Raw genomic sequence first — 72089 nt, 5'->3', positions numbered from 1 at the left:
CTTGGAGGTTGCTATTGCCCTTAAAAATGAAATATTTTTTCTCTTCTCCCTCTCCCTAGCATCCTGCTTGCAGTTCTTTATTACTGTCTTCAGTGGCAGTTCTTTTCTTGATTGCACATGTTTTTAAGCTGTCCAAAGTGTTTTCTGTGCTTCATAGGTTCTCACAAATGTGTTCCCTGCCTGAAACAGTCTCTAATGTGGGGCTACTATTTTGCATTTGTATCTACATAGGAAAAATCTTTTACTGGTGTGAAATCATGTTTAGCTGAAGGGAGTTCTGTGTGCAGAGGTTTTGATCTTTCAGATGAAGCTGATATATGCCTGATAGATACCTAGATAGATTTGGGGAGAAAGGATATCTGTTGCAAGAGCAGAAACCAGAAAGCAACAGGAGAATGATAGCAGCAAAATGGTTACAAAGATCTGTCTTTAAGAAAAGTAAAAATTAACATGGCTAAAACTAAGACTTGCCTTGTCCATCTTTGCCTTGACCCCACAATACTTTTTATATTTGCTATATATTTAGATACAACCTCTTGTAGCATTTCAAAATTTATGTTTGTTAAGTAGAATAGTCATTTAGTGAAATGTACATTTCTAAATCTCTCCATAAGAACTAGCTTGACCATGCTGTCTGTAGCAAGCTTGATAATAACTTGAGTTTGTGCTGAGCCCACTCCCTATCATCACCAGATTGCCTTACTGGTTGTCTCTCCCCCATTTTTCTGTGATGATTTCTGTTGTAAAGATCATCCTTAAGTTCCCTAGGACTTGAAGTCTTTTGGTTTGTGTTTGTACAGGTCATGGCAGAGTGGCATGTGGGATGCCTGAGGGACATGGATGGTAAACTACTGCAAAGCTGCTTGAGTAAGTTGGGCCCAAGACTTGAAGGATTTAGAGAGAGAGCAGAGAGGAATTAAAAGGAGAGGATGGTTTGGAATGGCACCTTTGGGTCATGATTCGTTGATGCTGAAGGAAGGAGAAGAGGAGAAAGGAAAGCGCTAAAGGGATGAGATGTACAAGAGAAAAAGAAAGGTAGGTGAAGCAGAGTGTCAGGTAAAAAGAAGTTAATGCTGCAATATATGAATAAAAACAAAACACAGATTGTTATCAACATACAGTTTACTTACAAGCAGTAATTATTCTAGAAGGTGCAGTGATCTGAGTCCCACAGAACAGCTGTTCACAGAGTGGGTATGTCCAATATATAGCATTTTAAGAAGCAAAAACTGGACAAAATCTTGGCTGGTTCCCATGCAAAGCACAGCTTATAGTGTTCCTGGAATTATGAATACCTGATTCTTCCAACCCAAAATATTACAGGAATCTATGGCTGTAATACAGGTTCTGTATGCAAACTATTTGGTTTCTTTGTTCTGTTAGGAAAGTATTACTAAAGGAAAAAATCCAGGGAGGAAGACTAACTCATTTTTATAGTGTCTCAAGACATGGTGTTTTATACCTCTGTTGCAAATTATACTTGAGGCAGGAAATTAAATACAAAACTCTGTAGAAATCTAAAAAATTGATCAAACTTGAAGAAAATATTAAATAAAAATACATTTAAAATATAACTGTAAAATAGTTATGGATACATTTGAAGCCACATGATGAAAAATTTATGACTGCTCTGGTATGCAGACCCTACTCTGTTTCAGACTCTGATTGATTTCATGTTTTATATTTTGGTTCACTTTGGCAATAAAATAGACGTATTAAAAAAGGTTCATAAATCATTTCTAATTTGCAGGAGGGGAATTTGGTGTGGACATACATACTCCTGCCTCTTGTACTTGTGCTAGAAACTCCAGTGCCTTCCTGTTGGAGCAGCTGTGATTTCAATAGGCTGCACAGCTTATGTGTGGCAATGTTTTTTTCTTATAATTAAGAACACATTTACAAATAAAACCCAGGAAAGTAAGGAAAAAATGTTAGGGGTGATAAAATTAAAGACTTCTGAGTGGAAACTCTTTGAAGAGCACACAATATAGGAAATTCTTCATTTCAGGAAGGGTATTTATAAATTCAGTTTAGCCCTGATTTGCATATTTTCTGCACCAAGACAGTGCATTTTGTTACAGCTTGAGACCACTTGCAAAAGGCCAGTTCCTTGACTGGTTCAGTCCTTAATTAGGGAACTGTGCAGTGGTGGTGACAGAGATTGTATTGGCAAAATTGCAGGAAGGAAAAGAACATCAAAGAGTTTCAATTTTTACATCATTTAACATTTTATTAGGAGGTAGGGAGCTCGCCGTCTGCCTGGACCCAGGGTATTTTGTGGCCTTTTCTGTTCCTTAGCAGACTCTGCAGTTTTGAATGGTCATCCAAGACCAAGACAGACTGGGGAACTTGTCAGCAATGGAAAGTCCATCTATCATCCTCATCCCCCAAAATAAATGTTCTGGGAAGTCTGTGAATCACAGGAGAAGGAACAAACCTCTTTGGCTGAAAGGAGATCTGTAAGACTACAGCCTCCTCTTCTGATGTTTTCACTCTTAAAAAATGTAGGTCTGTCTTTGCTCGGTCTGCACACATAATTAAGTCTTACTGTGTGTAATAAAATGTGGGAAATACAGGCAGGTCAATCTTGCCTTGATGGCTGGCAGGATCACAAAGCAGATTCTCCTGGAAGCTGTGCTAAGACCCATGGGGAATGAGGTGATTGGTGCAGCCAGCACAGCTTCACCAACAGCAAATTGTGACTGACAAATTTGGTGGCCTTGTCTGATGAGGTGGGTAGAGGGAAGAATGAATGGCATGACCTGTCTGGAATATTTGGGACTCCCTTGCATGATATCCTTGTCTCAAAACTGGAGAGAGACATGGATTGGATAGGTGGAGAAGGAATCTGCTGGATGGTCACATCCAATGAGAGTTGTGGTCAATGTCTTGGTGTCAAAGTGGAAAGCAGGGATGTTTTGTGCTCCTCAGGGGTCAGTACTGGGACCAGCACTCTTCAACATCTTTGCTGGAGACATGGACAGTGGGATTGACCATTGTATGAACTGCACAGGCTACCTGGAGATGTGCTGGAATCTGTATCCTTGGAGATATTCAAAATCTGACTGGATGTGCCATAAGTGCTTCTGTAGCTGCCCCCACTTGGGCAGTCTTCAAAAGTGCCTTCCAACCTCAAAGACTCTGTGATCTATCCTGTGCTGGAAAGCGGATGCTCAATCTCATTTATCTTCAGGTTTTTTCCTGTTTTCTTTGGTGATTTCCATTGTCAAACTTCCATTTAAACACATGTATTATGCTCAAATGTAACATAGCCAGTAAAACTAGGATGGCATTTTTCTTCCCAAATTTAAGAAGGCCAAAACATGTACTGCAGAGTTGGTTGCCATAGATGCTCCTTAAAATATGTGAGAGATTTTTTGGATTATGTTCACAGGAGATTTTTTGTTTAAGAGAAGATGAATAACCCTTTGAAATCCCTGTTTCTCTCCATCAGCCAGAAAGGCAGCTGAAGGTGACTATCTCAGACAATTCAAGCTATTTTGCATTGGTTCGTTGAGGTTTTTCTTCCCAGTGTCTTTTTCAAAAGTTCCAGCTATGATTTCTCCTTGCCATTAGTACCCAAAATTCATATGCTGAATGACCCAGGTGAGTGTAATATACCATTTTGTTATTTCAATGACGGACAAGCACTGTGCTATTTTTTAGTAATAACTCATCTTCTGAGGCTTTGACACCCAGAATCTTTCTGAAATGTCTGGTTTTTGTGGGCATGTTTTTTTTTTTTTTTTAATGGAAAAAGTAGACATACATTAAGCATTTGTTTACATATTTTGAAATACAACAAATTTCAAAATATGAAATTTTTACCTAAAAAAACCCCTACCTAAGAGCACTGGAATGCATTGCATACATTTATTGTATGGTTGCAGTTCTAGATTAAGTCTAAGTTTCACAGAGCATTGCCACTCTGAATTCTGAACTCAATTTACTTCATTTTTATCCAATACCTATAAATAAAGAATGCTGCAGGCTAGGTCTACAAGAAATTATCTACAGTAAGTACTATGTTATTTTGGTTTCACTGAAATTATCAACTCAGTATTTTGATGAAATAGTTGATGAAAAGGCAATTCAAAGCAACTCTGATATGACCATGAGCATATAACTTAGCTCAGGAATTTGCCACTGTCTGGTTAGACTGTCCACCTGTCTTGTCTGGGCAGAACACAGATGCTGAAAGGTGATTTCTTGCACATTTTCTCTAACTGCTGTACATCCTGGCACCCACACAGGTCCAGTTTGTTTGTTTGCTTGTTGGCAGCTGACTTCCCTATCAAACAGACATTTCAGCAGCTGAAATCACTCATCAGAGACCAGGGAAGGTCATGTCTGTAACCATGCACAATGTATTTGAATAATCTCTGTGAGCACAGAAGAAGCCTGTCCTCCTACTTTACTGATGTCCAGGCAATTCTGGTCAGTTCAATATCTGCTTTTCTTTGTGGCTGTGGATGGACAGAACACTGTCATGTGAAGCCTTCCACAGTCCGTGAGGAGTTATGAGGAAAACTTAGGGTGGGATAGCATGGGGATGAAACAATGCCTTGGGGGCTCCCTGAAAAGCTTCCTGAGCTTTGAGTAGCTTTCAGCTTTTTTCTAGAAATCTTCAGAAGAAATTTGATTCTCCATTAAGATACTTCAACTTTTCTCAGGGATTTGCTCTTGGTTTTGCTTTGCACGTTAGATTCAATAGTCCTTCAGAAAAGGACGTGATCTCAGCAGCGTTTCCAGGAGCAATCCCTAAATTGTTAACTTTGAAAAGAAGAAAGCTCTACAAGTATTAGAAGGTGATCAAATGCAGGAGCACTCCACTGAGGAAGAGGTGACAGAGAAATGTCTGTCAGCATGTAAACCCAGGCAGGCTTCTGCTGACCTCTAACCCTGTTCATGACAGCCCAGAGGACCAAGGCTGCCTCAGTCCCTCCCAACAACCACCTGGGCTCTTTCATTCCCCTGCAGAGGAGAGGGCAGGACAGCCTTGGGGCTGTTATACAACCCTGCAGGAAGTTCCAAAGAATTCTCACTGCTTTTCTTTCGGGGAGGGCTGATGTATATTTTGGAAGACATCAAAGTGTAACTGCAATGTGCTTACACTGTCTTTTTATTTGGCGGAGGGAGGGAAATAGAAGGCTTTTCTTAATGTGCATCTGGATTTGCCTCTTAACTAGAAATATTTCCATTTGGAAATATTAGTAAGCCAATTAAACATGCCCTGGAAAAAAATTACTTCATTGCTTATCCTAATGGATATTTTATTTGATTTATGTATTCAAGTTCTAGTCATATCACTTGCATGGATGAGATTTCACAATTGCTATTGATTTCTATAAAGAATTCTTTTGTTATAAAACTGTGTGATGTAACACTTTGAATATTTTTGCCAGTGAATATCAGTCCAAGGGTGGTGATTCCTCTAGTTTGCCAGTAATCCACAAAGACAAGCATAACAATTTCAGTGAAGTATAATATTGGTTAGAATTTTAATTTTTCTATGGTTCCCTTAATTTGCTTCACTGTCTCATTGTTGATAGCAACAAGTCATTTCTTCATACATACTATTAATTTCACTCTTGTTTCAAATTCCCTGTTTTCTCCTGAAGAGTTCATAGTTATATAAATACTTCAAGAATACAGATAAAAATTATGTAGTGCAGGAGCTGTCAAGCTGAAAGAAGATAAAACTACTGTGTATGACTTCATTCCTTCATAATGGACATTATATGCTTCAGTTTAGTGTACCTGAGGAAGGGAATGTTAGCCTCAGCTGGATTTCCCCCTTTCCTCCACCCTGTTTGCTACTTTGGCTTTTCCTTTAACAATTATTTTTTCTCTGTTTCCACATTATGTTTACACAGCTGCCATTACAGCTTCTATGACTACAGCCATAGTGATAAAAATGTAGAAATCTTCCTCAATTCCTACTCCATTTACCTAGGATATTACAGCTGCCCTCCAAAGAACAAAGGAAACTGATTTTGAATAGTGGCCTAGACTTCTTACAAATTACAAACTTGCTTCTAAGTATATGAACAACATTTTTCTTCCCTGTTTGCTTTATCCTTAGCCACATGCAAGCACCTGGGCTTCAAGCTGAACAAAGAAATCAAGCACACACCACTTTCTTACAGGTATGAGCATTATTGGTTTTGTGGGAGGAGAAAAGTGGGAGGAGAAAAATATAATGAACTGGGTGCCATTCATAATGAGATAAAATATTTCACTTTTATAGGGTGAAAAGCATGTTAATTTTGCAGTGTTCTGCATTCTAAGTGTTTGGTAACATAATGGAAAAGGCAGTTGCCTGTTCCCAAATTCTGCCCTCAGGACAGAGCAGCACACTGTGTGATGGGGGCTGGGCTCCTCTGTATGGGGGCAGAATATTGATCTAAAACTGCACTCCAGAGCAGCTCAAATTCCACTGACAGAAAATCAACAGGAATTGAAAGATGTAAGCCTTGCCTACTAAGTGTGACTCTGAGGTCTTGGACTGGAGCATAGGAACACACTTTTATAATCCAGAGGTGGCTTGTTTGAAAAGAGCTTGTTTCCTTGGATGGGTAATTATGGATTAAAGCCAGAGCTGATTTTGTCAGGTCTTCATTGCTTTCTGGATAACAAAAGGTCAAAGCTCACTAGCAAGACTGAATTTCTTTGTCTCAGCTGATGATGGGCTGGATGAGAGAAGAAACTTTGTCTTCTGCATAGAAAAGCCTGCACTTCATGGTTCAAAACACCCTCAAGTGAGAATCTGGGCTTGTGGTGCCTTTAGTGAATGAAAACTGCTTGATTCATGCTGATTATTCAGTTTAATAGTTTCGCTTGGTGTAAATTAAAAAAAAAAAAATGAAGAAGCAAAGGTGTAGTTGTCAGCTGTATGAACTTGTGAGGAGGCATTTCAAATACCTTCATACATACCAGCTGTATTAATGTGAGAACAGATGAAGAGTAGGCATTTGGGTGAAAGATTTAAACACAGACAGCTCAAACAGTAACATTTTTCATGTGGTATTTCAAGTGTGTTGTTTCATTGTTCCTTCATTTTTTGGCTTCTGTAGATTTCTTAATTGTCAGATTGCAACTGGAAGATTAACTACAGATGCTAATGGTAATCAGATGTTTTCATGTATTAATCTACTACAGACAGACTTTGAAAGAGAAACAGAGTGGGATTGCAATGCCTATTTACTTCAGTCTGGAGTACTAAGAATATATACAAACAATGTCTGGCAGAAAATATCTCTATTTTTTTTTTAGGTAGCAAGGGAAGAAAGGTACATTCACGTTACTATGTGAATGTACCTTTGGTGTCAGACAGTGCAGAAGAGGAGATAGCTCATGAACAATTATTTGAGTGATAATGCAAACTTACTGCACATGGAAGGGATGGAGGCTCCATTAGGAGCTCTGTAATGAGGAAGGCAGCAGTGGGACTCCACTCTTACCACCCCCATGAGGCAGGGGTGTTGCAGGTGCCCCAGAACCGCAGGGAAAGCATCACTTGTAATCTGCACTTCATCAACATCAGAGAATTCACATAGGAGTGGAAAGAAAAAATAAATAAAAGTTGACGCACATCCATCGGAGATGAATTTTTAGGGAACTAGTTGTTTTAGTTGCCTGGATGATTCCTTTAAACTAGCACATCCAAGAGTTAAACAGTTGGTCAGTGATTTTGGTCTCATAGAAAACAGATGTTTGAGCACAGTGCTAGAGCAGCAGAAGGCAGGCTGGGGGTTTGAAAGGAGCACATTCTGCGTGGCTTGGAGAGAACCCAAGGCCACATCCTGCAGCCTGCACCCATCTGATAAGCTTTCCTCTTGGGAGCAGCTCCCCACACAGCATGTGCCAGTCCTGGCAGTCAGTGGTTGCCCTCAGGATTAGCAGAATCTCAGCATTGCATAATTCCTTCACATCTGTAACACATTTCTTCCTGCTAGATGTATAAAAGGGAATTCCTTTTTATCTACAGCCTTGGAAATGGTTTGCACCAGAAATCAATTTCATTTGCAGTACAAAAGTTAGTTTTTAGCTGCTTTCAAATAAAAATGTCAGATGAGGAATAATATTAATAATTATGAGCATGTAGCACATCCAAAGAACTCTTTTGTCTTTATGGTCATAAGTTACAAATTACTTACATATTAGAAGAGCAATAAAGATGGGAAGCTGGGTGTAGTGAATCACCCCAAATTACACATTAAATGCATCATACAGGTGTGTATGAATAGGCCTGCAGATGAGTGGTCAGGATTGTATTCCATTGCTGTAATCAGCATGCTGGATCTTGGCCCTGGATTGCTGGAAGAATGACTGGAGATGATCATGGCATGTGAATAACAGGAACTTAGTGAGCAAATATTTTACATTAGCAAAGGGTTAGGGTAACAAGGTGATCAATGAATGATCTCCAGCTGTGAATGAGTTAGGAGATGGTGGCTCTGATTTAGCAGATCACTTTGATCACAATACACTTATCTCTTCTTGCATGATGACAGCCCCATGCATATTTGTAGAGAGAGTTTCTAACCCAGCCTTCTGTGAATGCATGAATTCAGTAAGTGGAGGTGGCTCAGGAGTATTCTAGCTGCCATAAACCAAGTCACTTTTGACCTGTTGTTTTTGAGGTAAGTTCAATATCATGGGGCTTGACAATTTAATTACACATAAGTACACCTCACCCTTTTAAAAAGAGTTATCCTGTGTTTCTTCTGTCTCTACATTTTACCATATCCACAAGAGATAATTGCTTTCAAAATGCTGAGTAAGAATTGGTATAGTGTCTTACCTTAATGAAACCCAAAACAGGGTAAAGTTTGATTTGCTTGACAATTTTTATTTGACTCTCTTTTATACTCTAGCTAAAACTAAAGTTATTTTAGCTGATATGTCTCAAATAGAAGTGACATCCCAAAGTTCTTTATATTGCAGCTTCACAGCAAGATTACTGGTTTCTATTACCTTTGATCTAATTTTTCACCAGGTGTTTTATCACTGCTTCTGGCAGATTTGTTTGTTTGATGGTGGACATGATATATTGAAGGGAAGCATTTTGCATTCCATTTGCCACAAGCACTCTTCAGTGAACAATGTAATGTAAAATTTAGTTCCAGGATTTGAGTGATTTTAAAAATAATTTCTTTAAACATATAAAAGTACAGAACATGATCCCATAAATTTTAGAAATTATGGTAGGATGATTTTCCTACCTCTTTGCAGCCAAAATATAATAGTTTGCAGTTAACTTATGATAATTCAGAATTGCAGATAAGAACACAAATAGAAGCCAAACCAGATAAGGCTGATATATTGTCATTGCTCTAGGTGAGAGAAAAGCAAAATTAAGCAATACCAAGCAAAACAAATAGGTCAAGGCCTTTCAGTTTTCCCAATCAACAGTTCATCTGATAGAAAAACTGGAAGATGTTTCTTTATCCTGGAGTACCTTTCTGAGAATAAATCATTTGGGAGGATGCAGTACTCTGCTGTAGGGTTATAATTATCCTTGGAGATCTGAGTTGCTGTAACTTTCTCCAATGACTCTGGAGAATGGTATCAGCCAAATGTATTGAGCCAAGTCTGCAGGCTGGCTTCAGGTGCAGGTGTGGCACCCAGTCAGTGTGTAAGACAAGCACATGAGACCTGGTGTCCACAGATGCTCACAAATGAGGGATTCAGAGTCTGTAGTGATGCTTGGGAATCAGGCCTTGACTTGGGAGTTAACTGCTGATGGAAATAAGTAGTTTTTAAAGAGTCATGGAGTTTATGTATTTCTAGCCTTAAAAGTATGTGAGCTAGGGAAAAAAATTACTGAGGTATACACATCCTTTTTAAAATTATGAACTTTAATCATAAAAAATGGATGGAATGGGAAAAAAATAGAGGTGTGAAAGGCATGAGATTACATTTTTGAGAATTTCAGTACTTAAGGACTATACTTCTCCCTGCTGTCAGAGGTGATCACCAAGAAAAATGATTTCTTGCACATGGCAGGTGAAGGGAATATAGAAAACGTGGTCAGTGTAATATAGTGGGATTCCCATCAGCTGATTTACTGCAGATATATTCCTGATACCAAATGTATTCCAAAATAGAACTGAAATATTTATTGGCTTGTTAAGTAGTTAGTGAATGTATGTGTCTTATTTACATATGAATGCTTCTCACTGTGGTACTAATTGAAAATTTGACACACCAAAAATCCTTTTAGTGCTAAGTTATAATTTGATTGCAATATTAACTCACATGGATTGGTGATCAAAGCATGGAAAAATGTGCAAAGGACACTTAGCTTAAGAATTTAATTAATATTTTAAAGTAAGCTACTTTAAAAGTCTTCTGATACTAGAGAAAAAATACTCCAGTTGAGGAGTATTGGAATTTAACCAATATGTATGTAATATTTGGAATAGCATCTCCAGTAAGATTACTCTAGATCTCAGATAATAAATCATGTTTTCTACTGAATGTAATCATTTCTCACAGCAGTAGTGCAGCATTTTGTTCAATACAGAGCAAAAGCTGATTCCTTACTTTTAAGGAATCTCTGTTGAAGCCTGCATACCTTGGAAAAAACGTGGTAATAATAATGATGGAGGGAAGATTTCAAAGGTGAAAACAATGTAATACCAAAACAAACAGTTTGAATAAAATAGGGAGTAAACTGATCTAAAGGGAAATCTTTTGCTAGAGGTGAATGCTATAGGATAGCAACTAAGGCATAAAGAGTTATTAGTCATTAGTCGGAAGTTATTTAAGAAATTGACAGAATATCTGCAAGCCTAAGGGACCTGCAGAAAATTTTGGGAGCCTTGAGAAATGAAGGATACAAATATTTCAACTTGCATGGAGCAACAACCCCAGACGGGATACGTTTTGAATTCTGCAAGCAGTAAGTTAGTGGCTTGTGGCACAATAATTCAAAATGTTTCTAGGAAATTGACATTTTCTGGGCAATATATGAGAGGCAGAAGAAAAATGAATCTGGAAAACACTGTGATTTTATTACAGGGCTCAATGACAGCTGTAGGAGTTGCTTGTGATGGTGAGGACTGAATCCACCTGCACTGGAGCTAGTCACCCCAGACTCCTCTACAGTGGAGGCATACAGACTCACTGGAGCACCATCCTCATTTCAAAGCACATGCATGTGCTTGGCCTGATAAACCCATACACTTGTTTGTAAAAATCCATACTTAGAGCAAATGAATCCAGTTATAGGTACCACTAAGTTCCTTAAATAGAGAGTGATTTGGCTCAGTGCAAGCAGTTTCAGAGGCTAAGTGAGGCTTCAGATTTTCAGTGCCCAGGACTGTTAGGCTCCCCCAGCCAAATCTGGAAAGGCTGGGTTGATATTTATCTGGTGCTTGTTCAGAGCACATTTGTGCAAGATTCTATATGCACAGAACAGAGGAGTAGCATGGAGCTGCAATTGTCTGGTAGGGCTGACACACACACACACAAATGTACACTTAGCCTTTGAAGGAGCTGCTACACTCTCCTGTGGAAGTCAGTAATTGTCCAAAATTACCGTGCTGACTGCAAGTGAGCCATAAGGCAACAGTAAGAATACTCCCAGTCTGTTACACTGCCCTGTCTGGGAGGTTGGAATCAAGGAGAAAAGACACTTTTCTAAATCTGTTCTTGTGGCACCAAAGGCTTACAGACTTTAACCACAGACCCATCTGGGGGTCACTGACCAAGTCTATGAAACCCTTCAGTTCAGTTCAGTGATGTCCTCTCTATCTGTTTCCTAAAGCTCTGGATATTACACATAGGTTTGGTGATTAATTGTACTCTAGGGTTGATAACCTTTATTCATACCATGGCTGGCTCTGTGTATGGTTGGTAAATCTGTATTCAACTCTCCTTGAAGCTTCTGTTCAGCTCTCCAAAAACAGCACTCTGGTGCATGCCAAGAGGACAAGATTTGTGGCAAACGGCAAGATGACAAGATTTGCAAGTATGTGAGATGCTGCACTTAATAAAAACAACAAAAGCCTGTGGCTGAGCAGAACAACGTGCTGATGTTTTGACAGCTTACTGCTTTCATTTCCTCTTCAGTGTCTGAGCACTGTAGACACCACTGTGCTTTAAAGAAAAATGCCCACAGAAGAGGTTTGTATTATGAGATTGTTATTTACATGCTCAATGTTATATATCAGATCTGTTCTCCCACCTGCTGGAACTGATTTGGGACCCAGTGCTCTCCACCCTTTTATCTCTGTGGGGCTGTGTGCCTGCACATTGTTGGGGAGGGCAGGGGCCACCCACAGAGAGCAACCCTGAGGGAAAATGTGCCCCTGACAGTGCCCAACCCAGCAGAGGGACCTAGATGTTGTATTGCAGCCTCTGACTGCTCAGCTCTCCTGTGCTCTCTTCATCAATGGATGAATAGGATCATCAGAGCACAGGGACAGTTCTTCCATGCTCATGTCTGCAGTTCTTATTCCCTTGCTAAGAGATTTAGGACAATCTGTAAGTCTGCTCAATACTTCCAACCAAAACATGAAGCAGTAATCAGAATTTCAATATGTGTGTTACAGATTAATTGGTCTGGACTGTGTGTCTCAAGATGGTGGGAATTATTGCTTAATCCTCAGTACTAGAAGAAGGGAAGCAGAGTCAATGGGGATTAAATGTGGTAGCCAATAAAAGTCATACCCTATGAAAATATTACAATTAGAAATTAAAGATAGCCTTTCCAGATAGCTTTCCTTGAGCTCTTACAAATGTTTAGACAGCCTAATCTAACCACATATTTAGAACAGCTATTTTCAGAGAGACCCTTGTGAACTGTGCTGTTAGTTAGCATTCTTGGCCCAGGTTAGCAATGGAAAATATTTCTTATCTGATTTGGCTGTATTTACAAGTGAAAGACATGTAATATGTATTTTGTCTTTTGAAACATTTTGATTTACAAAAAATTACCGTGTTCATAATGTATCGAATAAAATGCCTGTGAACATTTATGTAATTGTCTTTGATGCTACTCTGCAAATCTTTTGTAAGCAATTTATGTATAAATAGCAACATGTTTTACATATGTAATCTATCTTTATATAGCTAGCTTTCCCCATTTTTGTAAACTGACTTCAGTGTCTGGGACTATAGACAAAGCTCTGTCATTTAACCATGAAGACAATTGACAGCCCAGCAACAGGCCAGAGAAACTACATTTATGTGTAATCAGAAATGATCTTTCATATCACAACATTGCTGTTTCCAGCCATCCCTTTGAAAATGAGGAAAGGAAAAATGATCTCATATAAAGTCAAAAGTTCAATATTTTGGCAAAGTTGTACTAATGATGTGCAACTTAGAATTCTCAGAAAGGACAGGAGAAAATGAATTCTCCAAGGAGTGCATATGCCCTTTATGAAAAAGGCAATTTGTTATATTCAAATTTCATATTACTACATAAAAAGTCCTGTGTGTGGCTTTGAAAAATGGTATTTAATGGTTAAATGGAAATGGAGAGACAGTGGAGACCAGTAGTCCATGCAACAAAAGATTTGTGGCCATCCTTTATATCTGGTGTTCGAGAAAAGGCTGGTTGCTCATATCTGTCTTAAAAGTAGAGACAAAAAAACCTTCTTCCAGTCAACACTAAGAAAGAGTCAATCTGGATGTATTCAAGGGAAAACCCCATCTTTTAAGGGTTTTAAATGGATTGTAAGAGTAACATACATATTTCTGAGCAAAAAAAAAATAAATTCGGAAGTGTTTAGAAAGAACATACTGCCTGGTTCCTGCATTTACTGTATTATTTAAATGTCTTTTTTATTCAAAGATCCTGATGATGCTAAACAAAACTTGAACTTCACTATAGTGCATTGACTGACAATGACTGCTCAGTTTGAGGACAAGGTATTTCTGCCGTAATGGTTGTGGTCTGAAGGACATTTCTGAATAAGATTTAAGATGAGAGTTGCTGACATTGTTGCCATAAGCCATAACTGTTGGTTCATCACCTTCCTGACGCCTCCTGCAGCTTTTGAAGTATAAATTTACAAACCTACTCTCAGTATTTCAAATCAGAAAGCTCCTAAATATTTGATAATGGTTGTGTCTTTCATTTACTGGTTGCACTTTTCTTAATTTTTATGATACACATCAATCCTTCAGCCTCTGCATTCATTTTGAAGTTGGAATTGTAAACGGAATCTTTTTTTTTGACATCACCAGGATTAGTTTCACCTGGACTGATCATTTCTTTTAAATGTCTTTTGCTATTATAAAAATGTAGCTATCCCAGGACAAAGTACCTTTTCCCAAAAACAGGACAAAAGGACAGCAATAATAGGTCTGTGGTTACACTTAGCATGCTAACTATTCTCCAGATGAGTTTCTTTTGTGTCTGGCCTACTTTTCCAGCCTTGGGGATCTTGTGTAAGACTGAAACAGGGAAATAGTGTCTCTTTGGGGAAGCAAAGTAGACAGCCTCAGTCAGTCATTATGGTTCTTCATGAATCTACATCAGGATGGGATCCTCTCACCCTCTGTCTCATCTGATTTTTTGCTGTGCTCTGATTCCTTTTATGCTGAGTGCTCTTTATTGTAGGCAGAAAAATGGTGGGTGGGGTGTTATGCATGCCAGAGAAATATTCTGACTGTGAAGTCCAGCTTGGCAGAAAGATTCCTAAATAATTATCCATTGAAATGTGTTTACTGTACTTGCTTTTATCCCTCAATGGCAGAAGATAATCAAAATCAGGGAAGTATCATCAAGTAACATTGCTTGTATCAAAGGCCAGTGGAGATTCAGATCTGCCCAGAACATTCCCAATAGCACATATTTCATAAGCCTCAGGGAGTCCCTTGGACTGTTTGTAGGATTTTGAGTAAAAGAAGGACAGGATCTCTCCATGAGGACAAAACACTTGTCCAGAGTGCTTTGGGCTACCCCATCAGGATTGACAGCAACTTGTCTGAATCTGGGCTATGGAGCACTTGGCCAGAAATCTCCTCTAAGCTGCATGTGATGTTCCTGGGGCTTTAAGAAATAATTATCCCTTTTAAAAGGCTTTTTAAACATTATTATCCTTAATGACCTAATTATTAGATCATAATTATGCATGTAGCATGCCTCGGGGCATGGCAGGAAGACACTTGTGCGTGTTTGAAGAAGCAAAGCCTGCTTGTAAAGCTCTGTGTGAGGGGAATCAGGGAATCCCCTTGCTTCAACCTTGGAAAGAGATCTCTGGAATGATCTATTGCCAGAACCACTCTTGGGTGTTGCCTTGGAGTGAGCTAACTACAGTGGTCCAAAACAGGACCATGGAGCAAGGTAACTGTGACCTAAGGCAGAGGAGCAGAGATCCAATACTCAACCCTCTGCCACTGCCTCTTGAATATCTAACAGATATTCTTAGCTCCCAGTCAATTCCCAGAAAAAATAAATTTATTAAAACCTGCTTATTGGATTAAAATCTGCTTTTTAGTGTCTTTCATGGAGCCCAAAAAGATCAACATCTTCAGCTCTTTAAAATCTTACCTGTTTGAAGACTGTTAGTGAAGATTTTCTGTCAAACTGAAGAGAGCAGAGCAGCCAGAATTGAAGATGTCAGTACATTTACGTGCAGCACATTATGGGGCTTTATTTCAGTGTTTTAAAACCTGTTCAAAGTTTGATATTAAGTTAACTAGTACTGGTTTTCAACATGTTACAGCAGTGATCTATTCCCAGAGAGCTTTTGAGTAATTAAGGTTTAATTTACTTTGGATTCATGTCTGCCTGCTTTCTTTGCTTTTTATTTATTTATTTATTTTAATGTTTTTCCTTAAATAAGTAACTCCTGTTTCAGTATCTAAACAGCATTCCCTTTTTTTTTAATTGGAAATTTTTCTATAAAATTTCTCCAATGTGTTTACAGAATAATACAGCAGTTGACTTAAGAATAAATATCTCATCATTTCACTTTGTTCTTGTCTTTCCCCTTTTCTCTTAAGCAGCATAGTTTTGCTTTCTGTTATCTGGCTGCCCTTCTGAACTTGGAGGGTTTTTCATGAATACCCTGGCCAAAAGGCAGTGCTGGAGGTTTAAGTTCATGGTATATTCATCAAATACCAACAAGAGGGTGATTCTCAGATGGATAAGGAGGTCTCTCAGAGCTCTTGTGACATTATAAAACACTCTGGTTAAAACCTTACAGTTCATATGGCCAAGTGAGCTCTTCTCCTCTACAGCACTGCTCCTGGTGGGGAATCCATCCAGCTTTCTGTGTTACCTGAGCAGAAGTGCAGACCCCTACACTTGTGAGCAGATGTGGGGGCAGCAGTCTCACCCCTAGAAAAACAAGTTTGCATTGGGTATAAGACCAGCAGGCTCCAAGATGAATGAATGTCAGGGCACTCTCTGAGCTGCTTCAGGGCACCTCCTGTCCTTTGAGAAGCCTTGAGGGCACCTGAACCCTGATGTCTGCAGTGGATGGGCATGAGGGTAAGTAAGAGATAAGTAGTTTGTTTCACACAGATGACTGGCCAGAGGATGATGGATCTGAAACATTCGTTGGACCTTGTATGCAGGCAGAGCTGGAGCAGCACAAACAACGTGGGGATGAAAACTCTGTTAGCCAAGCCATCTTTTATTTTGTCTTCAGTGGGAAATATATAGGGTGAGACTGACAAAATGTGTTTGTACTTACACATTATTGGCAGCAATAGGATGTGATAAAAACAGGAAATGGGGGATTTCTTGCACAAACACAAAACTGCTTTTGTGTTTTAAGTGTCAAAATATCCTCCTATTAGAGCTAGAGATTAACTTTGCAACATGCACACTTTGAAGAATATATTTTCTTATCTAAACATTCAACAGAGATCTCATCCTTTCTCCCCTGCTGGTGTCAAGGAGCTGGTTTGTCCTTTTACTGGCCTAGTATCTGAGAGTGTCAAAGCAGCAAAACAAAATGTAAATAATTCCCATTTCATCCTCAAACACTAAGTTGCACCAATAGGATTTTATTTTCACATTATTGAACTGTTGTTACCCTAAGGTGTCCTCAGATACGTATAAGTCCTGAAATTGACTTTCAATGCTTTGCAATGGCTGTGTGCACACTTTTGGGATGTTCCCTGCAAGGAGAATTATGCTAAACCCTGTACTGATTATCTGACCATCTGCTATGTATGTACATATTGCTCCAAGGATGTCACTTCAGGGTGCTCCAGAAGTAAGTGGGGAAATCACCTGTAGAAAATAAAGGTATAAATCCATTCCTTATCACCTTCTTGCTGTCCTACTTCCCACAATGTTGTTTCAGTTATCCTTGGACTTGTAACAAAGTTTTCTGCCTCTGAATGTTTTATCTTCTACTTCTCTGCCTGATTTCTCTGATCACTTAGTAGCCTTTTTTTGTGAAAATAGCTTTATGAGGAGCAGAGGACTCTGTTTAGGAGAAATTCTGGGCAATGGCCATTGTTCCTAAGACTTTTTAATGCTGAAAGGTCCTACAAAAAGCTTCTTTGTGTTCAATGAAGACAGAAAGAGGTGGGGAGGGTGATTAAAGGTATCTTTAGGCTGTCTTGTGTGGGCTTAGCCTTGGAGTTCCTTGCTGGTCTTGAGAGCCAGGATGTTTTCACAGCATCCTCTGGCTGTACTCACTGGGTCAAGAGTCTGGGGCTCTGGCACAGAAACTGCTCCCAGGGCACTGTTTCTTCTTATTTCATGGCCACATCTCCATGACAGGACATCAAAACAAGGAAGCAAGAAAAATCTGAGCCTTGGAACTTGGCCAGACACTTGAACTTGAAGTATTCTGTATTGCATTTACCAATAATGTTTTTTTAAGCAGACTGGATATGATTAGAAAGTCCAGAAAAAGTCCAAAAGCTAATTGTGAGTAGATGTGACTGTGAGACTATTTATATTCTGTTCTGCTCCCATAAGCAGCTGGTGGAACTGTAGGCATAACAAAGTTATGCCGACAGTTCCACCAGCTGCTTATGGGAGCTGGTGGCAAATTCTAGCCTGGTGTGTGAAGTGCAAAGATGAACCTAACTTACATTTTCCACTCCTGACACCAAGTCTGCCTTACTTCAAGGGGTGTTGTGATCACATGGGTGAAGCTCTCCAGGAGCACTTGAAGGTGATTGTGTGGTAACTGCTTATGAAAAATTCGTACAAATTTGCTTTAACTCTCCAGTCCCATAACACATAGTTGCTTTTCAACCTCTGAGAATACAACAGTCACTAGAATAAAAAAGGATTTTTCTCATGTAAAAGATGTTTCCTTAATGTCTTGTAGCTGCTCTTTGGCACCACTCACTCTACAGTCACTTGAATTATATTGCTGTGAGACTCTACTGGCTGAGAAGAAAGTAAATGTTTGAAGTTCAAGCTGCAATCTTGCTCTGCCATTTACACTTGCTCAAGACATCACCAGAGACTGCAAGGTTTGGGATGTTAATATCACCTGCAGTCACATCTTTCTCTTGAGAAATTCTGGGCTTGATGTGAGCAGTGCAACCAATGTCTGTTCAGTTACACAAGTTGGTGCAGGCTGTGCATACCTCAATTCCCAGGGCAATTTAGCAACAGTGCCACGTGCGCTGGAGAAAATGAGAACGTATTATTATTGTCTTCCTTAGAAGAACCCGTGAGTTCATCTGCTTTGCTTGCAACATCTTCAGGATTCAGTAGTCTGGATACTCACTGTGCTTTGCACTTACACTTCCTTTTCTTGCTGTACAGTAGCTGAGGATGAAGCCTCAGACTGAACGTAGCCATTGAACTCTGGATGTTGAATCCATTCTCTTGGTAACTGCTCCCTGCCTTGGCTTTGTGAACTGTTTCAGACCTGACTGTGATCCTCAGATGTACCTGAACACCAGCCAGTGCTTCACAGTCAGTCTGGAGGCAAGGGCTTGGCTACAGTCAATAGAAGATGTGAAGGATATCTTCTAGTCAGAGTTCCTCTTCTCCTTCCTCCTCTCTCTTCTGCTTCACCTATCCCCTACCTCCCCACCTTTTCTTCTCCTTAACTGCAAGACCTGTTTTATCTTTATGTTCAGCTTCTCCCACTTCTCTGTAGAAAGAAATGAGAACTTATAAAATAACAAGTGAAACAAAGGCTTATGAAAGCTACTACACACCTTTGTAATTAAAGTTTGATTATTGTTTCAGTTGTGCCCTCATTAACAGGTATGTAAACACAGATGGATGTAAAGACAAGCAGACACAGAGCTCCCATTATTGAAGATAAATATGAATAACAGGAATCCAGAGAGAGCCCTTGCTCTCTGGATCAGGTATCTTTGTGTAGGTTAGGCTTCTTAGAAGTTGGAGTTACCCAACAGACACAAAGGAAGTGCTGAGACAAAAGAAGCACAAGTTTCTTCACACTTCATATAAAGCTGTTGCTCAGCACAGCAGCCAGCCCCAGAGAGTTTTTCTGCCTTTCCATGCATTAGACATCACAATGTGAACTACTGAAGGGTAACAAGGCAGCTGTGTGCTCTCCATGAGGTTAAGGCAGAGCCTATTCAAAACCAGAGCAGCTACACGGTGTTTACATCTCTGAAAAGCCCAACAAACAGTGTTTGTTTGTGATTTGTATCTGCCTTTTGCTGACAGTGCTCCTCCATTAACAAGGGCGTCCCTCCCTGGAGCAGGGGAGGACTGAGCCAGGGGATGCTGTGGAGGGCTGGGAGTATGCCTGCCCTTCAGCCAAGGGTGTGTTTGTAGCCTGTGTAGACATTCCCTGGTGAACTTTCAGCCAGCTAGATGAAGGTGTGGATAGCAGTTTAGCCACCCAGCCCGGAGCGCAGCGGAGGCACCCTGCGGGATTTCCCCTCTTCCCCGGCCGGTTTTGCATCTTGCTGTGAGCCCCAGTTTGCTGCAGCAAACAGACAATAAATGATCTAATTAACTAAAGAATAACCTGAGGAGATGAAGCAGTGTTGGGGCTGGTGAGAGGGACACCTTTGGATCTGGCTCTGTGGTGCTGTCCCCATCACTCCGCTAGCCCAGCTTTGGCAGAGCCTCCTCATGCTCTGAATCTGAGATTCTGTGCGTGGGGCTTTTCTTGTTTTCCCCCAAATTCTAGAAATACAGCTTAACATTAGTGTGATGTTCCAAGTATTCCACTATTTCTCAGAAATTTCTAGTACCAGTAGCCATTTAATAAATGTTTTTTTATTTCAAAACATGTTTTCAATTTAATAACTACTTGATAATTTATTTAATTACGTATGTTAAGGGACCAGATTGCCATATAACTGCTATGTCATGAGTGTTTATTAAATCTAAGTTAGATTCTTGTTTGCAATATTTTATAAACCCTCACAGTTTTTCTTTTTCTATGTAGTTTTCAAGAAAACAATTTCCTCTGTGTATGAATTAGTTAGAGGGAATATACAGGTCTACTTATAGAATCATCTTGAAAATACATAATGACCTTCATTTGGAATTATGCTATTCTAAACATTGGGCCATACTGGAACTTCTAATTGTGTGGAGCTTTCAAGTCTGAAGTTGTTTGCATTGTATTGCAAAGGTTCCATATGGCTAGAATTTCCTGCCTCCTTGATGTTTCTCGTAGGCAGCTCCTCTAAGCACTGACTCTTCCTCCTTCTCACAGCAGGCAACCAACTCCAGTTCCCCCTCACCCAACCAATCCACTCTTTTACATCACTCTTCTTCTACTGGCTACAGCTGTGGCCTGGTAAAGTCAGGCCTGTTCCCAATCTCTAATAATTGGCTCAGCTGCAACTCTTTAAGGGGTAGGATTACTTTCTATACTACCTTTAATTTCTTATATTGTATCCCCCTACATGAAGTAGCTGGTGAAACAATACTTTGTTTGAAGTAAAGGCTATGAACTTCCTTTATTTATCTCCAATCTTAATTTTGCAAACTGATCAATTTAGTTGAAGTTTATTTAGGGCATATCCTCACAAACCTTCCCTGATCTAAGTAGTCCTATTGATTTATGGTTTTCTCTTGTGCTAAAAGCCTGAAATATCTTCCTTTGGTGTTTTGTTACATTTTTCCAAATTAAGAATTTTTTGTTTGTGTGAGGTGTTCCCTTTTAATTTTTTATTGCTAATAATGACACTAGTCTGGGCCCTTCTGCAGGTCTAAGTTCCTTTCAGATTACTGAAGGAATTTACTGTCTCACCTGAAAAGATTTCAGCTTGAAAAACATGAGCTGTTCAGCACTGTCAGGAAATTCTTCTGTTCCTTGGGTGTGCATGCATGCAAGAAATGCACAAGTTAAATATGTTGCTGGGTTTTTTTTTTTTTTTTTTCAGTCATCTGTACTGCCCTTTTTTCTCTTTATATGCAGCAAAGTCCAAATACAGAATCCCCAGTGCATCATGGTGAGGAATCCTAGTAAATATACTGCACTTGGTCTGCCTATCCTATCATAAAAGTACCAAGAAATGATGATTAATCCATTCATTGACCAAGTTCTGGGTCATTTTTATGTTCTCTTCCATCACAAAAGCAGACAGTAGGAATCACTGATTCCAGGTTTCTGTGCAACGTGAGACTATTACTTTGGAAGAAAGACTCATTCTTCAAATGTTATTGAAAAAAATCATACATAATGCCTGTAGATAAATGGTTTTAAAGTTTTAATCTGTACTGTTCATCCATTTCAGACACCAGTGTTGATCAACACTAGAAACAGATTTAACTAAACAAAATGTTCAGCTCTTCTTGTGAAGAGCTGACTCATTGTCACAATATTAATGTATTAGCTGCTTACCCAAAGGTGCATAAATGTTTGAAATTTCATTTCATTGTGCAGTATTTAGCATTCCTGATGTTTGTGGAGCTGATTATTCACTTACAAAAGTAATTTAAAGAGTCATATAAATTTTATTTAAGCCTCTTTTTAGACAGATCACAAAAGAAGTACAAACCCCAAATCCTGCTCAGAACTGAGCAGGTGGTTCTACAACAGCTAACTGAGATAAAAGAAGAAACAAGAGTGTGTGTATTGTTAACTTATGTTCATAAATTAAATGAAAACAAAGGTGTCTGGCAAGACAGCAAATCTGTTCACTGCTGTCGCAGGCAGTCTGCAATATAATCTCATCATACTTCTGAGATTCGAGCTCAAACACAAAAATATTTAAATTGTTCTCAAACACTAGGCAGGAAAAATCATAAGAAAGCTGTGTAAGGAGCAGAGCTGAGGTGGAGCTGAAGGGAGAACTGATTTTATCTGGAATTGAAGAGAGAGACAAAAACCACAGGGAATGGGATGAGCACAGTGATAGAGATGGTGAAAAAATCTTCCCAGAAATTCATCATCTGAGTTGCTCTCCTGTCCTACCAGATGGTTTCTCTTGCTTTGCCTTTGCTTTCACTAGCAGCTTTGAGCCAGCTTTAGAATCTTCTGCAGCTAACAAGAGGGTTTTTTTCCTTTATTTGCTCATCTTTGTGTCTGAGTCCTAAGGGAGAGACTTGGTACTTTTATGTTCTGCCTGCAGCATCTAACTTCCTCTTGTATAAACGAGCTTGATTCAGTGCCGGAGGGTCAGCTCAGTCTTCCTGCCAAAAAGCCCCCTGAATTCAGAGGTGGGTGACCTTTTCTGATGAATGGTTTGCTTTGAGAAAGATACAGGCCTGGTCTTTCAAACACTGTAATTTGTAATTCAGAGCTGAATTTGGTGAGTAACAGCGATGAACTACAACACACAGAAAACACTACAGAGGTGCTTCCCTCCAACATTTCCAAACCAAACAGGCTTAATTGTCTAATGCTAGATTGCTTAGAGTCCCTTAAGGGCAGTTTGTGGGCATTTGGCACCAGCCCTACCAGGGAACAGAGCAGCTCATCCCTGAGCTGTGCTGGAGACAGGCTGTGTAAGGATCCCACTCACCTCCTGTGGAGGCACATATTGCTTCTTGGCTCTCCTGTGGTTCCAGGTCTGTGCTCCAAATAATCCCTTAAATGCGAGGTGAGTATGGCCAGACACTCCCTCCAGTTATCTGCAGGTTGATATAAAGTTTTTTCATGTAGTCCTGAGCCCACAGAGGTCATTTTTGGTTTGGTCCTTTACTCGGAAGCTGTGCACCCGAGGCTGAGGCATATCCATTCCTTTTAGCAGGCTCTCAGCTCCTCAAGGGGATGGACATCAGTATGAGAAGCAAACCAGAGACATTAAATGAGGTCAGGGTGACGGTACATAAGCGTTAGATAACACAATAATTTAAAATGATGAATGAAATAGTTTAAAGAATGTTAATTATAACCCACAGTACAGACACAGGATGGCCCTCGTAGTGTGGGCTGTGCAAAACTGTGTGAATCTCTCTGGCAACTGGGGGCAGGGGAGGTAGGGGGGGAGAAGCAGGTACACTGACAAAGCAGATTTTTCACTCTCATTTCAAAGAGGTGAAATTCCTGCTGTCCTTGGACTAACCAGTGTGGGGTGGGTGGGGGAGGAAGAAAAAAAAAAGAGAAATAGATTGCTTTCACAAATCAAGTGGGTAAAGACAAAGCTAAAAATTAATAGAGTTATATATATTTTTTAAAACCCAATGACAGTTAACAGACAACAACTGGAAATCTGGATTAAAATTATTTTCTTGCTAAGGTCCATTTGTGGTCAATACTGAAGAAGAAGTTATTCAACCTAATGGTGAGTAGAGAAGTGTAACTTGTATTTAAAACAGCACTTGTTTGGACATTAGAGGTAGGAAACCAGGACTCTGAAGTATTATGTACTTGACTGTTTTATGTTAACAACTGTGGAGTCTGATTCTGCAAGCACTAAAACCTGTGAGAGTGGAACTATTCTCCTGAACACAATATATACGAGTACAGCAATATAGATTTAACATATATAATTATTGGAGTCTTTGTCCCTGCTATTATTTTAAATTATTGATCTCTGTTTGTAAATTTCTGTTTTAAACTGCAGGAATACACAGAGAAAATATTTAATTATCTTGGAGCAGAAATGCTGGTTGTGTTTTGTTGCAATAAAAAGATACTTTGTCCTTTTATGCTGCAGCTTCATGAGCTTTCTTTTAAAAAGTCACAATCTTGTTTGTTGTTAGAGATAGTTCTTAACTTTGCTTTTTAAAATTTATTCAGAAACCTCTCTGACACATAAGACAGAACACATGAAAGAAAGTCTTTCTCTCTTCTTTTCCCGCCCTCTTTTTTTTTTTTCTTTCAGAGAAGTAACATAAAATGTGTGTGGTGTAAGAACGTGTGCTAAAGTTTCATGTTTCAGGTAATCTCCTTTAAAATAATGGGAGTCTAGATTGCATCAGTTAGTTTAAAAACTGCTATGCTATTGGTAGGAAGAAAATGGGATTTGAGCCAAAATTTGCCTGTGTTACTGCCAAAGTCTGTATCAGATTTAAGACACATGCTTCTGCAAGCTTCCATGAAGGTTGTGAAAAAAGTTTTCATACAGAGTTGGATTACAGCTCTCGGCTCCAAACACTGGCCATTACACTACCATCTTAAAAGCCTGCTGTAACACCGAGCACAGAATCCAGCAGATTTCTTACATTCTCTGGACCACAGATGGATTTTGAATGTCTCCTTGTGTCCTGATGGAAGATATACTGACTTCATTAACTGGAATCCATACCTGATCGCTTGTGAGTGTGTATGTGTACACATACAGATATCTAGCTATTTAAAACCTTATCATGATTTTATTTCAAGTGTATCTAAGATCTGCTCTAAGAAATTACATTCTCTAGAGGAACTTACAATTGTTTTGAGCAGCAAAGAGACTGATACTTACTCTCAGATGTTGGAATCCTTTGTGAGTTTATGAGAGAAAATCTGGAAGCTTTTCTGTGTTGGTGGTAGAGAAATGCCTTTTGAAAGAGACACTTCCAGCTGTACAACAACGACTGCGCAGTAACCTGTGGATTTTAAACACCAGAATGTACAAACCGTGGGCAACTGTGAATATTCTCATAATTTCTTTTCTACATCTGCTGCAAGGATCTGACTATGAGAATGGTTCTGTAAAGGTAAGTGAACTTTATTTACTGTGATTCTTAATCACACAAATTTTCAGAATTAGCTGCATTTAATGTGCAAGGTGGTAGGTTTCTTGCTGTTTTGGTAATGGATTGTTGTTTTTTTGTTTGGTGATGGTTTAGTTGCAGAGATGTTTAGCAGCCATAGAGGAAAATGAATCTACAAGGAATTTAAATCCATATTCTCTGTTTAATATTTTATTACTTTTTTTACTAGTTATTAAGTACTTGTTGTATACTTTGTTCTTGAGTTAAAATTTTAGTTTCAGTCATGGAAAATAAAAGAAAATTCTGAAAATTTCTTCTGAAAAAGAAGTCAGAGTATTTAGAATATTTGGTAAATACACTTTTTTATTTCAGGTATTTATAATTGCAGGAATTAGTTTGCTGGCATTGAAATTTTCCCTGTAAGAACACGTGTTCATCAGTTGTTCACTTGTTTGGCAGATATCAGAGAAGCATTTTTCTTTTCCTTCATTAGAAAAAGTTATGTAGGATTTTAAAATAAACAGCAACTAGTAAATATAGAGCACATTGTCTGGAAATTAACTTTTCTCTTGAATATAGTACATGAAACAAAACTTAAGCTGAAGTCTCACCATGAGAGTAGGATTTTTCAAATCCGGCTGTGAGACAATGTGAGAACATCCAGGACAATAATTTAGAAAAATCAGAACAAAAACTGGAACAAGTTTCTACACGTGCAGTCTGTCCAAAAAATGATTAATTCACTGTGTGGTTCAGAACAAATTATTTTTTTTCACTAGCAGAGCAAAACAAGCTAATATTTTTTTTTCCACTTCAGAAACCCTCCTGCTTGCAAGCAATGGCCACACACCAGTCTGTGAGCCTGCTGCATGCTGACCTGTGCTTAGGAAAGAAATGCTAAGTTGTGTGCCTAATTGCAGACTGCTGTTGCCAGCCCAGTAAGCCAGCAGTGGTGAGCAGTGTGTGCCTCAGGATGACTGATGCCTGCTGACTGCTCACAAGCTTTTAATTTACAACCTCAGCAATCAATTCTTTGAAGGCATTAGGACCAGAGTAACAAGCCTTGTTTAATACATGAACTTTGTGCACTGCATGACAAATCACTGGTTTTGTACCTGCAGGAATCACTTCATTTAAAGCAGAACGTGCTTTCTAACACAGAACAGTAACCATTTCATAATTGGCAGGGGTGATAATTCTAGCCACATGTGGGATGCAAGTTTATTCAGCACAATAGTAAAACCACTAGAAAGCCCTTTCATTGTAAACTTTGGATCCATATCCACTTTGCCTAGAGTAAATGCAGCAGCTCTTCTTGCTAGCTTATACTGGCTTACAGTTCATTCACTGTGACAGATTGTCCATCCAACATAGGTGCAATTGTGATTATTTTCACTGAAGTTTGGTTACCACTGTCAAGCAGCCAGCTTAGCCACAGGCTACTGTTCTTGAAGCAGCTCACAGAGAGTTTCCAGGATTATCTAAAAGGAATCTTACAGGTCACACTCAAAAAGGTATCACACTCAAATGCTGTATTTCACTTGCATTGGCCGCTAATTGCCAAAAAGAAATGACTGCTTGTTCTGGCTCCTTTGATATAGACAGAGGCTTTTGGCTAAACCATTTGTTTTTCTTTTAATGTTCTACACAGAGTGTTAGCTTTCTGGGTTGTTCTCGCCTGTATGACCTGTGGGCTTCTGTGTGTGCACACATGTGGAAATACACCACAAAACGTGCTTCATTTTACAGTCTTGGATGGCACACAGGATTATGATTATTTTTACCATTTACACCTCAAATTGAATTTGCAGTACGCAGAAATGATGTATTGCATTCACATACCCTCGTTTTTAAGTTCTTTAAGATCAACAGCAACATTGCCTGGATAAAACCCACAAGGTCAGGATACAGCTTATACACAACTGATGAGACCTAGAAGGGTTAAGCACCAGCAACCTGCTCTACCCCCTGTTGTATGAATCCAAGTTAGGTGAGCTCTGCCCAGGACACCTGACATTTTAAAACTGTGCTTCAAACCATGAGGTGACATCAGTGTGGTATCATGCAAGAGTTTCAGGGGGATAAGGGTTTAAATTCTCGTTTTTCCCCTTTAAATGTCCTGATTAAAGGCATGAATGTTAAAAGGCTTATGTACAAGCTGCTGTGACCCAGCATCTCCATGGCAGTTGGCTTTTCCTAACCCTTCAGAAACTCCATCCTCTTCTGAGCACACGAATCCCTTTTTCCCACCATGTACATGTATTCCTCTTCCTGCCCCTCTCCATTCCCAACCTGTTCTACTCCCAGTACTTGGCCTGTGTTCCCTCACCTCCAGGACTCAGGGACTAAGTTTCCCAATTGGTCTCTTTTTTGTGCTATCCAAGTGTCACCCTCCTTCCTACTTGCTTCCTCCTGGATGGGGACATCCTTCTTCTGTCACAGACCTTCAGAAGTTTTGCCCAAGTTCCTCAGAGACAGCCCTAATGGACACTTTTGTTTTCTAGTCATATTTGACCATGGTTCCCCCTTCCCTTCTCCATCCATAGCTCCCTTCTTGGTCCCTGTGGTTTTAACTGCCCCGACTTTCCTTTTCCTGACCCATTTCTTGTCCTGATCTCCAAAGATGATCTCAGCCTCCTTGGCCAGGCTTTGCCATCCTCCATGAGTATTCATTTCCTTCCCTCCCACAGGCAAATCCAGCAGTTTCCTGTCCCTGGATGCCAGACCCGTGGCCTGAGGGGAAAGAAGGGCAGGTCCTGTGCTCTCAGCCCCATAGGCTGGAGCTGCACCCAGGTCCTGCTCTGCTCCCAAATGGAACCAGCACAGGACCTGACTGCTGCAAAGCCTTGAGAGGGCGATGGGGACTTTTTTCAAAGATAGCAATGTACACATCTGAGGCAAAAAAAAGGTTCCTCAGGTGTCCAAAATTCACATCTGTGATTGACAGTAGGAAAACAGAAAAAATTTTTGCACAGATAAAGGAGGAGCTTCATCCTCTACTGCGGTCAAACCATTTTGACAGAGAAAGAAAAAAAATTATTAAAATAATTTTGAGGCAGACATCTGGTATGGAAAGTTTCAGCCTGAACATCAAATGTCTGCCAGTCAGAAGCACAACTGGTGCACAGGCTCATGGTGGGAAGCAGTGGGCAGCCTCAGACAGGGGCAGCACAGCCATACAGGTGTCCAACAGGACTTGGCTCCAGAGCTGAACTGATGTCAAGGGTGGCCCTTCCAGTGGCTGGGTTCAGGATGCCAACCTAATATATGAAGTCCTCATAGAAGAATTAGATTTCCACGTGGGTTTTCTGAAGACTGAGAAATATTTTTTAGTTTTTTTATCAGGAAATGCTTTAAAAATTCCTTATTGAAGTTCTTGTCCCGACAGTCTCTTACGTTTTGGAACCTCTCCGCTAGAGAACCGCAAATTTCACTGTCTCTCTTTCTGTCTCTCCCACTCAAATTTTTCCTCTCCTAGAGCAGAAACAGACATAAACTACTTTTTCCAGAATTTTAAAATTAGATGTGAAGAGCTATGTCCTATATTCATCAGAGCTAAGGCAAATTTTTTGCCAAGAAAAGCCAACGATCCATCAGAGCTGCTTCTGCCTTCCAACACTGAAAGTGCCTCTCTAATGAGGCAGCAAGTTTTGATCTCGGAGAATTAAAATCTCATTGCTTTCCTCCTCAATTCTGCTGCTTCACATTATTAATAAAGCGTTGGGGGACAGGCAAGAGAAAGGAACAACTGGTCCCTTCCAAGCTGAACAGACTCAGAGCCCTTTCCTATTGCAGAGGTGTTCCCCCCACGTTGAACCCTCCTTTGGTTTTGTTAGAGAGAAACCCGCAGGGGATTGGCCTGAGGACTCTCCCTGAACTCTAAAGCTGCTTTCTGATCAAAAGTCCAAGGGGTCAGGTGGGCTTAGCTGGGAAGTAAACATGGCTGCTCTCTGTTACATGCACTCCTTTTCCACAGCTAAATCTTTCCTACTTCTGCACTAAGCATTGTTCAAGCCTCCAGTGGTCGCTCTTGCTCAAACAGATCTTTATCTCCTACTGTCCCTGTGAACTGCACAGAGAGGGACACCACTCTCCCAACACAGCTGGTACATGGTCCTTGTCCACTGGGGAGAGGGAAGCAGCACTTCCCCACCCTCCTGAGGCCCTGGACCACCTAAGTGGAGAATGCCTTGCCCTTGGGAAGGCACGGAAATACTGGAGAGCCACCACACCATGAGCGGAAGAAATCAGGAAGCTCTTTACATCCAAGTGCCAGCTGCAATCTGTCTGTCTGTACAACTGAAACAGAGCTCTGTGAGGAAACCTGAGCAGCAGAGCTGGCTGTAAGCTTTTGTCTCTGTAATTATAAATGACACTGGTTTTCAGATAGATCTTCACAGCTTCCTGCAATCTGCTTGCAAATGTTGCTCAGTTTCTAGAACAGTTAGATTCTAACAATGTTCTGTGCCATGGGATCTCTTCCTCAAAGGCAACTCCTGAAATTCCAGCAAAGTGCTCAACTGCTAGAAAAAGCAACTTGAAATGTCATTGGGAAAAATTCCTCTGTTTAAACTGGGCTTTTCATCCTCATATCCAGCTTCCTTTCAAAGTTAGGAAACACTTCTAAACAAATATTATGAGATTGTGGTTTTCAGAAGTATTTCATTCTCCAGTTTTGTCTGCTGCTTTTGATTCTCTGTGATTATCATCTCTGATAGGCACAATGAGCCAAAAATGTGTGAAAATATACTTACAGCATTCCTGCAGAAATGATTGTTTGTGTTTTTCTTTCAGAAGTGAGAAGCTATCAGGGAAGTTGTGAGGAAAGCCAATTTGTTCTGCCTTATCTGCTACTGTCTTGACAAGGTGCACTGAAGGCAAACAGAACAATCCTGTATTGTTTTCATGCCACAGAGCATCCGTCCTTGGCTCTTATCAATTTGGAAAGGCAACTACTAACACACTGCTACTTTATCAAGAACAGTTCCCACTCTTGAGAAAGAGCAAAAAAATCCCTCCCAGCTGCTGATCCAATCCAGTCCATCTCAGCTAGGATTTTAATGTCTGAGGGTGTAGATTATTCAGACGCAGCATTTGAGAACCCAAATTATCAGCTGTTTGAAATTAAGCACTAATTAAACTTTGCCGTCAGTTGTAGCTCACATCTGAAAGTCTGTGAAACCAAGGGGAGGCAAGAAGGCAGGTTCACAGGGCAGTGGGCTGTCCTTTTGGTAATTAGTGGTCTGAAAGCAACCAAAACAAGCCATCAGCTCAGGCTCAGAAAGTGTTGCTTGTTTCTGTTTTCTGCAGTCTACTGGTGCTTTCTCCCCACAGTCATTTGTCTTGTTTATAACCAGTGGTGTGGTGGTATCAATGTAGGCACCCACAGGGGGCAAGCAGAGAAAAGATCTGCCTGAAAAGAGGAAAGAAAAACTGCTGCAAACTCTGCCTGGTGAGACCTCTGCATGGTGTCTGCAGTTTTCATTCTGATCAACACTGCTGCTATTCCAGACAAGGTTTACTTGTGTCTTATCTCCTGGGGACACCATACTGGCATTTGGGAAAAATAAATGAGGTACAGTTGTTGTAGGTGATAGCTCATTTATTCTAATTCCCACTAAAAAACTTGTATGATATATTTTATCGTTTTCCCACAGTGGGATCTGTGATTCTTTTAGGCCTTTCTCTCAGGGCAAGTAAGTCCAGTTACAAAACTGGCCTTTGCCCTTTCTTGGACTTGGCTTTGAGACCATACTGCTGAGGGGGGAAAATGACTTGAGCTCTGCTGCTGCAGGGAAGTAAATCTGATATGGTAACTTTCCTACAGAAACACTTATTCCTGAGAAATTTCTTATTCCTCTCACTATGTGCCATTCCCTTATCTACTTCTCCACCTGCTTCCTACCTCCCCAGCATGCTGTGCAAATCATCATACATCTTGCTAGGATTTGAGGAATGCAAACAAAATGCTGAGTGCCCCCACTAAAGATGCACAGACCCCCTTTGCCTGTGGGAAGACCAAACAGAATTTTTTTTTTTTTAAACATCCTGGCGAAAGAGTGATACATGGGCTCCTGTACCAATGAACAGCAGAACAACTGCACAGGCTATTTTAGCTTTCTTGCATTAAGAAAAAATTCAATAAAATACCTCTCTTGTGAAGGACAGCTGAGTATTTTTTATGGTTTCTGCCCAAATGTGAGTGAAGGTGTGTGAGCACTCAGCTGGTGGTAGGACGCCATCTAGGGTCCTTCTGCTTCCACAAAGCCGTACCCAGCACAAACAATGTGGAGTTGGACTCTTGGATCTGGCAATCCAGTGTGGGCACCACATGAAGGGGTTTGGAAAGGGGTGACCACCTTGCTCACCACCAGGATGGGATTGCCTGAGCCATGCTTTCATGGGAATCAGGCTGCGCTGGGTTTGACAGCTCACGGTCACCGGCTGCACTGTGGTCACCGCGTGAGTGCAGCTGGGGAGGGAATTCTATTTGAGTCACCATGAATTGCAAAAAAGTTGCATCATGTTACCATATCATATGCCACTTTGTACACAGAGAATGTGCCACAAAGACAGGCAAAACTTTTCACTTTAATTAGCAGCATGACTCAGAAACCATGTTCGGTTACTTTTCTGAATTGCTAGGGAAATATTACTCAAGAAAAACTACAATTCCAGGAAAATGTGTGCATGTGATTGGGGTAACATAAGTTCATTCAGTGCTGGCAACGGCTTTGCTTTGTGAGTGACATTTTGAAACCCAGCTGTCCAATTGGCTAGTTATACCTCCAAAACATTTATTAAAGTATCTTGGGGAAAACCCAAAAACCAATGAAAGCACTAACTGAAGGACCCTTCATCACATTAAATAATATTTTCAAATATTAAAAGAATAAGTGGTCATCTGATTTCATGCAGGTCTCTGTTACTGAGCCTTTCCAAACTCACCCTCCAAGCCCCAGTGACTTCCAAAGAATGGGCAAATATCAAGAGACAGTGACTACAGCCTGGACACACTCTTTGTAAACACATTTAATATGCTATTTTTGATGTGTGCACCCTGTCATAGTGTTGGGCCAGCACCTAACCTGGTGTACAATGAAGTGATAATGTTCTAGCTGAGCTCTGTATTGAGCAGCACATCTGCCTCAACACATGGCAGCAATGCAAGACATCTGAACAAGTTTATAAGCAGAAGCTCAGAAAATGTACTGTAAGACTTCCAAAGCTGTCAGCAGAATTTAGGATATATCAGTGAGTTACCACACTGGACATTTATGACAAATCATCTGTGTTTTTTACTTACCAAATGAATGTACTTTGCCTGATCACTGTAGGAGGGACCTAAAGGTAAACTCTCAATGTGGTTGACTAGGCTTGAACAGGAAGAAAATCCATACCTTAGCAGACCAACTCTTTTCTTTTGTATACTATTGGAAACAAGGTGACCCCTGTGGCAGGGAGAAGTGATGTATCTGACTCCAATGATATCAGAAGGCTAATTATTACTCTATTATACTATATTATATTGCACTGAATTTAAAGTGAATCTGCACAAGCACCCAACTCCACTCCACTGCACAGCATAGCATCTTGTGACTGTCAGCCAACAGTCCCAACACACACAGGATTTAATTGGTCAGTGAATCACAACACTCACACCAGAATCCAATTCCCAATTCCCTTCAGGTAAGCAATCTTCCACAATGCATTCCACTTTGAACAACAAGAGGAGCAGAAATTGAGATAAGAATTGTTTCTTCTTTCTCTGAGGTTCAGAGAATGTGAATCCCAGAAATATCCTTGGGAAGTTGTGCCTTGCTTTTCTCTGTGAAGAGAAATGTGGCCACAATATACCACTCCAGCTTTTCCAATACTGCCAACAAGCTGATGCACAGTGGATGCTGTTACCTTCAAAATCACAACTGGAGGATGTTTCCTGTGAGAGCCAAAAGACCTGGCTGTGGGAAGAAGCATCTATTTAATGAGAGTGACAAAGCTGATACTCAAAATATTTACTGGCTGAAAAAAAAAAGCGCCTCATTTTGGTGTAAAGACCTAACTGGCTAAAAATATATAGTTTTGAGAGGTATTTTGATAAAATACTATCAGTCTCTGCTTTGGACATAAAAAATTATATGAAATATTCTGAGATTCATGCTTCCACAAAACCATGTCCAGTTCTGATGCTTTCAGTTATTTGCTTTCAATATTTTCGTTTATTCAAGAGAGAATACAGCAAGCAAAATATCTCATCTCCAAGGATTTTTATAATGTAAGCATGCTACTAAAGTGCAAGAAGTCTGATTTGTTTGCTGTAACACCACAAAAGATCTATTCTAGCTCAAAAGGCCATTCAAAACATAAAACAGCTGTTCTCTTGAAGGCCCAGAGCAGTTAATATGATTTACTTGTGAAAACATATCATCTTCAGCTAAAGTAGGAGCTGTTTTATCACCACCTTGACCACCAAGTTTAAAAAATGGGTAATTAGGTCTCCTTCTTCAGTGGAAGTTAAACTGGAGACCCAGAAGACAGACTCTCAAGGAGGAGTGTCTGGAGGAAGATTTTGCCACATTGAACATGAGGTGGAGCTTCCTCCTGCTCTGCTGTTGTGTCTCAGTCAGATGATGTGCTGGCAGGGTTTTAGCAGAAGAGGCCCTGAAACATCACAAATGTTTTCAGTGAGAAATGTGACAGTCTCAGGTCAGTGTCCCTCTGCCACCTCATAGAACACCTGGCCAGACTATAAGTTTGACCATTTCTTGTTCCTCCCAAAGCCACAAGTGACACATCTGTCAGTCCTTCTTTGTGGGCTCTGGCCAAGTGTAGAACTCTGCACTGCTCTTCTTACAGGCCAGGGCTCTATGCAGTTTCTCTTCCAGAGCCATGGCACACAGGAGTTCAGGATGGAGTGCTGTGATCACAGCCATCCTTGCCTGAGAGGATGCACAGCCAAGGCCACACTCTCTTACTCTCAAGGCAGACTGCAGAGAGGTTTTGCACAGATTGTGGGTGAGGGAAGAGAAATTTTCCTGTGCCTGTTCTTCAGTCCTTGAGCTTTTTCAGGGAAGAAGTTCCATTCCCCTTGTGTATTTTTTTGCTATACACTTGGACAATATAGCTGTATGCTTTCAATACAGCTCTCACTAGAGAAAAAACCCTTTTTAAAAAGTGACAGCTGGAAATTTGTCTCACAGGGCCCAAGCTTGTCCCCACTATAAACAGAATGCCCCTTCAGGTTATTAATGTCCTAACTGTGATGATCAAATGAATGTTCAGTCTGGACAAGGCAGTGCACTGAGAGAGATGAAACATTTTTAGAAGAGATTTGAGGATTTGTTTACAATATTTTGAAGGTGAAGTATTGCATGCTCCTGAAATTTCATACATGCTTTTGAGATAACAAAGACTTTAATAGCCATTTAAAAATCCTATGACAAGCCCACATGTTTCAGAGATTAATTTTAGTAGGAAGTCAAAATATCTAATTGTTTTGTCTCTCTATGGTCATGTTCACTACAATCAAAAATAGCTTATTTGTGCACTAATAAAGACAATGATGCTTCCAGAGGGAATATAGCCAGGGATGCAACTTCATATATCAGAAGTTCATAGCTGACAGAGAATCAAAAGCATGATTTTGCTGAAGCTGTTGAGAAGTAAACGCTCTTTCTCTCCTTGGAAATGAAATACAAAGTGATGATAAAATTACTGCATGCTAATATGTGTCAGACATGTGGCAGAGTTAGATGCCTCATGACAGATATTTATGGGGTGCTGCAGTTGCTTGTTGATAGGGCAGTAAGTCACTCCTCCAAGCCTCATATTTTCAATCTGCAGAAGATTCTCTCACTATTTTATCACCTGTTATGCAACACCCCAAGGATACAAGATGCTGTATTATAGACAATATTTGTTATGATAAAATTTGGCAATGGTTGAGCCCCTGCTGCCTAAAAATCATGGCTCATCACTCTTCTGTGTTTCCTTGGTACTCCCTTGGGATGAGTGCCTTCCTCTCTTTTCTTGTATATTTTGCTTTGGCTACAGACACCAGGTTAGGATCTCTTCATTTCATGTTTTTACCTGACTCCAAACTGATAGGAGACACAATAATGCTAAAAGTACTACTAATAATGATGAAAACCATCAAAAGATTTCTTCTTACTGCAAAAACTCCACACAAGCTTGTCATTCTTACCAGGAAAATGTAGTTCTTTGTGTTGGTGTCATAATGGCAGGAGCTGCTTGGCATTTTCCTGCCAAGAGAGAACCAAACTTTTCTGTGGGAACTCTCTTGCAGTTCCTTGGCCACATCAGCTCACAGTCTGTGTGCTGGGAGCCACAGCATGGCTGGGCAACTGCACCAGGGCTTTGAGGCAGGGAATGGAATGCTTTTTTCTGCCAGTGCTGGCCCTCAGCCAGTCCCAGGTCCTTCTGACCCTGGTGCAGTTGCACTTCCTGGATGGTTGTATTTGTGTGCCTCATAAATTGCTGGTGCTTTAGATTAGGAGAGGTTATTTAATCTCATTTGACTGCTCTCAGCTGAGTGGGATTCAGGTCTCCTCACTACAGCTAAGCTGCTGATCTGCCAGTTCATCCTTCAGCATCAGTGGAGAGGAAGAGGCATTTTGGAGGCACAGCTAATTCAAAAGGCTTTAGAACGGGATGAATGTTCAGCCAGTGAACATTTTTCTCCTATTTTTCTCCACTACCTATGAGAGGAGTCTCAGATAAATACTTCATATTCAGTCAGGTGAATAGAATCATAGAATCAGATTTTTTTTTATTTTTGATGATTGTGGGGTGGCAGGGAGCTGTGGGCACTCTATCTCCACAAGATGAACCTGCAGCTATAATCAGTTTATACACTGTGGTAGACTCACCTTGAGGAATGCATCATGGAAGAGAAAAGGAGGTTGATTTCAGGTGTAGCATACATAGAAGCAAAAATCCTTGGTATTTTGTTGTGGTGATGAATCATCTACCTAGTATTTAAACTGGTTTGAATCTAGCTCTGAGATTAGCCTTCAGGCAGCACTGGAACAGGGAGAATTCACCTTCTGGTGGCATCAAGTCTTTGTCTTCTACATAGCTTCTCTTGAACTGAAGGCAGTTGCTACAGCTGCATAAAGCACACAATGCTGGCAGAAAGGCTATAAATGTCCTCACATGCTGCCAGCACTCCTTGTGCTCAGGTGCCCTCATTTTGAGACAAAACTTCCACCCCCAGACTGGTTAATCTGGAAAGCTTTAGTCTGACCTTATCTAAAGCCTGTTTGGCCAAGTTTGTGATACAATGGCATTAAGAGAATCATCACTGTGCTATGCAGCTACAATCTGCTTTCAGCTGGCAAGATAAATCTGTTACCTTCTTTCTATTGCTTAGCTGCTGAAAGGATGGATCATAAACAGGGCAAGGTTATCAAGAGGTTCCTGAATCATTTGTCCTGCCCCCAGACACAGTGGTAATGCTGAAAATTTCCATTGGTATTTATGCAGCACTTGCCATGACAGTGTCTGTGACCCTAACTCAGAAAAAAATTCCTTATCAGAAGAATTCTTACCCATGTTTAGCTTTAAGCAGAGGTTTATGTCTTACGCTTTAAGCAGAGGTTTATGTCTTACTGTAGAGGAAGACTGTGAGGCTGGGGCTTAAGGAAAGAAATCATGTGTAAAGCTTTCAGGATATATTTCCTGGGTCTGTGAGCATGCTTGAGTACAGAGTGAAAAGCAGGCAGATTGAGCAAAATATAAATTTCTATCAATTTTTATTTTTGCCTTCCCATACACACAAAGTATTATTCATCTGCATCAATGCAGATCATTCATGCATCTGTCTTCTTAAATACAACCTCATTTGTTTTTTTGCTATAGGTCCTCAAAAAAATTTAGTACCTTAGCAGGCCTGTTTTTTACTACTGTATTCCACATCTTTCCTCTGTTGCTCAAAATACCTCCAGGAGGTCTTGAAACACATAATTAATGCTGCTGAAGAGAGCAGCACATGCCAAGGAAAAAAAAAAAAAAAAAAAAAAAAAGGAGTTCTGCAAAGGTGTGTTCTTCTTCTGGCTTTCTTAGACATAATTTTGATTTATTTTTCCTAAGCAGGAAATCTAGGAGCTTGTCAAGGGTGGAGAAGAGATGGAAACTGCAGAGCTGCAGCCTCTGATAGGGAATGGTCAATAAAGAGCCCAGTTTGAACAGGGCAGGCTGCCTGTGGGATTGTGCATTTGTAGGACATGATGCATAAGCCAAACATTGGACTAGCATAAATCAGTGGGGAAATGAACTCAGTGGCTGATTTTAGTCAGTGTCCAAGGTGGGAAAGGCCACTGAATATATCACTGCTTTTTCTCTTGTTCCTTTCCAGTGCTGACTACTTTTAGGGTTTTTCTGGCCTCTGAGATTACTGGGAAGAAGATAGATAGCCCATTATGGTTTCTTTTGGAAGTACAAGGGTTGTAATTATCCAAAAATCACAATGCTAACTCGCCTTATCATTTCCTGATGATTGTTCATAGCCAAAATAGAGGAAAACAGATATTCCTCTTTGAATTTAGGAGTAATTTTGGAACATATGAGATGTCAGTGTTTTGAAAAACATGTGACTTCATTAAATTAGAAATCTGGTTTTTATTTTGGAGTATGGGATCCGTTTTTAGATAAGGAACTTGGAAAAATTGCAACAGAAAGCTGAGGCGATAAGAATGAACTACTTAAACCTGCTTCTTTGATATTTGCTATTGATAAATTCTACTCAAATATTTCTCACAGGGAATAGCATTATGTCTTTGGTGGATTATAGGGGTTTACATTGATGGCTGTTGAAAGTTTAGGACATCTGGAGCTTTCCAGTGATATGGCTCCACAGGTAATTTTTTCATTTTGGGAGCATGGAAATGACATTGCCATGGTCCTTTCCCAAAGACCCCTTGTCTAATTTGTTTTTCTCTCTACTCTTAAAGCATATTTTAAGGTTTCTGGGGCTGGAGTCCATGATTTTGCTCCCTATGTGTACCATGCCAAGCGCAGGGAAGTTCTGCTCCACATCTTGGTTGCAACCATTACAACCAACACCTTCCACAAGTTGGTGACAGCTCACCTCAGCTGACTACTAAAATCTGTGTCAATGGGAAAGAAAGTTGGATGAGGGCATGGAAGAAAAAAAATGGATGTTCTTCTGGACTAGGAGGCTGAGCAGCTCAGCCTGAGATAGGTTTCACTCGGCTCCCTCCTAGCAGAATTATGGGGAAAGCAGTGAAAATAAAGAACATAAAATAAAGCAGTGGGATCCAAGCAGTTCAAGATGTTGAGAGCAGAGTGGAGAATGGGAAGGGAACCTGGAAGGAAGGAATTTAAGCATCAGGGAAAGACTGAAAAAGGGAGGAAGGGATATCTGCAAGGTGGGAAACAGCATGTGCAGATGGCTACAGTCAAGGGAATCAGTCAGTGGTTCTGGTCCTCTTCTGCTTTTGGTGAGGAGCTGGATCTCCCAGAAATGCCAGTGAAATGTCAGTCTGACATCTATGTATCTTTGCTCTGCTCTGTGGCTGAGTGAAGAGCTTCCCTCCTGTTCAAATGCCAGTTTTAACTGCTTTCCACTTGCTATCAAAGTGAGAGGGCATAAAGTCCTAAATCAAACGACAGGAAAGTTTGGGATTCTGTTGAATCTAACACCATCCTCCAGTTTCATACTTTGAAAGATTTATTCACATTTCTGCCCAAAGCTGCACTCTTCTAAGTAGGTCTTCTCAGTCAGCCAGAGTATGTCTGTACCTAAACAGAGCTTGAATTTAAGCAGCAGTAAATGAAAGAAGTCACCAGACCTGTGTGGCCCTATGGCACTTCATCCCTGGTATTATCTGATACTGTAAGAGGTTCTGTGTTTTTGTTTTTGTCCTTTTCAAAATAGTATGACCAGAAATGAATGCTTTGGAAAGATTTCATGACAGTTATCTATTTGGTGCAGCTCTGCTGTGGGAAGAGGATGGCCAGCAGAAGCAGTTCAGGCTGTAGGGCTTTGTCCTGCTGATGGAGCATCTTCTGCACTGTTCATTTTTTAAGCTTTTACTTTTGAATGCTTTTAGGTTGTGGGCAGCCACCTCTTTGGTCAATATGTGTTACAATGAGGATGTCTTTCTGGTAGCTTTCTAGCAAGCATTTAGAACAAGGTTTTAGATAAGAGCATTGCAGTAGTCTCAAATAAATAAAAAGAAACACAGAAGGGGCTTTTCACTGTTCCTGTTTTGACATTTAGCAAGACTGGCACAAAATTTGGTGCTTCTCTTCGGATGTTTTATACCCCAGATAGCTGAGTTGAGATATATTTGAGCAAACATCTACCATACTGATACCTCTTGTGATCTGGTGATCCTGGCCCTGCTGGTCATCCAAAAAAAAAAAAAAAAGACCTTCAGTGTGATTTCAAATGAATCATGCAAAAGTGTCTGTATTTCTCTGTCTTTGCTACAGAAGGAGCTCAGGGCAACCAGCTCACAAACAAAATAGATGTCCCCACTGTAAAATCCTTTCACTACTTGAGATTCAGACCTCCCTTAGACACCAGCAGTGCCTTCAGCTCACTATCTTGCCTAGTGTCAGCAATGCTCAGAGGCAAAGACCATACTTTATCTCTGTAGTGCCATTGTTATGGGAAAGAGTGCCAGAAAATTCTGTACTGGATAGGGAATCCTGTGAAGAAGTTAAAAAGTCAGCTGTGAAACGTGTTCCCTCTGGGAAGAAGTCAAATGTAAGAAGCAGGAATACAATTATTCTTGTGTTATCATGGTAGGCAACTGGCAATCCCATCAAGCTGCAGAGCTTGGATAGGTGTTAGGAAACATGATGAGAGAAGGGGCAACAGATTGACTTCAGGGCTGAATAGCTTAGGCAAGCTCATATTTTGCTCATCTAATAATCAAGACGTGGTTTAGTGGTGAACACAGCGGTGGTGTTGGGTTGATGGTTGGACTTGATGATCTTAGAGGTCTTTTCCAACCTTAACAATTCTATGATTAATAAAACCTCTTGATACAGGAGTAAGAGAAATTGAGAAGCTAGTCATCCCAAACTGCTGACTCTTACAAGAAGTGCAGGGATATATCCTCCAAGTTCCAGAATGCTATCATCTCATTTTACAGGTTTTCTGTAAATTAAGTCTAGTTTAGAAGTGTTGGATGCTGCTTCAGCTAGAACATTCTTTTGTACCGCAAAGAGAGAGGAAAAAAGTTAATGCGTAATAGAGTTCAGTTTTGATGTCTTTGGTCCCATTACCATGCCAGTCCTGGTCCTACACTTGCATGTTTTGCAAGACCAAGGAGACAGTTTGTGAATGGGAGTGAATGGGAGCGTAATCTGTGGTTCTTAGAACAAATAAGTCTTGACGCATTGACCTCAAGCTGAATTTCAGCTTTCCTGGATCAGCAAAATTCTGGGTGTCTTGTTTGCAAAACTGTCTAGAAATTCAGTTACTGGTGCTAAGTATTCACATTCCTTCTGAGCTATTTGTTCATAAGAATTGAGATGGGGTTTATAGTTTTTACCACATATGAAATGCATGAGAAATCATTCGCCTATGAAGCAGCCATCTCTATAATGAAATATGGCAACTTGCTGAAGCACAATATAATGTTCTGTACAGGCATAAAAGGAGAGCAAATAACTTTTTCTGAGTTATCTACTTAAGGAATTTTAGGTCAGTGAAAGGTAATTACCCAAAAATTAACTTGGCCCATGTGTACAGGCTAACATCTGTACTGCTGCAAACTTAAATGCCACAGATGTCTTTATAACAAGTAACAGATGCACTCAGTGCTTGGATTTCAAATCTCATCTAAAAATCTTCCTGTTATAGGTGGCCCTTTGCCTCACTCCTTCCCCAGCCCTACACAGAGCACTCGCTTGCTACTGTTTCACACTGCTGTCTGCTACACACCTCATTGACAGCTTCCTGTACTACAGCTTTGCTTTAAAGAGATGGAATTTTATTCATGACAGCTGGCACTACAGCCCTTCGTTTGCAAGTCAAAAAATACAGTTCACTGTATGACCAGAGAGTACAGCTGAGAGAGCACCAGCCCAGTGCAACATAGACATTTACAAAGATAACCTCTTACTTGTGTTGGAGACTGCTTCCAGCAGATCTGGTGAGTCAGTGGAAATAAATACTCAGTGCCTTGATAAAGGCACAAACACAGATGCCAGAAAGCAGCAGCCAAAGAAAGCACCATTGTTACATGATACTGGGCAATATGAAGTGTTGAAAACCTATTTTTAAAGTGAATATTAACTTCAAACTGATGGAACAGGTCTTCCTAGGGAGCTTTCTCCAATGGAAGCAGAGTGGTCATGAACATCACACGGGTAGAAAATGCAATGACTGTGCTAATGCTGCTGCACAGCCACAGCTCTGAGGCTGGACGTGGGCAGGACCCAAGTGTAGTCACAATGGGAGATGGCAGATGCACCCTGTACTTTGCAGCACGTTGGATGATGTGCTTGCCTGCCACATGGATGGGCCCTTGTACTTTGTGCAGCTTCCAGCTGTCTCACCTGACCCTGCAGTGGTGTCTCTTGGCTGGAAGCAGAGTTTTGGCACCCGAGGTGGCTTGTTGCAGAGGCACATGGGCTGGGCTCACCAGCTGAACTGATTCAGGTTACCTGTAGGGTGACCTGGGATTCCCTCTGGCACCACTGGCCAGCTCAGGCACTGCAGTGATGTGACCAGTGTCTGCCAGGGACGCAGTAAAGTCTGCATTTGTCAAATACCTCTGAGGGCTGTGATGAAGAGGGTGAAGAAATGGGCATCTCCCCTTCCCAATCTATGTGGGCACAAATCCTGCAGATAAGTCTGGTGCTGGGCACTCTCAAAGCCTGGGACAGCTCTGTGTGCTGCTGTTTCCCCAGGCACACTCAGATGTCCTCAGTACTGTGCTGCCCTTTGGTCCAAGTGCTCCACGTGCTGCACTGGGGACGGGCTGGGAAGTACTGCCTTTCTGACCTCCCCCTTTCCTTCCAGAGGACATCTCTGTCAGCACTGGAGCGGTCAGAACAGCAGATCAGGAGAGCATCCAGCCTGGAGGAGCTGCTTCACATCACTCACTCCGAGGACTGGAAGCTGTGGAAATGCAGGCTAAAGCTGAAGAGCCTGGCTAACCTAGACTCCCGCTCTGCTTCACATCGCTCTACCAGATTTGCTGCTGCTTTCTATGACATTGACACACTGAAAGGTAGGTGCAGGTTTGTGGCCAAGTCTGATCCCAGCTTCAAGGCCCCTCCCTGATTCTTGTGCAGTAAACTGTGAAGGAGGTAAGGGATTTCCTAGAATATACCCATACTAGAAACAACAGGGCATTTCTGGACAATTAGTTTGTATGAAAAAGTGTCAGACCACAGCCTGAGTACACCTCCCTGTTCTGTGGCCAAATCAGGCTTATTTCCTCTGCATACTCTCCAAAGAGAAATGAACTCTTCAGGGGTTTGTCAGTGCACAAAAGAAAGAGAAGTCAATGTACAAAAGCCAGGTCAGAATGACTGGATGTGGGGCTGGAGAGCAGCATTGTGCTACATTTCAGAACTTGCTTGCAGGCAGAAATGAATAAACTTTACTGCAGGCATAGAAATCCCTTTATTTATTAGGTGTGCTCTGATACAAGGCACTGCACCAGCAGCAGTGTCTGTGTGAGAACTGAGAGAAAGAAGGTGCTGCCCTAACCTTGATCTGTTTGAAAAAGTTTCTCCAGAGAAAAGAAGACCTCGAGGCAACCAACCAGAAACTAAAAGTGGAGAATCACAACCTACTCCTTCTATCTGGAGCAAGTATGAATATTGCTCCTTGTAGCTGTGATGCTCAAGAGGTATTACATATTCATGGATGAAAAAAAAAAGGATCAGTTACTATATTTTGGTCCAGCAAATGGACATCCTAGCAAAGCTAAACTGTAGCCTAATGAAGGACAGGCTGAGATAATCTCTGTTGTCTTTATCCTGCTGTGATATTATCATATCACTTGCCTTTTGGGAAATCAGATATTACTGATCCTGTTCCAATTCCACTTTTACAACAACCCCAGCCACATTCACACACCATTACTCAGATAAATTATGTCGGAACAAAGGCCTTAAATTGCTTCTCTGAGCCACAACACAGAAATGTGTATACAAGTGCCTCTCTGAAGAGGATTTTCATATCACAGGCACGGCTTTATGCTTTTCACAGAAATTTTGTACAGAAAAGAAGTTAAAACAAACACACACATGAAGAACAATTAAGACTGCTTTTAATAATGATAAACATTTTGCTTACATACCCTTGTAATTCTACTCAAAAACATTAAAAATCCATAGAGTTATTAGGAGTACCCAGAGTCAAGTGGTGTAATCCTCTACTCACTGTTGCTCATTTAGTGAACACCAACATTTCTGCAAAACTAAAGCATCCCTTTTATCAAAACAGCATGACAAAAGGAGATGTTATTAAATGTTACTGAGGCAGGGAACATTGAAATGGGCATTTTTCAATGGCAGAATGTTGTAGCTCAATATTTATAATATAAAAAATGTTCAGATAATAAGGTCACTACGGCATTTAGTGTGCTGTGAATTATTTGAGATGGTCACAGGACTGGAGCACCTCTCCTATAAAGTCAGGCTAAGAGAGTTGGGGCTGTTCAGCCTGGAGAAGAGAAGGCTCCATGGAGATCCAATTGCAGCCTTCCAGTATCTAAGAGGGAGCTGCAAGACAGCTGGAGAGGGACTTTCCCAAGGGCATGTAGTGAAGCTGAGAGAGGGGAAGTTTAGATTAGATATTAGGAAGACACTGAAGCAGGTTGCCCAGAGAAGCTGTGGATGACACATCCCTGGGAGTGTTCAGGGCCTGGCTGGATTGCATACTGAGCATCCTGGTCTAGAGGAAGGTGTTCCTGCCCACAGCAGAGGGGTTGGAGTTAGGTGATCTTTAAGGTCCCTTCCCAACTAAACTGTTCTGTGGTTCTATTTTACTATGGTCATATTGATAAAGTTTTCTGCTTGGGACAGCTATTAAGTTGCTTGCTGTTTTCCCTTTGAAAGTCTAAATTCAGACACAGAGATGTCAGCTTTCTCATTAAAAGTCAAGGTGCTGAAATTGAAGTTAAAAAAAGCCCATTGGGGCTGGCCATTCTTCCATTCAAAGTGGAATTATCTCAGGACAGCAGGTACTTTTGTTCTAATATCTTAATATGTTCAAGGTACTGAAGCTCCTTTTAAAAAAACACAAGCCCATAAACATGTATTTCTTTCCCACACCCTTTCCAGTCATTAAACAGTGACCTTTCTGCCAAGTGCATCTGTTTTGTTTTAATAAAATGTTTTGATGAGTTGGCTGGGTCAAGACTTATCTTTGTTTCACTAGAGTATCTTCCACAGCACTCCAAATTGCACCAGGGGAAAATTCAGGATTTTGTTCCTCCTTTCTAAAGCTTTAACAATGAATTCACTGAAAGTTTGTGTCACTTCATGCAACCACGATCTCCCCTGAGCTGCTCAGTCACAAAGGACTGCAGCACTTTCAAGCTGGAGACTGCATCACAGACAAATTTCTCAGAAACTGCTCTGTGCTTGGTGTCAGAAATGACCAGGGTGACAAGATGAACAAGATGTGACACTCAGTTGCTTGGCAGCCAGTTCCTGTAGCAGCCCTTCAGCTAGAGAAGTGGTTAATAAAGAGAGGATGTGTGCAGCTGGAAAGGTCATCGCTGCTTCTGCTCACTGAAGTGACATCTGAAGAGACTACATGCACATACATTAATGAGCTTGGCAAACACTCTATTTTCTATTTTAATGTTAGGATTAGATTGGTGTGTTGATAGAACTAACATTACTCTAGAAAATTCTATTAATTTTAATGATTATTCTTCTCTTAATTTATGCCTCTTCTTCACAATTCAGACATCAAACTCTTATTTCTTGTACTCTCTGCGTGACTGAAAAACGGAGCAAATCAACCCCATTGAAGGATTTTCAGGAATAAACAAAATTATTTAAATATACAAAGTTTAAGAAAAAGTGAAAAATAACAAAAGGAAAGTGAGGAATGAGAAAAACAGATCTTCACCTGAAGGCAAGGTATAGCTTGTAGGTTAAAAGGATTCCAAGGTTTCTTTTTTCTCAGAACTTCACTGTAAATGTAGGAACTGCTTTTACAATAGTAGGGAGGTGGACTGCACTGGAAGAGAGAGCATTTTTTAATAGTTTAAAAGTTGCTTTTCATCTTTCACAAGGCTGATGTAAGGGCTAAAGAAGAAAAATGTTTTTCATCATTTTAGGAAGAATTTAGGCATAAGCATTGTTGACTCATGAGCAATTCCATAACTTGAATCAAGTAAGCAAAAGGCAAAAAAAGGAGAGCCACCTCTTGAGAAACCTCAAGACTCTATTCTGTTTATTAGGTAAATGTCACTTTTTTCTCTGTCTGGCTCAGGCAGTAAATGCATTATTCCTTCTCACAGTCAGAATTTGACAAATCAGTCAAGCCTAGTCTACTAATCCACAGCAATTCAGAATTTGAAAGATGCCATGGTGTTCTGAATAGATGACTCAGGCTTGAATTCACATTGCTGTTATTCAGCTTGAACCCCCTGGTGGTGCTGAGGTGTGAGACTGTTTGTCTTGGATTTCACTGGGCATTTTGGAAACTGTGCTCTCTGGCTGACATCCACCAGGAGTACTCAAACCCTCTGACCAGAATCTGGTAATCATTAATGTGCTTTTGCACCAAGGCCCAGGCCCTGCTGAGTCTGTGGTGGGGTACACTCAGAGAGAGGATAAAGTGACAGCAGGAAAGGCTACCCAGGAGCAAAGGGGAACAGGGCAGCTTGGTCAGACAGACACTGTGGAGCTGGGGACCCTCAGCTAAGGGAAATCAATGCAGCTCTACCTGATCTGCTGGAATTAGAAGAAATTTTGGTCATTTGCATTGAAAGCTAAAGGCAGATAAATGCAACAACCTCTCTGCCAGTGCAGCTGGGGTAAGTTATGGGATAATTTTGCACTCAGAGTCCCTCTGGTCCTTAGATTGATCCAAATAAGTGCAAATTGATCCAAATAAGTGCAAAAGGCTTGCCAGCACTTCATTTTTATTTATATAATGCTTGTGCTTCACTAATCAAGAGGTTTAGCTTTGCCATGATTGTTCATAAAAATGTTGTTTTCTCCAGTCATAGATGAAGAATGGCAAAAGACTCAGTGTGTGCCAAGGGAAACCTGTGTGGAAGTTGCCAAAGAACTGGGTACAACAACCAACAAATTTTTCAAGCCTCCCTGTGTGAATGTGTTCAGATGTGGAGGCTGCTGCAACGAGGAGAGTCTCAGCTGCATGAATACAAGTACAACTTACGTGTCAAAAACGGTAAATGAGGCCATTCATCTGTTTTCTTTTTACCCTGGCTCACCAAAAAGGGAGGGGAAGGAGGATGTTTGGTTTCTGAGATCCTGTTATGAAAGATCTGTCTGCACTATCATAACAAACAGAAGAATTAATTCTTTATCCATGTGGAGTGAATGCAGGAGTGTACAATAGCATTTTACATTCATGCTGCATTATTAAAAATTGTTTATATATGTGCAGAGATGGAAAATCAGGCCCTGAGAAAGTGAATGCAGGCTCACGATGACCAGAAGTTAGATCCTTCTTTAATATATTGTCACTTGGACTGGGGACCCCTTGAGATCATTTTCTCCTGGGAATCCTCTGTATCCAAGGTTTAACCCCATGAAATTTTGTTGTGTTGGGTTGCTGCATTTCAACATTATCATCCATACCAAGAAGGCTGGCTAATAATTTTGGATGTCCGATTTTGCAAGCCAAAAAAGGAGACATATTCATCAGGGGAGACCAGATGCTCTTGATTAGCATGCCTCAGGATCTGAATGTCCCAATTCACACACCTCTTAGGGAAAGAAAGCATAAATCAGTTGTCAATTACTAAATAGGTCCAACAGGCGATACCCAAGTTTTAATGACCAGTCCCAAAAACTGAGCACAGAGTAGCCAGACAGCTTCTTTCTGTAGACTCCCACTAGAGGCTGTGGGATATCTACAGAGATATTTTGCTCAGTGGGTGACTGAGCAGAGCTCCAAGTTTTGTACTTTCAATCCACTCCGTGGCTGAAACCATCCATTGTTCATCAGCAATCTGGTCCCAGGGGTGGCACCCCTGCCCATGGAAGGGGTAAGGGGTTGGAACAGAACTTTAAGGTCCCTTCCTACCAAGCCTTTCTATGATTCTATGATTCATACCCACAGATGAAGCACAGGACATTGGTCCTCTTTGATAAACCTTCATCTTGTGCATTCCTATTTCACTTGGCATAATAAATTATATTCTTATGAAAAAGCCTTTTCTTTAAATCATAAGATCAAGGGCAATTGTTTCAAAAAGAAAATTGAAGCCCTTGTGGGGAACAGGTCCAACTCACTTCTGTATTTATTTTGTGTTTGTTGGAATGTAATTCCACTGTGTCTGGTTGCACTGGAATATAGCTGGGGTAAAATAAATCAGGGCCTGTCCTTCTTGCGTCAATGCTCATTAGTTGCTTTCATTCCACACCAGAAGGAGAAAGCTGTTATGAGCTGTTGGCCACCCACAAAAGACATCTGAGCAGCTCAGGGAGCTAGGTCAGGCTAGGAAGTATTTATTTATTTATGTGTTTTCTGAGCAGCAGTTCATAAGTTTGTTGAAAAACTGCAATTTTGCAAAGTGTAACATTCCTTTAGCATCCTTCAAAATAAGCATTCCCCCAAAAGTCCCCAGCAAAGTTCCATTTCTGGATACACCACCATCAGTTCAGATTTATTCATCTAATGGAATTATTTCCACATTTCCATATTTCCATATTCCTATATTAGTGGGAGGATTTTTTCCCTTGGTATAAAATATCAATTGGAGGATATTGATGCCACCTAAAGTTAGACATTGCAACTGTAAGTTTTAATGCCTAAGTAGTCTGCTTGGGAATACTCAGGCCCTGCAGGTGGATGCAGCTTTAAGCCAAGACATGCTGGCACACCAAGATGTGCCCAGTGCTTTGGTTTCCATGGGAAGGAAGCTGGTTTGAGGAGAAGAGGGAGTGAGGATCCCTTCAACAGCTCCTACACAGAGCTGCCCAAGGAACCAGAGCCTCCTCAGGCCTACTCAGAGATCACTCTTAACATTCTGGGTGCACTGAAAGCCGGCTGCTTTGCTCCTTCAGCTCCTGCTATAGTCAACTGAGAGACAGTTCCAGGGTGATTCCCTGCAGAAACCCAGCTGGAGCAGAATCAGCTTTCCTCTATTTACTCCTGTTTCTTCCCTCTCTGAGGAAGCTGTGGGGGTTAAGTTAGGTCCCTAAAGATGCATATTGTGATTATGCCCAGGGACAGTTAAACAGGTCTCTGTAAGTAGTAGAGACTCAACTGATGGCACAACCAAAAACAAAGTTCTCAACACCTACCTCTTTCCCATTTGGCCATAGCATCCAAAGAGGTTTTTGTGTCTGCTTGCAAATAATTTTGAGTAGTGTTGGGTGTTTAATAGCTGTAATACAGCACTAGGATTCCCATTTTGGCAAGTTCCTAGCTTGGTGGGCACTGCTTACTCTTCACAACCCCTAGTGCACTTCTGCTCATTTAATTTATGGTAATTTTCTCTAGATAAGAGCAAGGGTGGGGAAAATGGTGGCAAGGAATACAAGATGTTTCTTTGAAATTTTAATAATTAATTATTAATAGTAATTACTGATTACAATTTTGAATAAAAAAATGTTATTTGTGCCATCTAGCTCTTTGAGATCTCGGTTCCCTTGACAAGTGTTCCTGAGCCTGTGCCCATCAAAATTGCCAATCACACAGCCTGTAAGTGTACATCAAACACCCAGCGCCAGCAGTACACCATCATACGAAGGTCTGTCCAGTACCCAGAGGAAGATGGGTAAGTTCCCTCATTTGCAAACTTTTACACACTTGGAATTGTTTTGTCCTGATCTGCATGTTATAATGGTCCACTCTCTTTCTGTTATCCCAATAGTTTTTCTGAATAACTTGGTTATCACTCAGGGTTAGAAAGTTCACCCAAACCATGTCAATTTTAAGTGAATGGTCATCAGAATTCAACAAACTGATGGCCAGTTCAGCAGCATCTGGGGTCACTAAGATATTTAGGTTCTTGAGCAGGAACCCAGAGAGCTCATATTGGCACTATGCTCTGCTGGAGCTATTTGAGAATGTGTGCATAGTTGTTTTCAGCCTGACACAGATACTCTACTTGTGCATTATTTAGCCAGGGCACATGTAGTTCTGTGCTCAAGCTAAAGCCCTCTGCCACACTTTATGGCATGTTGGGTCAGAATCAGTTTGAATCCTGGCTTTTCACTTTTTGATCCAGGTTTGCATCTGTCAGGCTCATGGATGGGAGAAAAGTGACCTCACAACTCACTCCAAAAAGTGGCATAAAGTACTAGTACTCCTGGTGAGAAAAGGCTACACAAATAAACAAAGACTCTAGAAACTGAAATAGCTTGAGTGACTCACTGGAAGTCAACTCGAAAATCTCTGTCAAGCCCTGCATTCTGCTTGTCCCCATCACTGCCCTTGAGTTGGACATTGGGGTGGTGAGAGGTGTCATTTCAGCAAAGCCACTCCAGCCCTCCCTCAGCCTGCTGGCCACTCTGAATCCTCTTTCTTGACAAATACAGAAGAACCTCAGTCTTTTTTCAGTTTGTGAGTTTCCCTCCCAGAGCAAAGGGCCTGAAAGTCAATCTATTCCTCTGACATTGAAATAGTCCCCCGTGTATCCATGAGCATGGGCAAATTAAACTGGAACTGAACCTTTTGGCAGCAAGGCAAAATTCAGTAAAGTTACACAACATGAATACTGCAGGGCAAAGACCACCCTGCCTGGGGTAAAGCTGTTTTATGGAAAAGTGGAGCTGCAAAACTGTAGCTTTTTCCCAAGGCTGTAATCTGAAATAGGTGCTAAACTTCCTTCCTGTGTCACTGGGAGCCAGAGAGCTCCCCCCTGCCATCAGGACCACCCAGACCCCATCCCTTCTGTTTGCAGCAGTAATGCACACTGTAATGCCAGGCCTCCACGTGGGACAGGGGGCAGACCCAGCACACCAGCAGCTCATTTTGCCAAATGGCTACTCTGATGCCCCTAATTATCCTTTTTTTAATTCCTATCTCAATTTCTTTCTTCTAGATGCCCCTTTACCAACAAATTTTGCCATAATGGATGGGTCTGGGATAGTGACAAATGTGAATGTGTTATAGACACACAGCACTCCAACAGAAGAGAAGGTAAAGATGGAATAACAGAAACACTTTTGCATAGTCACTCCAAGTTCTTTGTCTCTCATTCTGGTCTTCTTCTCACTTTTTTTTTTACATTGAGAGAGTTGAAGTTTTTATTCCACATCCCTAGACAGACTTGGATTATGGTGTGAAAACTCACCTGAAAATAAACACACATATGTGCTTCCCCCCATCTCATGTTTTTTTGCTTGGATGTTTTACGCCCTCTGTATCAGCAGCTTGAGTAGGACATGGGAAAGTATTTATAAGATTTTGTGAAGTAGGCATCCTGTACAAATTTTTATTTCACATGGGCCTAAAAGTCTATGACAGGTATTGAGAAATCTTCTTAACTGTAGAAAAAAATGCCCTAGAACACATTGCATGGGGCAGGTACTATACTTTTAATTATTATTTTAGTTTAAGTTCTTAAGAAAATTATTAATAAGCAATTAGATGACAAAACCAGTCCTGCACATTAGCTGTAGTCAGTGCACTAAGTTATATAACCTTTCAAAATATTTGAGTACTTTTAATGATAACCTTAAGTTATTTAGGAATCTTTCAAACTGATATACCCTACATACTCAGGAGCATGTGTGTATACTTCTTCAGCTCTGTGGAAGGAAATGGAGGAGCATAAAATTTGTAGAAGAATAGTAATTGACTTTTTTCCTCTGCTTCTCCTGTAAAATTTTAATTTGTCAAAGAAAATGGCAGGAAATATTCTGGGTGGTAATTGTGTAAGTCTAAACATACTTATTAGCAATAAATATTAAGAGAAATAAAATTTTCTCCAAATCCGGTGTAAAGTTTTTAAAAATTATTTTTCTCAGGAAATTGCATTGGTCAAAATAACACAATCATAGCACTAGAGGAAACAGAGAAGGAAACCTTGCCTTTGTGCTTTAAGCTACATTCAGCAAGAGAATAAACCACTCAAGACAACAATAAATAAACCTGGCGAGCAATTCCTAGACTAGCAAACTAAAATAAAGCTAAATAACCTCATAAACTGGTCTACTAATTGCAGTCTCCTAATGTTAATAAACAAGAAATAATTTGCATAGTGGTTTCTGTTGGATCTTTTCTCACTCTGGATAAGATCCTCTGACCATCAGGTTAGGCAGTCACACACAAGTTAGACTTTTTAGTCCAAAAAAACTTTGTACTCTATTTCAGACTGAGACTGAAGGACTGAGAATAGCCAGAGCCCTCTTAACTCAGAGACTTTTGTATAGTCAGCTTGGAGCATTAAAATCTGTGTCTTGTGTAATTATGGCCTTTGTTGACATACACTCAATACTTCCTCAGAAAAAATACCATTCTCTGAAGTACATTGTGTTTGGCAAGTGGCTGGGACAAAATAACTTAAAATCTGTCTTTGATGTTGAAACAAAGTGAGATCAAAACACTCAACACCACACATGCCAGGTTTTATCACCCAAAGGAAAGGGTTTGCCTTCCAAGAATTTGGGGCAGACTCCCTCCCTGCTTTCAATAGGCCTTAGGTTTTATTCTGTTGAGATATTGGTTTTTCATCATTGAGTAAATAAAAATGAAAGTTTCTTTCAAGTAAGGTGCAAGCCTTTGCTGGCCACTGAGATCAGGGATCAGATGGCAGAGGTGCAGGTTACATTTCACATTCCATAGGTTATATCCAAGAGCTAATTGTAAAGTTACAGGAAATTACTTTCCCAATGACACCTTATACGCCATGACCTTTAACCAGGGATGTGCTGCTTGCATTTTAATAAAGCTTTCACAAAATGGGTTCCCTTTTTGCTAGGATTAGCTTCATATTGTACTCCAGATGTGCATTTTCAGGGAAGATATTAGACAGTGAGTTCCCCTGGCTGTTCTGGCTTTTTTTTCTGAAATGAAGTATTTTCTTTCATCTTTGACAAATATGAATGTGCTCCTTGTTGAAGTGCTAGGCCAGCTTGCCCTCTAATAGATATAGAAATACTGCTTAAAAATTGCTGCAGTGACTGTCTAGTGAAGTACACATGTGGTGGGTGTGGCAGTTTGCATGGATGTGCCTTTTTGTCATGGAGACAGACTAAATCCTTTTTGAGATTATCTTTTTAAAATTTGCTGCCCTGTAAATATTTGTGAATTCCAAAGCATAACACTAGGCTCTTGCAATATACATCACTCAAAATATTTTTGTGCTAAGTTCCACCCACAAAAAATAGCAGTATTAGAATAAAGTGAAATAATCAGTGCAATCCTCTCGAGTCCTTTTCTGCACAGGAAGTTGCAACAGAAATTGTGAAGTCTAGAATCCATCAGAAAGTACATGTGTGAGTCCTAATGATTATGGAACGTACAGAGTCTCTTCAAAAGCAGGATTTAGTCATGTAGAGTGTGCTGCTAAATGATGTATGTGCTATTGCAGGACTCCCTCCTCTTGCTGAGCTGGCTATGTGTGGACAACATATGGAATTTGATGAAGAAAATTGTGAATGCATCTGCAGACATAAGTGTCCCACAGATTTCTTTCAAAGTAAAGAGAACTGTAGCTGCTATTTGTGTAGGGAGAGCCAGGAGAGCTGTGCTCTAAAACACAAGATATTTCATGCTGAAACCTGCAGGTAAGTGATGCTTGCCATTCAGTGTCGACACTGCAAGAGCTGAATTAGAGATGCAAGTGCTTAATTGTCTGGGAGGTCCATTTGGGATAAAATACCTCGCTGAAGTTAGGGAGATACTACTACTACTAATGACAATGACAATGATAATGATAATAATGGATATTATGTTTACAATACTTACCGTATAAAAGGAATTTAAGGTTTGTTTGTATTTTTAAGAAATCTGGACATTATTCAAGTGCCAATACTTTTTAGGGAATGATGATTAAAACTGTACTACAGCTGATACTAGATTTTGCAATGAGATACAGATACTTGTAGTTAGGCAGAACCCATCCTGTTCCAGCTGTTCTCTGTGCCAGCTGAAGGCAATCTCATGGATGGTTAGGGACAAAGGCTCCCTAAATTTGCACACAGAGCACACAGCACATTCCTTATCCAGTTTGTCCTCCGAGCAAGTAATTTTCTAAACCTAATGTAATTTTGTACACATATAAATCTACTCAACCAGCTCTGACTCCACTGAGAAGCAGGAAAATGGTTTTGGGGCTACTATACTCCATGAATTTCCCTAATCTCTTTGTATTATTAGTTTTGAGGTTTCTGTGTAAAATCTCAGATAGAAAATGCCCTCTTAAAACACCTGTTTTCCTGGATTAGGTTTTTTTTTTTTTTTATTTTTCAGAAAGCTTTGGTCCCGTGTAGAGGCCCAGGAGCATGCAGCAGCTTAGTCTCAAAGTTTATATAAGGATAGTCAGCATCCAGTTTCCCTGGGTACCTTGGCAGAGCTGTAGCTCACAGAGTGGTCACCCACAGGGTTCACTCCCAGTGACTTCATAGGTTTATTCACAAGGAAGATGCTGTGGAAGAATTAGCATTTGCATCTTCAGGTTCAGCTTTGAAAACAAGGACAAACACAAAATATAAAGTATAAAAATAGCTAAAACAATTAGCAGAGCTAAAAATGAGCATGAAAGAATTGGTTATGTATATGTGTCAGACAGGTGGGAGAGGAGTAATGTAATAATTTTTTTACATTAATTTGGCTTCTAGAAATTCCTGTAATCTGGACACAGGACCTTAATGCCAGACTTCCATGCAGTATTTCTGGAGGAGCAAAGCTGAATCATGAAGTGAGATCAGCTACTTTGCAGAGTCCAAGGGCAGCACTTTCCAGTGCTAACCCTCAGGACTTCACTGGCTTCAAGAAAGAAAAGCATCACTTAAGTTGTGAATCTGGACAAATGGACCACTGCAAGACATGTTGCTGTAGACAGAAATTGTGAGGCAGCAAATTCTTGTCTCCCTCTGCTGTAGGATGTCAACACTTTCCCAAACAGTGTGTAGGAAGCATTGCAGTGTTCAATGATGAAAAATTTGAGAAATGTGACAGTGAATAATTTTTATATTAAAATGCTTTTCTCTTTTGTGTTCTTTCTCCTTAATCTAACAGTTGTGAAGACAGATGTCCATCCCAACCCAGAACATGTCCAACTGCCAAACCAGTGTGTTCCAGGCACTGTCGTTGTCCAAAGGAGAAGAGAGGTTCTCATGGGTCCCAAAGCAGAGAAACTCCTTGACTGAGCTTCCCCTGTTCTTTGAAAATCCACTGCTTCGCAAAGTAGCTGTCACTGACTTTCAAACAATAGTAAACATGAACACCTTCCACATTAATAGCAGAAGAATTAATCCAGTCTGCATTTATTTATTAGAGTAATCATAACTGCAAGTGAATCCTTTCGGACATTGCTAATTGTTCTCTAAGAGGTAACAACAGCTGATGAATTTCTGTCTGCATGGAAGAAAGATTGGAAAGTATCAGTTCAGTGTCACATTATGGGAGATGAAACTGTGTATTGGAAATAGAGTCACAGTCTCCAGCCAGTCCTTCAGAAATTGAGACTTGATAATCTTAGCCTCTGAATCCTTAGCTAATGCAGCTCCTGGGTAAAACTTTCTTCAGAAATTCAGTGTACAGGATTTGGCTTCTAATAGGTTCAGCACTGAGTTATTTGATCTACTGTTCAGCTTTGATTATCATTTTGTGTCTATTGTACAACTACTGTCAGATGTGCCATATTTAAGTGTATATAAGAAAATAAATACATCAGTTATTTGAGTGGATTTGATTTTTCTCTGTTATTTTTAAAACTCTGCCCAACAAAAAGAAAATAAGAAAAACCCCAAAGCCATTTCAAGCACAGTTTTCTTACATTTGTTCCACAGGGACTGGCTCCCGCCCAAGCCCAGGTCAAAACAAGGTCACTTGACCCAATAGTTTCAGTAAAAAAGAAGCATTTTTTTCCCATGTCTGCCTGACAGCATGTGTGATTTATTTATTTGTTCCTGGTGTAGTGTATTAATCTTCCTAAGGGGATAACAGCACACTAGTACTGACTCTTCAGTGATTTTTTGGAAAAGCACTGTTCACTAGAAGATGGTTTTCCTTTTAACCTACCACGCAATGAAAATATCTCCTTTGCACTGAAATTCCTCTCCCCAGTGTGAGGCCTGAGTAACAGTGCTTTAACCAGATCAGAAAAGGGCAGCACTATTTTCTTAGCCACTGAAGTCTGCTGTGAGCTACTCCAGAGAAAATATTATGAGCAATAATCCTGAACTGGAAGTGATAGTCTTGACATCTGCATGGTTTTTTTCCCAGTTGCTGAATTCTCCAATTCTGCACTGCCCTGTGAACAAAGGGAATAGTGTATATGGAACAAATACTACAGAGATGGAACGTTTGACACAACACAGGGAACAGGAAATGGATTTCTGATGTGCAACTAAGATTTTTTTATTTATTCATATAGAAAAAACAGATTGCTTTATAGTAAAATTAGAGCCAAATTCTGTAAGATTGATTGAATGGCTGGACAAAGCACCAAACAATTAACCATGCCTTTAGTCTTGGGAAGGCATTTAGGATTTGATCCTGAGTGTTGAGAGTGTTTCCTAAGCCAGCTGGGAGCTAGGTCTGTGCAAACATACCTGCAGGCTGTTTGTGCTACCTGCTCTGTGAGCTGGCCTGGGATCCTCTGACTGAGCAGCACAGTCTGACCTGTGAGCATCCTAGTGGAGCCCCTGCAGCAGGGTTAGCCCTGGGCTGCACTGGGCTCCTGCTTCTGGGTGCCCCTCCAGAGAGGAGGACATGTGCCACCAGCATGAGCTCTGCAGGGACAAGAAGGGGAAGGCAATCCCAGTGCAACGCCAGGTGAAGCAGCCTGGCAGAACAAGCACACTCTTACATCTCTCCTGCTCCTCCAAGAAGTTCTAAATTCAAACAGCTGTGTGGTGGTGAGGTCCCTGAGCTCACAGGGGAGTGAAAGGAGTGAGTGAACTTCCCCATCACTTCTATCTTATCTGGGGGCACCCTGAACAAATGGCTGTGTTGCCAATAAGTTAAACCTGTAGCACACTCCTCAGAAAGGCAGGGAGCTGCAGAGGCAAACCTGACACTTAACTGTCAGGTTTGCCTCTGCAGCACCAGAGGTATATGGAGTAAAAAATACACCTTATGCAAAACACAAAAGTATTTGTAAAGCTAAAGTCTGTGTAAAGAAATCAAGCTTTTACATTTCCTAGCTTATCCTGGAGTTCAGCAACTGGAATGGTGTATTAATTACATCTGTGTCTTGTCAGTGTTGATCTGCAGAGACTTCCTTAGTTTTCTGCCCTGACCAGTGAATAAATTAACTTCATTTTTCAAAATGGAACAGAGAGACAAGTCTGCTTCAACTGCAGAAGACTCTTAGATAAAGCAGTCACTGAGGGATTGAAAACCATGTCCCAAAGCTCTTCTTACAGAGCTAGAGAGGGATTTGAACATGAACCACCTAACCTCCAGGAGATTACAATGACCATTAGAGTACCTAGGCTGGAAAGGTGCCATCACTGACCACCACTGTGAACCCTGCTCTAAGCTTTTCACATTTCCCCATTCCACTGAAAAAGAGAACATCCTGCCTGGATGTCTAATGCAGGACTGAAGATCCTATTGGGATTTGGTGAGATGAGATCTTGCTATAATTATAGGCTTCTTTCAGTCTAAGCCTCTGGGTGAACTTAACTTTTAACCTCAAAATTTTGCTCTTAAATCTTGTGAATCACTTATTTCAACACTTGGGTAAATATTTTGACAGTGTGGTTGGTTAACTCCAGCTGGTAACTAAGCACCCCACAACTCACTTGCCCTACCACCACACTAGTGAGGAGATTTGGAAAGAAAAAGTAAATCTCATGGCTTGAAATAGGAACAATTTGACAATTGAAACAAAATTAAACATAACAGCTACAACAGCAATAAACATAATAATGCTACTACTAGTAGTAGTTGTAATGGAAAGGGGAGAGAGAGGAATAAAACCCAAGAAACACAAATGATGTACAAGAGAATTGCTCACCACCCACTGACCAATGCCCAGTGCATCCCAGTGGGGATGGGACTCCCCTTTCCTAGCTCCCCCAGTTTATATAGTGGGCATGATGTTCTATGAAATGGGATATCACCTTGGCCCACTGAGGTCAGCCATCCTGGCTATGTTTCCTCACAGCTTCTTGTGCATCTGCTCTCTGTCAGAGCAGGAGAAATCAAAAAGCCCTTGATTTAGAGTAAGCACTGCTTAGCAATAGCCAAAACATCAGTGTGTTATCAATATTATTCTCATACTAAAAGCAAGACACAGCACTGTACCAGCTACTCAGAAGAAAGTTAACTCTATCCCAGCCCAAACCAGGACAGATACAAACATGCTCAAGCAACAGAGAATGTGTGATCATCAAAAACACACCTGGAGAACAATGTAAAATTTAGTGTTATTTTCACAGAATTTAACCCCCTACAGGTTCCCTACCTGGGAGGGATTTCTGTTTTGCAGGAGCAATGTGCCTGAAAGCTTGTGGATTAAGAATGGTTCTTAGGCTTACTGTGAAGATGGAAAAGGAAACTGCTTGTGGTGGCATTCACTAGCAAGTGTGACCTAGGCAGCCAACACACAGGTTTTTATCTAGTTTATTACCTGGATTCTCCTTAGAGGATCAGCCCTAGTTTCTAGAAGCCTTATAAATGTACCTCTGCATGCTTCAAGCAGGATTGTCAGCTCTGGTGCAACCTACAGGCATCTTGCAGCCTATTTCTTTTACAATAAATCCCTACCCCAGTGGATCATCTAAGACCACTGTGCCAGTCTCTTGTAGGGTGCTGCTCTTTGCTGTCTTGCTGTCCTAATCATTAAAAAATTACCAAAGCTAGAGCATGTAGGGCATATCTGCAACATTCATGGAAACACCATGAGGAAAAGCTCAAGAATTTAGGCACAGTGTTGTGAATGACAGTGCTGTGTGATGGTCTTCACTGCCACAGCCCCAAGAATATCTGGATGTCACCAACTCTATGGCATAGCCACAAATCCTCTATGTGGAAGACCAGGACTAAAAGGAGGGTCTGGGTGAAAATGCAAACACATGCAGATAATTAGATTTTGGTGAGAATCTATAAAAGTTCAATGCTATTTTGTTGGTGAAATTCTGGATTTTTCATTTAAGAACATTCAAAAAACTTTAAAATAGAAATGTTTTAGGTTATTTTTTATACTGATACATAAGAATAACTTTTAATTAGGATATTTAATACAACAATTCAAAAGAATTAAATGAGGTATGTAAAATTAGTAGCAGATCTGTTTTTTGACTGATGTCATTAACTCTTAACCTATGACTAAATGACCCTCAGAGAGAGAGGGTTATTGAGAATTGGAATGTTCTCTTTGAAGTTTGAAAGGCCTTTTATTACTGTGTTCAGCATGACTTGCTTTTTAGGCATATGGACATGATTTACAGATTTCATAGGCAGAATATAGTGCTAAAGATTCCTGCTGCGGTGTGTGTTAATTTTCACATAGTGAGGATGTCTTTAATGTGATATCTGTGCTATGTATATAATAGGAATGACAGCACTTAAAAATTAATTTTTAATTCTAAATAAACACACCTGAAGTTTCTCAAACCATCAGTTTTTATGAGTAGCTAGCTTCTACTTATATGTGCTTTCTTCAGGAAGGGGACAAGGAAGAATATGAATAATAAATACTCACACTGCTTGAAAGAGTCAGGAAATATTTATCTACTTGCAAAAACCATACTTGACTTCCAGAAGGACAGGGGTATCTGTGGCCTTGCCAAATGCTGGTGACACAGAAGAAATTCAAGCACCTCCTGAAAGCACTGCTCTCATTTACTTCAAAAGCTATCACAGGTCATATGCTGTGACATTGCTTATGGCAAGAATGATTCATCAGAGGGTTGGCAGAGCACATATAAACCCTGTCACACTCATATACACTGCAAACATATAAATCTGTAGGAATCCTTTGGGCATCCACTCCAGCTGACTCGCAAGGTCCCTTCCTGTATTCCAGCAAAAACAAATATGAATCTGCTTAGATTTATTCTTTGTTTTCTTGTACCACTATACCAATAACTGCAAGCCAGGATTTATGTGAATAAAGTTATTTTGCTTTACAGCAGTGTAAAAAAAAAGGAAAAGAAAATCTTGAGAACCCAGACCTGAATCTGAGGAAGCTCCTTCAGCTGCCTGTTTCCTTTGTATTTTCTAAATAACTGGTAAATGCATTTCAACTTTAAAATACCAAAGAGGTTGTCATCTTCTAATTCTGGACTTGTGGAGTGAATTGCTCTTTCTGCAAAGAATTACAAGGTGGATTCCAGGCTAAGTAAATCTATGTTCTCATTTATTAAAGTCTACATTAAAAAAACAAACAAACAGGGGTTACAAGTGATGTACTGCCATTCATTTTATTCATCAAACTCCTACACCAGCAGTTACTTAAAAGACTCACAAAAAACTTTCAACTCAGAGGTAAAAAATTTGTTTTAAATTAAGATAAAAGGAAAGTACTCCTTAGGCCAATAAAACAAAATGAGTACACAAAGTGATGTGTCAGGGCTTGGTCTGCATTTTGACTTCAAGGCCATTAACACTCTTCTTTGTTTCCACTTTTATCATACTTTACAATACTACTCAACTTGAAAGGTCATTCCAGGCTGAAAGCAGTCAGTGGGGGATCCATAATTTAGCACGAACTGCTTCCTCTCTTAAATATATAAAAGGTACATTTAAAATGTTTATGGTTGAATAATCAATGATTTAATTCTAGTCTGCATTGGTATATGCTGTAGATTTAAAAATACAACAGTAGTTATATAAAAAATATTTAGTTATGGAGTGTCATTGCAAATTAGGTGCCAAAAAAATAAGGTGACAAAATAGGAAGCATTTCACTTAGTCTTTTTGCCCCACTTTCTTCTGTTAAGTGGTGTTTTTAATAGGTGAAGACTATCTCTGATGTGTGGCTTGGGATTACAGGTCCAGCTGAAAAGGTAACACTGGATACCCAGACTAACCCATCAGTTTCTGTTAGGTGACTCACTGGCAAGGCATTTATCCAAAACTTTCCTCTGACACCAGATCCCACTATGCACACTCATGTACATCCTTTGGTCTTTTTTCTTGGGAAAGTGTATCCAGATTCCTGTTAATGGACTAACTTTTCAGAATTGTTTAAACACTGAAATACAGTCACACAGCAGATACTTTGATTCAGTCCTCTGAATAAAATCATCAACACAAGTGATGAAACACAAGGAAGAGCTTAACACATCCACAAGAACTATGCAATGCTTCTTATCAATATTTTCTTTGCATTAAACATCAATATTTTCCTGTAGCTGAGTTATGAAGGCACATCATGAAAATCCCTTAAAGTCATCCAGCCTCTCTGTTCCTCCATTTCCCTGTGCATCCCATTTTAAACCTACCCACAGCTCACTCCTAAAAGCTTTCAGAGCTAAGAATGCCTACACTTCTCTACCTGTGCCCTGGAGTACAGTCACCTTTCACCTTGCCCTGCTCCACATCAATCAAATTAACCTCAGAGCAGCACTTTCCAGCCCCACAAAGCTTGCAATCTGTGGCTTCTGTTTCACACCTTGAGAATGGTTTGCATGCCTCTCTGAGTCTTCCCAATTCTAACAATCAAATAAAAATTACTTCTCCACAGACTTTACCTTGTTTTTATCTCTATATATTCAAGGCTACAGTAACAGTACAAATTTAAAGAAACCTTGTCTCATTTAATGGATTTTAAAGTACAATTAAAATTAATTATTCTTGCCTTACAGTTTAAATCTGGATTCAAGCTATCAATATAGAGTTAATTATAGTATCAATATATAGAACTATAGATAGTTCATGCTTATTTTTTATAAGAAATTCAGTTTCCTTTAAATTCAAACTGTAGAATGCAGGCAGGTGCTACCCTGTTTGGTAAAATGAGTACAGAGAACAGTGCTAAAAATGTTCTGGAGCGTTTGTGGGTAGGGGCATTAGTAGTAGGAAATAAAACATACCCCACGTAAAGGTTGCTCAGCTTTGCACAGAGATATTTTGCAGCACGTCAAGGACGAACGCATTTAAGTTTCCAATAGCTCCATCTGCTGTTGTCACTGCACCTTTTTTCTCCACCACCACCAAGTCCTCACACACACTCAACTTTCAGTTAAACCCCTTTTAAAGCTGAAACTCACCTGACAGTTCTGCCACTCCAGTTTGTGCCAACTCACAGAATCATACAATGTAGAACTCTACATAAATTGCCAGGAGCTTTTAAGACTTTGTCAAGAACATTTTTAAAGACACAAACAAAAGACCTCTAGGACAGGCCTTCTCTTCTAGCCCAGCTGATACATCAGTATTAAAGTACTCTAATATGGCCCCAAGGCGGCAAAAGCAGAAACAGATCTGAAACAAAATAAACTAAACAGAAACATCTCATAAAGCTGACCAAAAAAATAAAAAAGTAGAACGCAGTCTAGAGTGGTCAACATGCTGTGGCTTCATAACTGACACCAGACCTGTGTGTTACTGCAAATCATTTGATCCAAATCAGAACTGTATTTCTGTCAAATTAGTCAGATGGCTTGTTGGAGCTGATAGTAGTGGTATGCTGGCTGCAGGACAGATATCCCCTGGGTCTGCCAGGACAAAACCAACTTCTGACAGATTTAAAATGTCAAGGTAAGCACAGACACTACTTTGCATTATGTGCTCAGGAATCTTTTTTCTGCCCTATTTGGTGAGGACTTAAGCTGGAACTTCTGGGAAGGCAGAAGACAGGCAATATCCAGGCTTTGCTTGCCATGACTGCTCCTGCTAGGGACCAGGAAGGACCAGAGACCACGTGCCCAGGTACTGGAATGGCAGTGGTGAATGACTCACTGGCAGGTGGTGGAAAAGAGGATTCTCCTCAGTAACAGCCAATGCACTGTCCTGTCCTGTGTCCTGCTAAGAGACGTAACTTGTTTGTAAGCCCAGAGGACTGGAAGCTACTCCTGGTGTACATCCTTTGACTGCTCCCAAGCCCTCATGCCTTTCTTCACCCTCACTGACCTGATTTGACAGGGAAGGGAAAGCTCTGGGCTCTGGGGTGGAAGAGCATTGCAGAGGATGACCAAGTGCCTGAGACCTCAGGGCATGCATGAGAGGCACAGATCACACATGTGAGAGCCAACAGGCACAGCCTTCAGCCTTGCCATTCAACTTCTCCCTTCTGTTAGCAATTCATGTCCCACAGATGAATTCCAAACTGCTTGGAAGGGAGAAGTGTCTGCAAAATGGAAAACCAACTTATTTTCTGGCATCTAGGAGAGAAATCTGGCTTCAAGGAAAGAAGCCCTTTCTCCAGTTTGCGTTTAATGGTAATTTCCTTCACAGACAGCACTGTGGTTTGTTAAGCCTTCAGCCTGAAACCTGTATTTCAGAAGTACATTAACATGTAATTTCAGCCAGCTTCTGTGGGATTCCATGAAGAGGAAAACCCAGGTGCTTGAATGAGAAAATCATTATTTTTTCCTGGCTGCTTTATGGGAGGTATTCCAGCCAGGTAATAAGATTGGCTGTATGCAGTAGAAACCAGGCCAAACCAACCTTTCCATGGTATTACAGAAATCTATTAGATCCTGTTGCTATTTCCTAGCAGCAAAAAACAACTGCTGAGGTAGACAGTTGGATACTCACTCCCCCAATGCAGGAATCGTAGAAGTGACAGACTCTTCAGCTTACCCTGTAAAAGTAAACAAATGGAAGGACAATTATTCCTCTTTCTTCAGAGGAACTATTCCAAATACTGCTTTCCTCTTTGTTTTGGAGCCTATTTAATTCCAGCAGGCTCAAAAACTGCAAACACTGTCATTTTTCAAGCAAGGTGTTGGGCTGTCTCTGGGTGTCCTGCTTGATTTCATTAACAAGGCTGTTTATGATACATCTATAGGCCACAATTCTCCATTCAGCAGTGCTATGTTCCACTGATGTTCTTCATTTGTGGCTTCCAACAGTTTCTGCTTTCCTGGACCATGAAAAGAAATGTCCTTCACTTCAAGCCAATTGTGCAGTCTCACATCACAATTCCACATCACAAGATTTCTTTTCCTGCAGCACTGTGGCTCCCTTGTCAGTGCATCAGGCTCTGGAGCAGCACTGCTTCACAGCTCCTTTGTGAAGTACTCTGTGAATAACTGATTGCTTGTTTTTGTCAATTACTATTGTTTCTAATAATAAATGTGCACACTTTAGGCTTATGGAGTATAAATAAATGCATTAATTTATTACACCAATTTATACAGCAAAGCCATTTCACCAAACAGTGATAGTCTTTGCTCCATACAGACATGGAATAAGAGCAATGTCACCCAACAGGTTGGGGGATAGAGCAGCAAATTCAGCCTGAGAGGAGGCTGAATTTAGACTGGGAGTGGAAAGCACAGAGTACTTGGCAGAAAGTTTTCCTATATTTTCATGAACACTGAAGAGGTCTCCTTGAGGCATGATGGCATCTGCTACCTGAACAAAGAGACAGGAGTCTCTTGGAGTGTCCTCCATCCTCTCCCTCCATTAACTCAATTTATGAGATGTTTTAGAGAGCATTCAAGGACCAGGCTTGGAAGTGGCAATTACTCCGCTGTCACAGGTTTTACATCTCTACTCTCTACTCTATTTATCCTACAGTCTCACTCTGACCTTGTATGTGCTCTGAGGGAGGGAATATATTGAGTGCAGGATTTCAAAAGTAAGGAAATTTGATTCGTTCTTCAGCTGTTGATACCTTCAGCATAGGCTTCACTTTGTGAAATACAAAGCTGTGTTTTGTGCCAGGTAAATAGAGGGAACGTGTGTATTTGTGATTGTGATATGTGTGGAGACCAACCATGGGACAGTTATAAAGACAAATTCTAATAAATAACTGAGGAAAGTAAAACATGGAAGAAGGCCTTTGAACTTATCCTTTGTTCACAATTAACCTTGTTAAGTCTGAAGTTGATTTAAGAGCATTTGAATTAAAGTTTTAATTGTTGCTTTTTGACAAGAACTTTCTGCTGGTAGGTAAGCCTTAAGGAGTTTTGCAGTCATAACCTTTTGAAGTATAATTTAGCTTGAGAAAGGAAGATGAACATCAACTCAGTGATTGATAGTTTTAACCAAGGGAAGCTGGACATCACTATGATAAGATTAATAGTCCCTGAAATTAAAAACTGGACCCACATCTGGAAGCTGGGATACTTCTTTCTCCTTTCGGAAGCCGGACCCCACCATCGGGGACACTCCTTTCGGGATGTACATCCTGAGAAGACTAAATCACGACAGTGTACAGAATTGTGAGGTAAAAATTGGGAATAGAAACTGCTGAGAAAGCTTATGAGTACCCCTGTAAATATCTGTAAGCCTCAACTATCGTTGTGAAGTTGGAGGGAAAACTTCCCCCACTGTACCCAGCGCTGTGTTGCTCATTCTTTACCATATTAATTAATAAATTGATTGCTGCTTGAATATTGGCCTAGTCAAGCTTTTCATTTATAACAATCTCAGATCAGGCCCGGACAGACTCTGGTTATGACCAGGATCTGTCACAATGTTATGAATACACACCACCACAGCCAGTGAAAAGCGAATGCTATCCCATCCTTGTGAACCAGCTGTGGAGACAAAATTTAGCAGCACCTTTTACAACTTGGCAGCGGCAAAGATTCCTTTCCTTTCCATTAAGGCTTGTCCTAGGCTCCTTGGCAGACAAATTTTTCAAGTTCCCTTAAACATGACAACAGGAGAAGGCTGCTGATACAGGGAGATTTACTGGACCACTGGCAGGAATGACATTAAGCCTAACTAGACATATCTAATGAAGAACACAGATGTCAGACCACCAAAGCCAACATGCCAGGCCAAAGGCATGAAGGTTGGCCACAATCCCTGATTTCCTTCAGAAGGACATCCAGAGCCTATGACCAACTGCCAGGAAAGTAAAGAAAGGGGCTGCTATGTCATGTACCAGCTACGACTTCTCTTGAGGTTTTTAAAGTTTGCATACCAAGAATTACAACTTCTCTAGAGGACACACATGAAGAACTAATCCAAAATAAAATTTTCAAAATAGTTAAAACCATAAGCATTGTTTTCCCAACAGCTAAAATTGGAGTAGCTTGACAGCTTGATTCTTCAGGGCAGTGTGACAGCAACGGAGGGAGGTCACCACTACCATTTACCAGAGCTCACATGGGGTGCTGCACTGGAGAGCCCCAGGTGCATTCCTCCTTCTCCTGGCACTATTTTGGTGGCTTTTTCCTAGATGTAATTGAAGGCCACAGCTTTACACACAGGCTACAGTTTCTTCTGAGAACTAGGATCCCTACAAACTCCTGCTTCTCAAACTCTTCTTCTTTGACACCCTGCTGTTGCTGGAGAAAAGCTTCTCCTCTTCTGGCCTCACACTCAGCTTCTCATCCTGAAATTCAGGTTCTTGACACCCCAGAGAACCACCTGGTGATGAAATCAGATTTGCCAGTGCTGGTCCCATCTTTCTGAACACATGAAAAAAATTCAATCAGTGAGCAATGATTTTCTTACTCAACACAGCTGAGGTTTTCACATCTCTCAGTCCGCAGAATGAAGTGCCTGATTTCCTCCTTAGACCTTCCTGGGATCAGTGCCTCCAAACCACATCTGTCCAAGCTTCAACTAACAGGAATCCAGCCAGCACTCCAGCCTAGGTCAGCTTGTACTGTCACTCACAACAAGCACATTTGCGTAGGAGTCATGACAGACAAATCTGACAAAATTCATATCAGAATCTTGGCAAGAAGAAGCAGCTGCCGAACATAATTTTGGGAACATACACGAAAGGCATGAACACCGTTCTTGGCAGCCAGCAGCAGTCAGGACAGTGTTGGAGCTGCAAAAAAGGCTGATGGTAAGGCTCCTTGAGACCAGGAATACATAAGCCCAGTGATGCCAATCCAGCTCCTTTCCCAGTGTTCAAGCTCCCGGGCCGCTTATAAAAACCATGTTTTTAAATTTATTTTCATTTAGAGACAGCAAGCTTTCAGCACTTGTGGTGGAAGAGTCTAGAACATTTCGGGAGTTCCAGCTGTAACTGAGCCAAACACACCAGAAGAACTTCTCCTTTGCGGGCAGAGGAAAGCCTTTAGAATTTTGAGGCAGTCCATCCCTATAAGGCATTTATGTTACTGCTTTCAGTAGCTCCGTGCTACACTTTTTTGACAACAACCGTCCGAGACGAGATTCCCACTGCAGCAAGGACATCGCTGCTGCATTTGCGCCGTGCCCGCGGTGCCTGGTGCCGGCAGCGGGGCGGGACACGGGGATGCGGAGCTGAGAACGGGGCGAGAGCGGGGCGGGATTCTGGGATAGGGAGCGGAGCGGGGCGGGGCGGGAGCGGGGCGGATCCCGGGATGGGATCTGGGGCGGGAGCGGGGCGGATCCCGGGATGGGATCTCGGGCGGGGCAGGGAGCGGGGCGGATCCCGGGATGGGATCTGGGGTGGGGCGGGAGCGGGGCGGATCCCGGGATGGGATCTGGGGCGGGGCGGATCCCGGGATGGGATCTGGGGCGGGGCGAGGAGCGGGGCGGATCCCGGGGTGGGATCTGGGGCGGGAGCAGGGCGGATCCCGAGGTGGGATCTGGGGCGGGGCGGGAGCGGGGCGGATCCCGGAATAGGTGGCGGGGCGGGGCGAGGAGCGGGGCGGATCCCGGGATGGGATCTGGGGCGGGGCGGGAGCGGGGCGGATCCCGGAATAGGGGGCGGGGCGGGGCGGGGCAGGGAGCGGGGCTGATCCCGGGCGCGAGGCAGGAACAGTCCGGCGCAGCGATTGGCGCTGGTTTTCCCGCGTGACGCCGCTCTGGGCGGTGATTGGCTGCGGCGCCGCCCCGTGCGGGCGTGGCCGCGGCGGTGACCGGGAAATGGGGCCATGGCGCCGGGCAGCGCGCAGGGAGCGCCGGCCGCCGGCAGGTACGTGCACGGTCCCCCCGCCCTCACCGCCGCCCGCGCTACTCCGGGGCGGCCGCCGCGGGGACCGGGCTCTTCAGGGGGCCGCAGCGCCGCCCCTCCGCGCGTGCGGCCTGCGCGGGACGCACGGTGGGCCCGGCTGGCGCCGCCGACACTGAGGGGGCCGGGGGTCGTCGCGGGTGGCCGCCGGCGAGTGATGGCGCCTTGTGGTTCCTTCTCCCGGCAGGAGCGGGCCCGGGATGGAGGGCGGAGGCCCGGAGGCGCACAGCGTGTGCATGGTGTCGGACTTCTTCTACCCCAACATGGGGGGCGTGGAGAGCCACGTGTACCAGCTGTCACAGTGCCTCATCGAGCGTGGCCACAAGGTCCTGGTGGTGACCCACGCCTACGGTCACCGCAAGGGCGTCCGCTACCTCACCAACGGGCTGAAAGTCTACTACCTGCCCCTGAAGGTGATGTACAACCAGTCCACGGCCACGACGCTCTTCCACAGCCTGCCCTTGCTCAGGTACATCTTCGTGCGGGAGCGGGTGACCATCGTGCACGCCCACAGCTCCTTCTCGGCCATGGCCCACGACGCCCTGTTCCACGCCAAGACCATGGGGCTGCGGACCGTGTTCACCGACCACTCCCTCTTCGGGTTCGCCGATGTCAGCTCCGTGCTAACCAACAAGCTGCTGACGGTGTCCCTGTGTGACACCAACCACATCATCTGCGTCTCCTACACCAGTAAGGAGAACACGGTGTTGCGAGCAGCCTTGGACCCTCGGATAGTCTCTGTCATCCCCAACGCTGTGGATCCCACCGACTTCACTCCAGACCCCTCGAGGAGGGATGACAGTACAATAACAATTGTTGTTGTCAGCAGACTTGTTTACAGAAAAGGTAACGGGGACCAAATGTAAGCTTGTTTTGGTTTTCTTTCTTTGGAGAGGTCTCGGTCAAGTACCTCCCCTATCTGTGGTATGGATGGAATTTTCACTGGGAGTGGTGAGGTGGCTGTCTCCAGCTTTTGTGTTTGTGAGCTCAAGAAGAAGAAATGTACTTTTGTTTTTGTGCATGGTTGGTTCAGAGGTGTGTTTCCTTTGTAATACTGAAGAGACCAAAAACTGCAGTTTGTGAAATGGAAGGTTTGGCTCATATTGGACATAAGAGTTGGAACCTAATCTATATATTCTGTTAAAAATGTTTTAATTGTTTTTTATTTAATCCAGTGACAGCAACTTAAGTGATTTTTGTCTCCTATGAGGTCACAAGTTGTGGGTTTTTCATATTTTGTGTACAGTAGTTTAACTGTCTTCAGAAGATGTTTTTTTCACTTCTTCTGCTCCTGAATATAGTTGTAGATGTGGGCTACATCATGAGAAGTTCTGAAATCAAATACAATAATGGCTTGCCCTAAATTTTCTCCTCTTAGGTATTGATTTGCTTAGTGGTATAATTCCTGAGCTCTGTCAGAAATATCCAGAGATACATTTCATAGTTGGAGGAGAAGGACCAAAACGAATCATACTGGAAGAAGTCCGGGAGAGATACCAGCTGCATGACAGGTTGGTTCTGTGGGTGTCCGTGACCCTTCAAGGTACTTCAGAGGTGGGGACCTGCCTGCCTCCCTCCTCCAGATAAGCCCCAAAGCTTGAGACTGGAGGTCTAAAGGCAAGGGAGATAAACCAGACACTGAAGACTTTGAGATCTGGACTATGGTCCAGCAAGTATATGGCATGTTAGAAAATACACATACAAATAGAAAATACATTCCAATACACCAGTAATTCATATTTCTGTGAATAGGCCCTGAATGAGCCTTCATTGAGACATAGAAAGGTGACTTAGATACAAATCTATCATGCCCCTCTCTGTAACCATGATGCTTGGATGTCATATGGCATCAGGTGTTAACAGCTCATTTGTGCCATTGCATGTCATGATGACTATTAGTAATTTATTATTTCGGTATGAAACTCTTCAGCGTAGTGCTTGTCTCATATATGTTCTTGTGGTGCTACAAACATGTTCCCTGGTGCTACCATGTTACCTGAATGTTGCCATGATACAGATGTATTTATGTATTTCTCTTGGGTCTTCTCGATCAAGAACGGATCATATTCTCAATTGTTCATTTTACTTTCTAGGTTTTTTTTGTTGCCTGTTTTGTGCTTTAGTCAGTGATTTCCCCAACTAAAATTGTCAGTATCATTCTCATTTTACCCTTTATTGTTTTCCACTATCTTTTCAAGATGATAGGTGCTGATCATTGTATCTTAAAAACTTTTTCCCTTGTCAGATTCAGATTGGTCAGACTTCACACTGGAAATTCAGATAATGCATTTGACAAATCTTTATTATTCACTGAATGAAGCCATTTTTTCTTGCAGAACTAGAAGGTTCAGTAGCAATGTTCTGGGGGAAAATGTCATTAAAACAGCAAATTCTCCCACCAACTTTATTTTCAGAAGCTTCTTTCAGTGTGACAACAAAAAAGCAGGATCTTCTATTTTTCCATTGCTGGAGAAATTTAGAGAAAACTAAACCGAGGTCATTGGTACCTTTTTCAGAATATGTTGCATTATTATGGTCCAAATCTAGTGTTTATCTCTGGGAGTTTTTTGTTTATTTGGTTTTTTTTTCCTTTTGTATGCAGGGTGCGTCTTCTAGGAGGCTTGGAACACCAGGATGTCAGAAATGTCCTGGTCCAGGGGCACATTTTTCTCAACACTTCCCTCACTGAGGCCTTTTGTATGGCTATTGTGGAGGCAGCAAGCTGTGGTTTACAGGTAAAAAAAAAAAATCTCAGTATCTAGAAAGCATGTATCTATTTTAAACAGATTTCACAATGAAATAATATGTGCTTATCACATTGATTTCATCTGAGGCTCTGTCTTGACAGAGGTAAGCAGATGTTATCCCCATGTACAGATCATCTGGAAGCTGAGACAGAAGGGTCAACTCTGAGAAGAATTTTGTCCAGAATTGGCAATAACGTGTTCTCTGTTCTCTGAACTAGGCAAACTGCCTTTCCAAAATACTGTTTTGTATGTACTCCTTTACAGAGTTTTGGGGTAGTTGATGTTCACAAAGGTTTATTTTGAAGGGTGCTGCAGAAAAATTGCCTTCCTGTGTAGGAATTCAAGATAAGTTGGAGAGAGAGAGAACAGTAAAAGCCCTGGCTAATTTACAACTCAGATTGACAACTCAAAAAGAAGTTGAGTCAGTAGCCGTAAAGAATTAGAGTTTCACAATAAAAGATAAAGGAACCTTATTAAGAGGACAGACTGATAAAGGTACCTAATTTACAGTAAGTATGGAAAATGGGAGTGACTTCAATTTTTTCTTTACTTCAGAATCTTTTAACAGCAATTACTACCCAGTTGTAGTTACTCTCTTGCCATCTCTTCTCTAGAGGTGAGGAAGTTCTGCAGTTTCTTATTGCCCAATGTTTAGAGATGATTACACAATGTGAGTCTTAGTAATTTCTTATTTCCCTTTAAAAATAATAATTCAGATTAATATAAATAAATTTTTGCAAGTGTTCAGTAACCTAGGAAACTGAAATTTCAAGTATGTGGTAAAATTATTCCCTGCAATAGCGGTAACAGGTTTTTTTTGAGATACTGTGGCAGAAATGTCCAAAATCTGCTTACAGAGGTTTAGTTGTGTACTGTGGCAAACACCTTCAGGAAAGGTCTCATAACCACTCTTTAGACCTGTCTAATTAGTCTTCTGTTTTATCATGGCACCAAAGAATCATTTTGGACAATATTGAAGGTAATCTGCTATGCTTTGTCTTCTCTGGGGTTTACACCTTTAGTTCACATACAGGTCAAGTTCCCAAACCATGATATTTTCCTGTTATTTTAAATAGCTGCATCTAAACAATGCAATAGCATTGCCTTCACGCAGTTTCATTTTTTATGTTGCATGTGTGCCATTTCTTTTGTTTGTTTCAAAGGTGGTGAGCACGAGAGTTGGTGGGATTCCAGAGGTACTTCCAGAAAATCTCATCATTTTGTGTGAGCCTTCTGTGAAATCTTTGTGTGATGGATTAGAAAAAGCTATTTCCCAGCTCAGATCAGGAACTCTGCCATCTCCAGAAACTGTTCATAATGAAGTAAAGACATTTTATACGTGGAGGAATGTAGCAGAGAGAACTGAGAAAGTATGTATAATCACTTCTTTTAAATTCTCTGAAAGTAAATTTCTGGAACAATTCTTGCTTTGAAATATTACTGTGCACATTCACCATGTAATATTCCAGTGTAATTTTTTCAGCATGTTTCCTCTCAAACACACATGGTTTTGAAAGGTCCAGAAAATGTTGTTTTTTTCTTGTTTTTTTTTTTTTTTTCCAAATACATTCCTGGATGTATTTTGTATTTGTATGTATATTTTCTAACATGCCATAGTTGCTGGTAAATATTTTGAAGAAAAACCTAGATCATTAGTTAGATTTCTACTCTTTATTTGTTCAAGTCTTGACATGAAGTAACCTTTCTGGCATAACTGGAAAATGTGCTGCATAAGGTGTATGATAAGGTAAGAACAGTTCATGACAAACCTTTGCCATGTGCTAACAAGTAGTTTAAAATTATGAGAAGTAGTTCAATGTTGGAAGGCTGAACACAGCTGAGTTTACATAAGCTGTGGTTGTAATGAAAATTTATTTTCATAGTTTTGAAATTATATTTCAGAACTAGAGCTTCACTTCAGCAGAAAAACTCTGCCTTCAGTGAAGAATTTTGGCTGCAGTAATGTTACAAACACCTGTGGAGCTGTGTCACTTCTGCCTTCAACTCCTTTGTTTTAGGAAGGAGAGAGTGGCTGAACCCCATGCT

At 41.1% G+C, this 72089-nt stretch overlaps 2 protein-coding genes across 2 annotated transcripts in view; both read left to right on the top strand.

Annotated features, from left to right (window-relative positions):
- Positions 1 to 24184: 24184 nt before the first annotated feature.
- VEGFD (vascular endothelial growth factor D) lies at positions 24185 to 55009 on the top strand. Its single transcript, XM_009089673.4, has 7 exons — positions 24185 to 24979; positions 42000 to 42210; positions 46177 to 46367; positions 48779 to 48927; positions 50197 to 50294; positions 52690 to 52885; positions 54339 to 55009. Exons 1-7 carry the CDS (start codon positions 24890 to 24892, stop codon positions 54463 to 54465), a joined length of 1062 nt encoding a protein of 353 aa, XP_009087921.1. The 5' UTR covers positions 24185 to 24889; the 3' UTR covers positions 54466 to 55009.
- Positions 55010 to 67148: 12139 nt separating this feature from the next.
- PIGA (phosphatidylinositol glycan anchor biosynthesis class A) overlaps positions 67149 to 72089 on the top strand; it is a 9293-nt gene continuing 4352 nt past the window's right edge. Inside the window, exons 1-5 of the mRNA XM_030235002.2 lie at positions 67149 to 67260; positions 67484 to 68142; positions 68675 to 68807; positions 69899 to 70031; positions 71207 to 71413. Coding sequence (XP_030090862.1) covers positions 67220 to 67260; positions 67484 to 68142; positions 68675 to 68807; positions 69899 to 70031; positions 71207 to 71413 — 1173 coding nt within the window. The 5' untranslated portion in view covers positions 67149 to 67219. The remainder of the gene's footprint in view (positions 67261 to 67483; positions 68143 to 68674; positions 68808 to 69898; positions 70032 to 71206; positions 71414 to 72089) is intronic.

Source organism: Serinus canaria, chromosome 1, assembly GCF_022539315.1.
Source record: "Serinus canaria isolate serCan28SL12 chromosome 1, serCan2020, whole genome shotgun sequence".
Classification (NCBI taxonomy): domain Eukaryota; kingdom Metazoa; phylum Chordata; class Aves; order Passeriformes; family Fringillidae; genus Serinus; species Serinus canaria.
The sequence above is the reverse complement of the archived record's forward strand: the minus strand, read 5'-3'. Positions and strand labels throughout refer to the sequence as shown.

Bases quoted from the DNA above. Each gene is read 5' to 3' on its own strand.
- VEGFD (XM_009089673.4), top strand. From the start codon at position 24,890: ATGTACAAACCGTGGGCAACTGTGAATATTCTCATAATTTCTTTTCTA. The intron at 42,211-46,176 runs GTAGGTGCAGGT...TGTTTTCTCCAG, and splicing joins TGACATTGACACACTGAAAG to TCATAGATGAAGAATGGCAA. The intron at 50,295-52,689 runs GTAAAGATGGAA...GTGCTATTGCAG, and splicing joins GCACTCCAACAGAAGAGAAG to GACTCCCTCCTCTTGCTGAG.